The 66,696-nt window shown below is 38.0% G+C and overlaps 3 protein-coding genes and 2 long non-coding RNA genes across 14 annotated transcripts; 3 read left to right on the forward strand and 2 right to left on the reverse strand.

Annotated features, from left to right (window-relative positions):
• Positions 1–2,613: 2,613 nt before the first annotated feature.
• Positions 2,614–4,623, reverse strand: LOC149691537 (uncharacterized). 2 transcript variants are annotated; one of them, XR_016383591.1, is made up of 3 exons: positions 4,231–4,623; positions 2,934–3,163; positions 2,614–2,664 (listed from the first exon to the last, which is right to left on the reverse strand). It is a non-coding gene; the product is annotated as an uncharacterized LOC149691537 (long non-coding RNA). The 2 variants fall into 2 exon arrangements; XR_016383592.1 differs by lacking the exon at positions 4,231–4,623 and adding an exon at positions 3,270–3,337.
• Positions 4,624–29,414: 24,791 nt separating this feature from the next.
• On the forward strand, positions 29,415–47,176 carry LOC149691538 (uncharacterized). Of its 2 annotated transcripts, XR_016383593.1 has the most exons (4): positions 29,415–29,450; positions 31,731–32,013; positions 46,462–46,517; positions 47,057–47,176. It is a non-coding gene; the product is annotated as an uncharacterized LOC149691538 (long non-coding RNA). The 2 variants fall into 2 exon arrangements; XR_016383594.1 differs by lacking the exon at positions 29,415–29,450 and having other exon boundaries at positions 31,699–32,013.
• Positions 32,207–35,179, forward strand: LOC149691539 (uncharacterized). The gene is made up of 9 exons (XM_089869441.1): positions 32,207–32,642; positions 32,707–32,815; positions 33,020–33,213; positions 33,291–33,456; positions 33,520–33,570; positions 33,629–33,695; positions 33,763–33,831; positions 33,928–34,145; positions 35,017–35,179. The coding sequence occupies exons 1-9, from the start codon at positions 32,624–32,626 to the stop codon at positions 35,177–35,179; spliced, it is 1,056 nt and encodes a 351-aa protein (XP_089725567.1). The 5' UTR covers positions 32,207–32,623.
• LOC149691540 (uncharacterized) lies at positions 34,191–43,652 on the forward strand. Of its 8 annotated transcripts, XR_016383572.1 has the most exons (10): positions 37,859–38,983; positions 39,044–39,141; positions 39,213–39,320; positions 39,656–39,870; positions 39,936–40,004; positions 40,068–40,163; positions 40,230–40,353; positions 40,417–41,140; positions 41,267–41,311; positions 41,488–43,652. XR_016383572.1 is itself a non-coding variant. In XM_089869478.1 (9 exons), the coding sequence occupies exons 2-9, from the start codon at positions 38,680–38,682 to the stop codon at positions 40,540–40,542; spliced, it is 1,140 nt and encodes a 379-aa protein (XP_089725604.1). In that variant the 5' UTR covers positions 34,191–34,482; positions 38,631–38,679; the 3' UTR covers positions 40,543–43,652. The 8 variants fall into 8 exon arrangements, 4 of the variants coding, with proteins under 4 accessions (XP_089725604.1, XP_089725603.1, XP_089725606.1 ...); XM_089869478.1 differs by adding an exon at positions 34,191–34,482 and having other exon boundaries at positions 38,631–38,983; positions 40,417–43,652; XM_089869477.1 differs by adding an exon at positions 34,191–34,365 and having other exon boundaries at positions 38,631–38,983; positions 40,417–43,652.
• On the reverse strand, positions 36,056–37,921 carry LOC149691541 (uncharacterized). Its single transcript, XM_089869476.1, has 4 exons — positions 37,601–37,921; positions 37,359–37,526; positions 37,200–37,293; positions 36,056–36,867 (listed from the first exon to the last, which is right to left on the reverse strand). Exons 1-4 carry the CDS (start codon positions 37,919–37,921, stop codon positions 36,227–36,229), a joined length of 1,224 nt encoding a protein of 407 aa, XP_089725602.1. The 3' UTR covers positions 36,056–36,226.
• Positions 47,177–66,696: the final 19,520 nt, after the last annotated feature.

Genomic DNA, 66,696 nt, shown 5'->3' on the forward strand with positions numbered 1-66,696 from the left:
CTCGGAGCAATAGCTCCTGACCAACCGCCCGCTGGTACGTGTCAACCGCAAAAATCTTAATGAAATAAGCACCTACAGGGTTAACAACATCTTTAAATTGACTGTTATTGACCTCAAAGTTCAACAAAAGTAGGAAAAAAACCTCCTTACTTTGTTATCTATTGAAGTAGGGGTAGGCCTTGGTCCAGTTAAACTCACTCGCAGAGCTTCTATTAAATCAATAGCCAGGGGTTTCATTAATCTAAATAACATTCCGAAAGAATTTTCTGGAAGCTCAAAGGCTTGACTGTCATCCCCAAGAACTCTTTCTCTGTTTAAACTTCTTATTTCCTCAATTTCAGCCGCGCGTAACGAATGTACTACCATTACCAAGGAAGCCATTTTGAATTTTGGCGGGGAAAAAAGCGGGAAAACCGTTTAGAACGTTCGTGATAAAGTTATAACACTATCAAACGGATGGCGATACGATATACCCGACATTTGGCGTTATCATAACGCGTAATATCGTAACGCCGACATGTGAATCGCATTTTTATCTCACCGTGTGACGTAGTCCAGGAGAGGTTCTGTAACGGCCGTATCTGTGTGTCTGTCCGTTGTTACACCCACGGGAACGCGTTCGCAGTTTGCGTATTGGAACAAACGTGTTCCCAATTTCCGGACCGCAATGACAGTTCACAGAAATTTGGAAAATTGTATTTCTCTCCGTTGGCTACTCTATACTTGAGTTCTCACACCACCATGTTTGGTCTTCGTCCATCCCACAAGAACACCAGTCTGGTACTTTTCTGGCTTCCAACACCATCATCTTCTGTTCTTTGTCAATCCCACATTGACACCAGTCTGTACTTACACTGGCTTCTAACACCACCATCCACTGGTCTTCCGTCTATTCCACATAGAGACCAATCTGTATCATTGGCTTCTACTCCATTATCATCGTTTGGTTTTAGGATATACGCGGCGATCAGCTAGGGTTACGAGAAACGTCTAGCCTCCCTTAGGTGGGATCGGCCACCAAAGGTTTTCGCAATTGCGCTTTTTCCTTACTATTATAATGGAAACGATTTCCATTTATATACCATAATTTTAAAAGAATCGGGTAAGAGAGGTACGCTTCAATTTAAACGTCAATATTAGCAAAGTTTGAGAAGATAATAGGTATAACTTCATTTTAAACGATTTAACTATTATTGTTAGTTATTGAAGATTAATATAATTAAACATAATTATATTTTTTTAAATATTAAAGATAAACCTCTCGTGCAAAGAGAGAGATTAAATCATTGCCTCCTATATGTACCAAGACCCGTGCATGCGATATATTTCCTTCATTGCCTCCTATATCTATCAAGGCCCGTGCATTGCAATATATTTCATTCATTGCCTCCTATATCTATCAAGGCCCGTGCATTGCGATATTTTTTTCAAAACAACAACCAAAATGGGAAACTCCTCTCAGAAACGTAATAATTTCTTTTCTCTTTATATGAAATGAAAATATGGATAATATTGCGCTCCTTTTTAACGGTATGGATCCTTGCCTGTCTATTAATATTTTACGTAGGAGTAATACGTTCGTTTTGTTTTGATGTGTAAAGAAATCCTACGAAACTATAATATTCACTTTATCCATAATATAAAGTAAATATTTTGAAATATTTTTCGTAATTATGATGCATTTAGTAGTCTTGTAGCTTTAAAGCTCTGTTTCATTTAGATATTCCAAGGATAGTTTTTAATATTATTAATTGAAATAGCTGTTTATATATTACTTAAGCTATACTACATCAGTATATAGAATAATCCTTGATCTAGTGATTTCATGAAGAAGGCTAAGGTCTGGGACCCTATTCTCTAACTACATTTGTAATTGGAGTCTATTCATCCCCAAATGAAACTAATCGGTATTTTGTAACTCCAAATCCCTTTTCATTTGTTTCAAACCCTATCCAAACATTTGGCCAGCCAAATGGCCGGACAAATCGTCATTTGGATAGCTTTTTTTCACCATTTTCAACCCGTTTCTGGCCGCCATTTTTTTAAGGGGAAACAAAATTGAGAGTGGGTCCTTTTTCGTTGTCATTTTCATATTTTTTGAGGATTTGCTCATGGATTGATTTTAAATATAATTCTAGGAGAGCGATAGCTCTCTTAGATAAGACCTCATACCGACTTTAATGTATAAGGATGGTTTTTTGATTGGTTATAACTTTTTTTGTATCGTATTAACTGCTTTGAAAAAATTCCACAGAACTACAATTCGGGCCCTCAATATGTGGTTAAACTTTCAAGAAGATCCACCCATTAGTTTATTGTATAAAAAATAAAGATGCTAAGGGTGGTTTTCATTTGCATAAATTTGTCAGTGTTTTTGGTGAAAAAGTTAAATTTTCCCATAGAAATAACATGGAGTTTTTTTCAAATTTAGCCATTTTGTGGCCACCTTTTTGACATGAAATATTCGTTTGGGAACGGTTTTATATCAAAATCTTTTTTCTTAACACAATTGTTTTTCTCTTAATACAAAAATATATTTTTTTTAGCTTATTTTCTGATAAATCGCCCCCTTTTTATCCCCCTTCCTCCTCCTCTCCCACTTCCCCCTCCTCTCCCACTTCCCCCTTCGTGTGGTTCATCCACCTCTGTCATCATGTGGGCTCCCTGTGGACAAAAATATTTTAACATTATCTCTTGACGGGTGTCCCTTTCACGTTAGGTATTACACATTGACCGTATTTATATCTTACACCCCGTAATTAGACGCCTTTACTAATTTCATAGAAAACACCTTATGCCCGGTAAATTATGAATAAAAAGCGTCCTTAAATTATAAGACATTCCATACCCAATCAATTTCTTAAATCTTCTCCAATGAGCTTTACGGGGCACAAGGCCCACGAAATTACTTTGGTCAGACAACTAGTACTTACAAATTTCTTCGTCGCCTCTTCCAGGTAATTTAATGTTTCCTGAAATTGGGGTCCAAAAAGGTATTCTTGATCGGTCCAATTTTCAATCGACTTTAGCGCGATTATGGTTTTTTCCAAAAAATGTGGTCTTATTTTTTCTATCGCATTTTTTCTTCTTAAATTTTGCAATTGCGTTACAAGTTTTAGAATTTCTTGCTCTTCTTCTATTTTTTTTCGAAGCTTGCGAACGCCTACGTTAATAAAATAGAATTATAAGAGATGTTAGTCGGTAATTTACCATCCGTAAATTACCGGTAATTTACCAAAAACCCCGTAAATTACCGATTTATATCTTACCGTAATTTTAAAACGGTAATTTACCGTTAAACTACGCTAATTAACGCGGTATTAAGCTTGTGAAAGTATATAATATCATAAATTACGGTAATTTTTGTTATTCCGAAATTTTATTTGGTAATTTACCCGGTAAATTACCATTTTTAAAAATTACGGTAATTTCACATCTCTACTTGGGCTTCTTTCATAATACGATATTCGTTATGAACAGTTTTTCGAATAAATATCATTTCTTGGAGGTTAATTATACGATAATTAATTACATTTAGTCGCGGAAACTATTTTAATAAATATTTTCACGACCATAAAAACCTGACCAGTTCCTTCTTTGTAGCCACCAAATACCATAAACTATCTAAATAGAGTGCTGTCAGAAGCGCCGGTGTGACGTCACCCATGCTGTTTTCCCCATAAAGAAAAAACGGTAACTGTCATGGCCGCCCATTGCTAAAGGCAGACTCGTGACGTTTAACCTTGGATCTGACGTCACAACTGACAGCACTCTATATATAACATAACCAAACCAAACGTAACCAAACCAAACCAAACCAAACCAAACCAAACCTAACCAAACCTAACCTAACCAAACCTAACCAAACCAAACCTAACCAAACCAAACCTAACCAAACCAAACCTAACCAAACCAAACCCTTGATATGAAGGGTAAAATATAGAAAAACATGGAAAATATATATTTTTATTAATTTCCGCACCTTAATTTTAACAAATTAACCTTGAATAAATGATATTGATAGGGACTTTGCAATTCAGGCTTAACTCCGCCCCCAGCGCCATTTTGGTATGTTTTTTTAACAGAATGAAAGCTATATAAGCCCCTCCTCCTGGTATGTTTTTTAGCACTAGTGGAAAGTAGCCTGACGTTGCATGATGTAGTACTGCCAAGTCCCTATTGAAAAACGTTTGAATGCGCAAGCTAAAGTAAAGTTTAACCTTAACGTACCTCATTTTTTAATAATTGTAAGCTTCTAACTCCGATTTCTTCAGCTTTAAATAATGCGCGCTCCGTAATGAGCCCTTCCGGGCTAAGTAATAACGCGACGAGATTGTCAATTTTTAACGCGACGAGATTGTCAATTTTTAACGCGTTCATTTTTGATTTTCTTACTGTTGTTGTCGAACTTGTCGTCTCCAAAGCTAAACCGTTAGTGACGGCATCGCGCGAATCCCTCCAAATTTGTAGTAAACGACAAAAAACGTTACCACGCTCTAGGGCGCCCTCAAGCGGACCTAAAAGGAAGCTGATGCCGTTTTCCAAGGAGCACTATTTAAGGAGACGTAGCTGTATTTTAATTCACCAATAAGGAAACTTTCACTCTCTACCCAACAAAATTAGTCCATGGGAGACGGCATTAGTTTTTCTTCGTATTTTAACAACCAATTCCTATGCCGTGTCATTTAAAGAGATCTAGGTGCGATGAAGGCATTATTAATTAAAATTAAAATTATAGCTATTAAAGTTCAAAATAGCCTTTTTTTAAATTTTGACAATGGTTTAAAATACTTTTAAATATCGTTTAAAAATTAATTTGATCTAAATTAGCCAAAGGGGGGGCGAATGTTTTAGAAAGGCATTCAAGAGGTTCAAATTGGCTTTTTAATCATGATTAGTGGTTTGTAATACATTATTGGAATTAATTTGGTCGTTAATCCAGCTTATTCCCTTTCGCCGGAAGTTAGGGTTAGCTCGGGATTCATGGGGGTGAGTAACGGGAAGAAATTGGTCTGTCGTCCGCTACAGTACATATTTTTGGCTTTTGTAGCAGACGACAGACGAATTTCTTCCCGTTACTCACCCCCATGAATCCCGAGCTAAGCCTAACTTCCGGCGAAAGGGAATAAGGTGGATTAAAAAAATTAAAAGTGGCCAAAGCTGAACTTAGTACAGAATTGTTTATTTTATTATTATTAATATTATTTTCCGTTATATTGTCGGCGTCTGTAGAGCGTTTGTCGTAGCACAATTGTTAGGATAAACGTAATGATTGGTTTTGATTAAAATTAGTATAGTTTTTGAGACTTTCCTATATTAAATATTAAAGCCATAGAAAGAAGTTTAAGATTTTGACTTTAGTTGTTTTTAGGTTGTCGAAGGGTATAAAACCAAGTTTTTCTCATAAATTACAATTATTAAAATCACCCTCAGACACCCGCTGAGTGTGAGATATTTTATCAACCAATAATAAAATGGAATCCCTCCGGCGGGCGATTCCAAAAAATCTGTATTTTTTGGCCTTAATTTAATTTAATAAAATTTAAATAACTAATCAGGATTAAAACGAATTATTAAGTTTTCTAGAATAATTATGAAACGTTTCCAAACACTATAGTAATCCCGACTCTAATGGTCATTTAAGTATTTAATGAAATAGACTTTAATTTCTGTTCTCACCATTGAGTCACTTGTGTTTATTTGGGGGGGAATACTTGAAAGGGGTTTACAGAAATAAAAAGTGAAAGTGTTCTATCGGATGAAAACCTAGATGGCGCGAAGCGTCCACTCCCATTATAAATTTCCTCTGCTCTCCTCCCTGCTACCACTCGCCGAAGAGCGGAAAAATTATCCCGATCAGAATCTGTTTGGCGTTTGGGACCTCCGCACGTTGCTTTGGTAAAGGTTGTCTTACAGCTTTTGAAAAGCCTTTTTAGCGTGATTCAGCCAAACACGATTCTTAATAGGAGGTCCAAAACGCTTTAATTACAAGCGATAAAACCGTTAGCTGTTTTCAACAGTATTTTCGGTTAATTTTCTAATCGAATCATAAAGATTCGTAGAAAAATTTAGCCAAGTACAAATTTTGTACGTTTTTCTTGGCAAAATTAAATAAGGAGAGCCAAAGTGCCTCTAAACTGAGCCTTTCATTAAGAGCCAGTTTTCACGGATTGAAATAAAAACATCAAATTGATGTTCAAAAATCCTGCCGAGTACAAATTTAGTACTTTTTATCGGCGAAAATAAGAGCTAAATTTTAAAACTGAGCCTTATCAAAGAGCCAGTTAATTGCATTTCGTTATGAATGCTCTAAGCTATAAGGAGACTCCCGGAAACGAAACAGGAAGCCAAGCGTTTCAAACGGGAGTAGACGAAGGCACTGTAGATCGAGAATTTGCCTTAAATATTTTCAAGAGAGTGATTGACGGGTCTTTTGAAGGGAAGTTGCTTTCTAGCATTCCCAAGGAAGGTGTAAAGGGGGGTGACGTTTATGTCTTATCAAACGACACATTTAGTGAGAAACAATTGTTAATGGGAGATGACATGTCTTGGCGACTAAAGCAGACAATTGGCAAGAACGATAACAGTTCAGTCATCCAAAGATACTACTATCTGAAACTAGGCAAAGGTCGTGACAATTACACAACTGAATTTAAAAGACACGTCTTCACATTTAAAGACTCGATAGATCGCCCCGTAGTGTACCTCGTTCACTATTTGGGAAGGCAAAGCCTAGGTCAAAGATCAACTCCCGAAAACATCCCTCAAGAAACTGATAAAAGAAAAGGTCCTATCAAAAATGACCAACAACATCTTTCTGCAGCAAACGAAGACCTCTTGCTCAGAAACGAGGAAGAGTTATTTGTCAAAGATAACACGGAGGTACCTGTCGATAATGGATCAGAGACACATTTTCCTCAAGATTTAGAAAACAATGATAAAAGGGTAAATATTGAAGACATTCCAGATGAATGCAGTTTATCTAAACCCTGGACTAGTCAAGATTCTCTCTGTTCATTGATGTCCTTGAGATCTACCGTTTTTGGAACCACAATGAAACAAATTAAGATTGACCGCGAACTAGTGGTTATAATTGCAAACCCCCAAGGAATTGAGTTGGGGAAACGACTTTTAAAGGGGAAAAAATTTGTCAGTTTGCAATGCATTTATTGCAGTACATCTATGAACTTTGGGGGTTTCTATGTCACCACCTTTTCAATGCGAAATACAGAGTTAGAAAGCGATCCGTGTTTTGACTTATGCTACGTCCTTCACGAAAACATATATCCCGAGTACACGTTGAAAAACGTCTGGGAAGATTATTTGTGCAAAGAGTTGCAATTTTTTCAATATGGCGTTATCGAAGCTGAAATTCCTATTCTCATGGAGTACAGTAATAAGAAGTTTTTAGAGTCCATTAAAAACCATTTGACCCAAAATAATTTGTTGTTTTGTCCAACACAAATTAGGGATGACATCCGCAACTTTTTGACACAAAATGATGTGTATAACTCCTCGCTAATTGAAGAAAAAATATGCGAATTGATAGAATGCGAAACGGTGCAGCATTTTGACAAGCTGTACGAAACATTTTCTTTGGATTGGCCATTAGAATTTGAGGTATTTGCTGAGTCAATCTTGAAGAATGATCTAAAATATCATGGAATCGCCGCCCATTTCAAGAAATTTGGAGCTTTTCAAGATAAAATTCCAAACCTGGGAGAAGATTCCGAAGCCTTCTCGGCAACTTTGAAATTGTTGCTCGAAGACATTGGGAAACTCACGTACGACCAAACTGCGCTGATTTACATCATGAAACAGCTTTTGACTTTGGTGGAATTTAACAAAGTTTACCAAAACGAAGAGCCTCGCGTACATTCTTTAAAACCCAAAGTAAAACCGAAACCTTGCAGTGCGAGTCAAATTTGGATCTATTGAAGCCACCGTAGAATCAGTCATATCGGGTACATACGTCTACCCCGAAAATACAGAGAAGCATTCTGGAGCACCCTTAGTGTCAGATGCCACCTTAGCCAAACTGTGCCTCGAAAGTCACTTGGTACATAAGTGCAATGACGCATATATGGTTCAAGATCCAAATAAACCTTACAGAGTAAATGTTGCAAATTTCGAAGATCGTTAAATGCCTTGTAGTTGCGGTTCACGTAAAAAAATTGCTTTCACTTGTTAGCAGTTACAAACTTCGAAAAAGATAATCATCCTACGGTTAAAGAACCGTCTATTATTCCTCTTAGCGAATTGAGGAAGAGAAAGAAGAAAAACCCAAAAAGGGACTCTGTACTTTCTTCCCTGGGTGACGGTGTTGGTTTAATTATAATTAATAAAAATTAATTACCGGACTACTTGCGTATAAAATACTAGGTATTTACAAATAATTCAACTTTATTTACGCAATAAAATTTTAAAACTCGGAAAAACAATAAATTTTACCGAGCTCCGACGACTAGTTTCGCATCTTACAGATGCATCATCAGGTCTAAATTAAGGGGCGAGATTTTCTATCACAAATTAACAATCATCACGTGGTTCCATAAAGGTCGGGGATTTTTCTATTCCAAAGTTCAATAATATAGCTACCCGGACCGTCGTCTCGGTTTAGAGCTTGTAGTTTTTTACGTTTTTTATAAATTTCAAATGATTCGCGTACATTAAGTTTAATGTAGTTGTCAAACATCGCAATGTTTTTTATATTAATAAAATCAATTGTATGGTCAGGGTGTTTGGTGATGTGTTCTGCCAATGCTGAAGAGTAATCCTTATTATTTTTGACGTCATTTTTGTGTTCGTTAACTCTAAATTTTAAATTGCGTTTGGTTTGACCTATATATGCATGGTCACAGGAACATGTTATTTGGTAGATGCCAAATTTGTTCGAGATTGGGATCGGGTCTTTCAAAGAACCTATCAAATTTTGAATTTTTCCTACTGGTTTGAATATAGGTTTTATACCGCTTTGGCTGAACACATTACCAATCAATTCAGAAGTATGTTTATAATATGGGAGTACAATCATTTGTTTAGGCTTAATTTCTCTAGGAAGTCTTGTTTTACTGTAAATCTTGTTACGGATGGATATCCGGTCGATGCTTCTAATTAAGGTGTCTTCGTTGAAACCTCGATCTTTTGCAATGGCTTTTATCATGCGGATTTCTTTATTGAGACATTCTTGGTCAGAGCAAATCAATGTCGCTCTATTGATGTAGGAATGAAACGCTGTAAGTTTTTGGGACAGAGGATGGTTGGAATCCTTGTGGGGGGGCATTGCAACGGAGAATGGTTTTCTGAAGACAGAGGTGCTAATTACGTTGTCAGATTTATTAATTAGTATGTCAAGGAAATTAGAAAAAACAAATTAGAAAAAATTGCGTTACTCAATTCCCCATTTAAAATCAACTTCTGGAAACGCTATGTCGATGACATCCTAGCAATTTGGCAACATCAAACGTCAGACATCGAAAAATTCCTAAATTATCTGAACAACATTGATCAGTGTATCCAATTCACGGTGGAAAAGGAACATAACAACGAATTACCCTTCCTTGACATACTAATTAATAAATCTGACAACGTAATTAGCACCTCTGTCTTCAGAAAACCATTCTCCGTTGCAATGCCCCCCCACAAGGATTCCAACCATCCTCTGTCCCAAAAACTTACAGCGTTTCATTCCTACATCAATAGAGCGACATTGATTTGCTCTGACCAAGAATGTCTCAATAAAGAAATCCGCATGATAAAAGCCATTGCAAAAGATCGAGGTTTCAACGAAGACACCTTAATTAGAAGCATCGACCGGATATCCATCCGTAACAAGATTTACAGTAAAACAAGACTTCCTAGAGAAATTAAGCCTAAACAAATGATTGTACTCCCATATTATAAACATACTTCTGAATTGATTGGTAATGTGTTCAGCCAAAGCGGTATAAAACCTATATTCAAACCAGTAGGAAAAATTCAAAATTTGATAGGTTCTTTGAAAGACCCGATCCCAATCTCGAACAAATTTGGCATCTACCAAATAACATGTTCCTGTGACCATGCATATATAGGTCAAACCAAACGCAATTTAAAATTTAGAGTTAACGAACACAAAAATGACGTCAAAAATAATAAGGATTACTCTTCAGCATTGGCAGAACACATCACCAAACACCCTGACCATACAATTGATTTTATTAATATAAAAAACATTGCGATGTTTGACAACTACATTAAACTTAATGTACGCGAATCATTTGAAATTTATAAAAAACGTAAAAAACTACAAGCTCTAAACCGAGACGACGGTCCGGGTAGCTATATTATTGAACTTTGGAATAGAAAAATCCCCGACCTTTATGGAACCACGTGATGATTGTTAATTTGTGATAGAAAATCTCGCCCCTTAATTTAGACCTGATGATGCATCTGTAAGATGCGAAACTAGTCGTCGGAGCTCGGTAAAATTTATTGTTTTTCCGAGTTTTAAAATTTTATTGCGTAAATAAAGTTGAATTATTTGTAAATACCTAGTTGGTTTAATTGTTGAAACTGTTGATAAATCGAAGAATCAGTTATTTTCCACTCCGCGTAGTGAAATGGGCGATGATAAGTATCCGTTCATACCTAGTAGCTCATCTGTTGATGACGTTCTGAACAATAATAAATCTAAGAAGGTCAGTTTTCATGACATTGAATTGAAAAGTGATTTTTGTGATTCGAAGAGTGATAAGGAAATCAGCGTTCAACCGAACAATGAAAAAGAACAAACTTGTGTCATTCATAGCTTTTATAGCGACAGAAATCTGGATGAAATAACTAGGGACCCAAAGTATGAGACCCTAGAAGTCGGAAAACATATATCGGCTTTTATACTAAACAACACAATGACAACATTAATCAATGAAATGAACGCGAACGAAACCGTATTAGCTGTCAGCAGTGACCAATATGTTAAAGCGTTCAATAGCTTCACTAAAAACAAAACAGAATTGAACGATTTATTTGAACACTTCTTCGTCAATGAAGCCTGGAGAAAAGAATTGATAGTCGTCCTAATTCCTAGTACACCCGGCATTACAGGACATTGGATGTTAGGGCTCATTTGCCTTAACGCAGAAGAGATACATATATTGGATTCCTCAACAACGCCGGAAGAAAATTTTAAAGATCACTTTGAAGCATTGGCTGTTTTGCACTTGTTAGCCATGATAGCTATAGCTTCGGGCAATCAGAGCAGCTCGGAAATGAGTGATTGGAGCTATATTGTTCCCTCGGACACTTTAAAGCAAAGGAGACCTTTTGACAGCGGTTTATTCACTCAGTTAGCTTTATGTTACCTTCTAACGGGTGAAGAACCCCAGCCAATATCTAGTGAAATGGGAAGAAAATGGTTATATGAAACGTCTAAAAACCGATCGGCCTATTTGGACCCCGAAAATGATTCGCAAAAGCCGGAAGTTATTCCTTCTTTAGCTTTCGGGTCTCTAATTGAGAAAGTGCAAACAAAAAAAGTCTCGATACATTTACACCCACGAAGTATTTTATGCGTTGTTGGTTTCAAAATTTACCAGATAGTCCAAGTTATGCAGATTTTTCTTTCAAAGATCATACATACGCGGACACAAAATATATCTTTGCGCAAATTGATACCGAAATTAATTCAAATTACGAGTATGAAATTTAGAGTAGTATAAAATACGATAAAGAAAATACTGGCAAAGTGTCTACTCGAGTTGACTCAAAGAGGAAATTTTCTGGCGACGAATATTCTCAAAAGCCTATTGCTTTAAATACCAGTCTAGGTAAAGATAAAAAATATCGCCCAAGCTTTGGTGATAATTTACTGGAAAATAATATCCCGAACCCTTCGAAATATAACGAACAAAATGAGCCAATTATTGGGCTCTTAAAAGCTTGGGATTATAATTTAGAAACTGTGCCTTTTAACCAGATTCAGGAAGGTCATTATGATGAGAACGACGAGTTGAAAACCCTAAATTTTAGGAATTGGATCAGTACTTCACTTTTGAATCTTGCGGCAAACGTCATTATTAAGAGCACAGGTAATGATGAAATTGGTACTTATAAGTACGTGCTGCATTTACCTTCGCACTTGTAAGAAAAAACCTACGAAGGTGTCACTAAAGATAATCTCGAGTACCTTAAAGAGGTTTGGAAATTTTTGTACCTTCATGAAGGTTTGAACAGAGACATAATTGTGGTATCCATGGTAGATAAAATACTTGTCCAAAAAGTCCATTGTTATTTGGGAGTTATAAACTTCAGGGAAAAATCAATTTATATAATGGATCCATACAGAAGCGTTCCTGACGAAATTCATTTCCGGGTTCTGCTATTTACCGCTTACTTAGCGTACGACGTGGCTGACCACGATTTTGACCCCGAGGAGTGGAAATTCTTTGCAAGTAACGATTGTTGTGAACAGCAAAATTCTTGGGATTGTGGTTTGTTTACGAGGCTCTACATATATGCCATAGTAACGGGTAAAAAATCTCAAGAAATAAAAATTAGTGGTTTGGATGGACGAAAATGGCTGTATAGCCTTTACAAAGCGTATAACCCAAAAGTGCACTGGCAGAGAGATGGATATCGTGTTTCTGCCCGTAAAATAAAGAACATTGAGAAATTTCCATTAACTGACCATATTCAAGGAATGAAAATCAAACCGACGATGATAAACACAGAGGATGTATCTAGCCGATGGTTGAGTCAAGAAAATACTTTCTTCAACTATACAATTTGCGCGACGGGAAAGGACCTCTGCCAAAAAAAGGGAAGAAACGCAAATTCTGTGTGTTTCGTGTCGTAAATGGCGCCATTTAAGTTGTGACAATCGTGGAATGAAGAGTTACAGAACTTATTACGTGTGCACAACTTGCAGAAAATTTAATAGCCAGATTACACCTGAGCGATTGCATACTAAATTAAGTCGCCGATACGTTAAACCGAAGTTCTCAACGCCCACTGTAATATCGAAATGTTTTTGCGGTGGTTTAGGGGGACCACCATTTTTCTGTTGCGATCATTGCAATCAAAATTACCACGTAGCATGTTCAAATGGAAAACACGAGTGTGTTCGCGGTGAAAAACAACAATTGGTATGTCTGCCGTGCCAAGGAATTTTGCGAAGTGGAATAGTAAATGTTGGAGGAAAGAGCTGCTGGTTATCTTCCACCATTCAAGCGCTCGTGGAAGTAGAGTTGTTTCATCCAACAGATAGCTTTAGCCAAGCTTTAAAATGCTTTTTGGAAAACGTTACTAACAATAACGTAATGAATAAAAAAGAAATTTCAATATTTTTAAATTGGATTCAAGAACAAAACTCAAGCCTGAAAAGTGATTTACAGAACGATCCGGAAGAGTTCATTAATTCCATAATTGAAAATGAGATGCCAAAGGAACGTCTTTCGGAAATAATTGTCTCTCAAATATGTAAATCATGCGGATCTGAAGAAATACAAGAACAGCCTTATTTCAGCACCGGTTTCGTTGTAAACTTAGACGTTAGCGGAAAAGGTCTATTCGAAAGATTTGAAAGTCATATTAAAGGCATTTCCATATCCAAAAAATGCCAAAATTGCAACAAGAATCTACTGGAGAAAACGAAAGTAGTTCTCTCCAAATTAATAAAAGTGTATTGTCCAAGGATAACTGGTACACCAATAGTTCAAACTCAATCGTGTCCATTAGAAGATGATTTGTATATACACGAAAGAAAATACAAATTAAGAAGCGTTATAGTTCGATTAGGATCAAACGCTAGTTTTGGACACTATAAGACTTATTGTCGAAAATCAAATTATTGGGTAATTTATGATGACGATTCGGTAACCATGGAAGAAAATGTCGATCTGAGTCGTAATTGGACTCAAGCTTTCTATGAAATCAAAAATGATTGAACAATTAATTAATTTCTTCGATACAGAGGTTCAAGAAACGCATGGGGCGTGTTTAGGAATTAGGTTACGTTATGCATATCTGTAACGCAAATAAACAATAGTACAATTTTGACAAATATACAATGAAACTCAATATCAATTTTAACAAGCCAAAAATGTCCTTATACGTAGTGAACCTTTCATAATTTGGGGATCCAAACCACACGTGACCCCACTTGTTCAAACTTATTGGTTCAACAGTGAAGTTAACCACGCATATATAGAACTAAGTTTAATACTCTCTTTAAAATTGAAAGAGAAATGCAGGAGAAAACTTGCAAATAAAGTTTTGATTATTTAAATTATTCCTGCCATAGTTGTTTTAAAAACATTAACGAACAAATATTTATTTGGCTCTGAAGACCCATTCTGTTACCTCCACGTCGGTCAGAGCTGGAAACTATTAAATTTATGATAGGCTAAAACAGAGGGCTTATTTGTTAAACTGTTATTACTTAACAATTTTTAAAATAATCATCTCATTGATAATCTTGAAAAATCATTTAACCCTTAGCGAGAGAATATCAGGGATCTAGTTGAAAAATTTGACAAGGCAATTGAAAAACAATTCGTTATTTCCACATAAAGTGGAAAAAGCCGTGGCAAAAAGGTTTTAGCCACGCGGTTTTTACCTGGAAAAAACCACGTGGAAAAAAACGCGGCAAAAACTAGTTTTTCCACCACTGGAAACGTGCCAACCCTGCTATTAACGGGCTTTAACGCTTTTCGAATGTCACGCCAAAAGAAAAAAAAGTCGTAAGGCTAAGATGGCCTGTGGAATATTTCAAATATTTCTTTGTATTTTTTATTTAATTTTTTTTTCTTATTTATCGAACTCAACAAATTCAAATGTTTAAAGCTTAAATTTCAACAAAAAACACCTGTAAATAAAAAACTACTAGGCCTAGAATACCTTTTTTCTGTTAATACTGTATCTAATTTTAGTTTTTTGTAAAGCGAGAGAGTTGGGGGTCCGGGGATAAACCAGTGACACACGTGTTCAGGTGTAAGATAAACATCTTTGACGTCACGGAAAAAAAGGTGGTGACTTGGTAAACCCCTGGGCCACGCTCTCTAGCTATAAAAACAAACCCTTTTGTACGGTCCCAGGACCATGGACAAAGCAATTGCTTTGCCCATGCCATGACCAAGATTATAACTTGTTTGAAAAATAAGAATGCTTTCACGAGTCAGCGAAAAAGGATAGTCGGCTCTCGAGCCTTTCTCAACCCTCTCCCAAATGGAGAAAATGACTCAAAATTTTTTGAAATAATTAACCAAAAGTTAAACCCAAACGTATTTTTCAGTCGGTACGTTTAAAAAATTAAGTCTCTCCCCACAGCGTAAAAAAATATCCCAGAAATCCCAAGCAAAACTTAAAGCAATTTTCTATACGGCCAAAGTACATCTTGGCAGGCCGGCATTGGTGTTTTTTTCCAATTTTCAGCTAATTAATATAAATAATGAATTTCAAACATCTAATCATGATTAAAAACAACTAATAAACCTATAGAATAATTATTCAAGGATAATTTACTATAAATAATTTACATTTAGCCTAAAAATTTGGCTAGTACGCGAAATAAGGTCAAACAATTCGCAGTTTGACCATCCATGGTTTAACAAACCAAGTCTGAAACCATGGATAAATAATGTGCTCGAGGAAATTTGTTTTCACTCTACAGGACAGGAAATTTGTTTTCACTCTACAGGACAGGCCACTCCCTATCTCGGACGACAGCCTATTCTGTATATACTCTGCATCGGTTGTCAGCACGCGCAAAGCTAGTTCTCTTTCTAACCTTGCTTTGTACGTGCTGTCAAGAGACGAATAACTTCGGGATCTTCAGGATTTAAAATATCCGCTAGTTTTTTAGCTCGAGTGCACGGACCTCTAGGCCTCAGTTTCAAATAAGTGTGAAATTGCCTACATCCTACTACACGTATTTGAAACTAGGGCCTAGATGTCTGTGCACTCGAGCTAAACAACTCGCGGATATTTTAAATCCCGATTTTCATCGTCTGACGTCAACACGCGCAAAGCTACGTTAGTGAAACATTCAGGAAATACTTCCGAATAATTTTAAAATTCAAATTTGGTTCAGATTTCATGGATAATTTTAAACAAGGACGTCCGACCAATCGCGTAATGTCCTGCCGTTTTGTTAACAAAATTCTCGTGGGACGTTCCGTGTGGAATGAAATTTATCACGCTAAAAGAGTGTTTTTAGACATAATGAAGCGCGCTTGGATTTATCGACGACTGGTAATTTAGCTAGATTATCGACGACTGGTAATTTAGCTAGATTACCGTCGGCTGGTAATTAAGCTTTTTCTCTCCTGTGTTTTCAAAACAATTTTAATTAATATGAAGGCTGAAGTAACAGATATTAATAAAAACTGTCTTTGTAGACAAAGACCAGAAAGTAAGATAAGTTTAGAAAATTAACTGCCTGAAGAAACAGATATTCAAATTTTCACTTTTGAAGACATGATTATAAAACATCAATTATTTAAAAAAAATTCTTATCTTTCTTTTTTTCACCAAAATTTCATTTTCCCAAAATATTTTTCAACAATATTTACCCATGTATTTTTTTCTCAATAGTAGTTCAAGAAAAAAATGGCATCTAGAAGAATTTAAAGGATACTAGCTTGATACTAGGTTTTATTTTCGACTAACATTTGCAATTAGGATATTCAAATACTTGGATATCTGAAAAGATTTCTCTTGAAGTGTTTGAATTTTTATTTTTTAAAATATGAAATATTGCGAAGCGGAAAATAACATTGGCTTTTTCATTGTGATTTAGTTATTTGTGTCGAAAGGATCTGTAGATTGATCGTGATCTTTGAGAGCTATACAGCACGTTAATATTTGATACTTCAAAACATTACAATTGAAGAATACGTTTTGTTAAGTTTTAATACGGTTTTATTATAGCAGCTCTCAACAATTTTCTGTCCATTTTATTCTCTTTATAGGGCCGAATTCTCTACCTAATTTCAAATTTTTGATAGAAAATAAAATGTAACGCGTACTATTTTTAAAATGTTGCGCATGTTTCTTGTTAAAATATTGTTCTGAAGTAATTTTGGTGAACAAAAGTAAGATAAGAATTTTTTGAAATAATTGATAATCATGTCTTCAAAAGTGAAAATTTGAATATCTGTTTCTTCAGGCCGTTAATTTTCTAAACTTATCTTACTTTCTGGTCTTTGTCTACAAAGAGAGTTTTTATTAATTGATTCATGGAGTTTAGACTCATTAAATGTTAATAAAATTGTATATAGCGTGGTTTCGGCAAATAGGTAAAGATAATCAAAAAAAACATCTGAATCATATCACAAAATAGTAAATTATAAACAATAACAATTGATACCTATAATCACTACAGTGGAAGCCACCCGACAAAATTATTTTTAACCTTATTAACCTTAATGAACCAACTTATCCCGGACGGACACCCAATTTGTAACGAGTTTTGTTCCAAAACCTTTGTTTGAATGAAAATTTTTGAACTTAATCCTTAAACCCTTCAAACGTTTGAACGGAACTACGGCTACAAATGAACTATCCTTAAGAAACACTGCGGGTTCCTCGCTAAACTTTCAGGGTTTGCGAGTTGTCTAGAGGTGAAGTGGCTTCTGCATGTAGTGACGCTAGGTATAAGCTTAAATTACATAAATAAACATTGCGAGGGGATACTTCGTACGAGTTGCCATTTAATAATCATAAAACATGAAAATAAATTGTCTCGATTGAGACTTTAAAAAGATACTCCTTAAGGGGGAAGTCTACCGTTTTGAAGAAATAAAGGCAAATTTTCTTGACCTAAATACAAGATAACTAAATAAGATAGAACATCGCGGTTTGTTTTAAAAATAAATTTAATGCCCATTGTAGCGATTGAAATAGTTTTGAGAATTTTTCAAGTATAATTAGTAGTCGTTAATTTTTGTTTAAAATAGAGAACTCCCTGAACTGGAATCTCCAGTTCTAAACACTCGAATTGCAAAATTCCAATTGTCAGCGGTCCGTACCGAGACTTTGTAGCGAATGATTGGCTTTGGTGACTCTAGCTTAAATAGATTTAAATTAAATGCAAAATTTGTAATCCGAAGCCAGCTTTTCAGGTTTTCTAAAGATGGCGCCACTATGTATGAGTTGGCTTTTGCTATAAACGTCATCTCATCCCTGGGCGAGTTCTAAGCCTTCCTGTCAATCATTCGTCCACGCCCTTGTATAACCCCATGCTCCCCAAATTTTACCGTCATATTGTCTTTCTCTACACAGTCCTTCTATTGAATGGTGGGAGGGGGTATGAGGGAACATTTTTTTTGAATAGGCTATTCTTGTGCATATAGAGCTTTACCTTGTGTATCCTTTCTCGAAGGTGGGCAAATTTTGTAGCCATTCATATATGGTTTGGGGCCACTTGGGCTTTGCGAATGATAGGATACCTCATGTGTTACAGATAATTTTCATTAGGCTCTCACTATAGTGTTCTAAGTATTGCAACGCCAATAAGTTTCTTTTTAGTTGTAATAATGACCATGTAATTTTTGGACAATAGTTACTTATTGTAATATTAAAAATTTTGAAAACGGGAATTTGAAAAATTAGCAAATATGGGTAGGAAAAAAGTATTCGTCCTCTATGCAGGAAGCCTCTATCACGAAAGAACCGTTTTAAACAAATTAGTAAAAAACGATTATCGGAAAGGTAATAATGTTTAGATACCAAACTTTTACCATAATTTTATTGGTATGAATAGTGTTAATTATTCTTACCGTAGTATTTTAGCGTATCGAATCGATAGGATTATTTCGTTTCATTTAAAATTTTCAACATTAGGCAACTATCCCTTAATTTAATAATAAGTAATTTACGTTAGTAATGCGTGTCTAATACATTGACTGGAGCATGGATAAAGAATGCGCGTGAGGAAATTTGTTTTCACGCTATAGGATCGGCAACTCCCTATCTCAAACGACAGCTTATTCTGTATATACTCTGTTGTCAAAACGTGCAAACCTAGGTCTCTATGTAACTTAGGCTTGTGCGTGCTGACAAGAGACAAAAAGTTGAGGATTTTCTGGACTTAAAATCGTTTAAAATATTCTGGTTTTTTGTCTCTTGTCAGCACGCGCAAGGCTAGGTTACATGGAGACCTAGCTTTGCGCGTCTTGACAACCGATGTTGTAACAGAGTATATACAGAATAAGCTGTCGCTCGAGATAGGGAGTTGCCTATCCTGTAGAGTGAAAACAAATTTCCTCACGCGCATTCTTTATCCATGGACTGTAGTATAGAGCTATCTCAGAAGCCTTAGTGTGACGTCACCTATGCTATTTTCTCATAAAACCAAAGCTAAGCCCACTCCCAAAGCTAAGCCCGTGACGTTTTACCTAGACACTGACGTCACCACTGAGATAGCTCTATACATAATTTTCAGGAAACGATTGCCAGACATTTGTGAGCCCAATTCAATCGCAACTTACAACAGAGTGAAAGCCAGCAGTTTGGTTGGGTTAAGTTCCGAAGCTGAGATGGGCTCACAAGGTCCTGGCAATGCGCAGCGCAAGCTGTGGGCTGTGCTAAGGTCCTAACTTGACCGACTGTTATACGTGCTGATTGTTGAAGACGAAAGTCTAATGACCTTGTTTTTCTATGGCTCGGCCTCTTTTCAGCACGGACTTGTCTGGTTTGTCAATCCTACACAAAAATCAGAAAGTTACACTTTTTTACATCCCAATATTATGTACATGTGTCACATGTGCATGATAATCGGTTACAATATGTCGTTATGTCGATGATCATCAAGAGTAACCCAATATATCATTACTTTGTATGTTTCACATTTATCAGTATCTTTATAATCTAGGCTATAGGTTCTACGCTGTTATTTATCGACCTTTGGGACACGTCTGAGCAGGGAAGTTCACCACGGGAGTCAAAGGGGTTTCGTTAAATGTAACGTGCTTTTGGAATGGATTAGGACATACGTTTTCGAGTGTTAAGCTCACAACAAAAGAGGTTGTAAAGTTTTATTCCACTAAAAGTGTACCTGGAACCATTAATGGTCTTCTGCAGTAGGGTTTTTAAGGCCATCTTCAATCAACAGACAATTAGCTTTTCTAATCAATCCTATGTTACATCTGTTGGAGTACCTCAAGGCTCCGCATTAGGACCCCTTCTTTTTACAATATACGTAAATGACTTATCGAAGTATGTTAAATCCTCTGACATATCTCAGTTTGCTGATGATTCAAAATAATACAGTGTAATTAAGACGCACAAGGATTGCTTAGCTCTCCAAGGAGACATTGATGGCGTTGAAAGGGGGAGTTTACTTAATAAAATACCATTAAATAACCAAAAAACAACTATTGTCACTTACACACGTAAAACCAATAAGTTAACTTTCAACTATACGTTAGATAGAATTACATTACATAGAGCGAGTTACCATAAAGATCAGGGAATAATATTGGATAGTAAGCTTATTTTCAAGGAACAAATATCTGACGTTACATCTCGTTTTTAAGATACTGTATATATCTCTTGTAAGAAGTATTTTGGAGAAGAATATTTTAATTTATGGAGGATGTGCTGAGTCAAGTCTGCAAAAAATAGAACGAATCCAAAGAAAATTTATGGAGCATTATTATTTCAATTTTAAATGCGAAACTATCTACAAATACTGTCTCGTAATAGAATATCTTGGACTATAATCATTAAGAATTAGACGAAATATGCTTGAAATATGTTTCCTTAAAAAATTACTAATGTGCCAGTTGGATTGTCCCTATTTACTGTCTAGAGTCTATCTTAATGTTCCAAAGCAGAGAACGCGCCAGAAATCTAATTTTTACTGTAAAAACCCTCAAGAACTTAATCCAATATCAAGGCTACAAATAACGGCTTACTCTTACAAGGATGTCGATTTTTTCTTTTATGGAATATCATACATTAAAAATTATTTTAAAAAAGGGGTAACTTAGTTAATTTAATATTTCGTTTTTAAATGGTTTTTAAATAGTTAAACTAGCAATTTACAGTACTTAATCTGGCAGAGGCATAATTGATAAAAAAATCATAAAAATAAATTTTAAAAATCATAATGACAACAATTTTAAGAAAAAAAAAATAACTTCGAGTTATTGTATTTTATTTTATTTAGTTACACAATGAAAGTGAATTTTTTATTTAAGACCTCGTGACCCATTGTTAAAAGCCCTCGGGTGTTATGGACACGCAATAAAAATTGAATTGAATTGAATATTTGTTTATATCTCGCCCTATCAAAGTAAATTTGATCCATTTTTAATAAAATCTCTCCCTATCAAACTAAATATGATCCATTTTTGATAAAACCTTTCCCTATCAAATTAAATTTGATCCCTATTTGATAATATCTCTCCCTACCAAGTTAAACTTCATCCGTATTTGATAATATCTCTCTCAATGAAATTAGATTTTATACGTATTTGATAATATGACAATAACTCAAACAAAATTTGACTAAATACTAATTTATTCCTCAGAGGTTCGGAATTTTAAAAGATTGACAATTTTATATGATGAATTACAACGTGATAATTTGTTGATGATTAATTACAACGTGGTAATTTTATCCGGTACGCGACAATTTGGTCACGCCGTTTTGTCTCGCCGACTCGGTCTACGAACAAATTGTTCTCTGGAAAATTGGGTCTCGAGACAACTTGGTCTTCGGGCAAATGGGTCAAGGGACACTTTGGTCTCGAGACAAATTGGTCCCGGTACAATTGGTTCTCGGGACAAATTGGTCCCGGTACAATTGGGTCTCGGGAAAATTGGGTCTCGGGACAAATTGGTCTCTGGACACGAAAGTCTCGTTTTAAAAAAAGATCACTACTACTGAATTTTTAAAACACCCAAATTTAACCGAACCAAACCTTACCTAACCGAACCCAACCCAAACTTGTTTGGAGGCAAGAAGATTATTTATATAAATATTAAAAGTAGTGATGCCACGAATATTCGGTTACTATTCGGTATTCGGCCTATTCGGCCATTTTTTTCGTATTCGGTATTCGGCCGAATATTTCGTAATATTCGGCCGAATACCGGATATCCAATCATGAAGGAAAAAAACGGAAAAATTACTCAAAAAATTATTTATTTCAATAACAATTTTTACTTTAATATTTACAAAAGGAGATGATCTAAAAGGACATAGCTTTCCAGCCTAGGAATGAAGGTATTGTGTGTCAGGTTTTCTCTAACGAACGTCTCATCACGAGTGTTCCTAAAACTTGATATCCCAAGGCTAGGCCGAATGTATTTACTGTAGAGTAAATGGTAGTTGAACACCCAAAGTTTTTCTCTACTAACACTTTTTCTCGGCGCCAACTAACATCAGCCGAGGAAAGCTGGGTCTCACTAAAAAAATTCCACCCCCCTTAAAAAAGGTACGAAACTTGTGATGAGCTTTTCGGCCAATAGAGACGTAGATCCGCTCGCGTAGATCTAAGGCGATCGGAGTTTACGTTATGGCGGAGCAAGTTAGGTTTAAATGTATTAATTTAGAAATGGATAAAGGGCTCTCAAAACAAACTCAGAGTATTTCCGTGCCAAAAACATTATGTCGAATTAATCACCCTCTTTAAAAACGTTTGCACTCCACACGATACACCGTTGCCATAAAAAACGCAAACACCGTGCAATTGGATGAACCCTCCATGCTTGAACTTACTCGGATAAAAAATGAACCCCGCCTGTTTTACTTCACTCTCCACCGCTGTGGAGCGCTGCTTCAAAAGCTCGTTCTCGGTCGTGGCCGATATTTTAGAAATTTTATCTCTCCATTCACGCGAGCTCCGTTGGAAACTTTAAAAAGCTTAACGTCAGAACTTTCAGACACAGAGGCTTCGGCAAAAAATCTTACATAGGAACTTGGTCTAAGATTATTCTACTTGTGATATTTATAATCTATCAGTGGTAAGTTGTGATGAATAAAAAAAGCATATAGGGAGAGGGCGTTTGTCAGGGAGGGAAAGAACATCCGACGTCGTTTTATACCTCTACTTAGGGGAGCGTTTGTAGGCGCGATACTGAAATTCCCCCGTTAGGGGGATGGAATCAAGGTAAGAGATATAAGCCTATGACGTGGCAAGAATGGGTTTGCCCTCTCCCTATAGTGACACGATCTACTCGCAAATGAACCAAAAACCTGAAGACGTTATAGACGGGTGCTATAGTGTTAAAGAGAGCGCGTTGAAAAATCACCCTTTTCATTCCCTCCTTCCCGAGTTTATCACCAACGTTGAAAGCTTCCGCGCAGGCGCGCTGTAGCAGAGGCGGTAGAGAGCGGATCTAAACAGTGTATCCCTCTCTCTGCTTGCGCGCCAATATTGCGCAGAGCAGTAATCGCGTTACAGCTAGTGCCGAGAGGAGAGGAGAGTTTTCCCACGTGACCCTACATTTCGCCAAGGAATATGGAGATAGGGAAGTTTCGTGTAACGCTATAACTCCGGTCGCCCAAAAATCCCGTTTTCGGCGTGGATGTGCATGTGCGCACGCGCCGCACTTTTCTCGCGCATCGTGTTGAGGATAGACGGCACTACCGGTTTCCTGCGCAGTTCAAACTAACGCCGAATATAAGTCACGTGACCTTCTACATTTCGTGAAGAGAGATTCCTATACTGACCAAACTTCCCTATCTACATCTTCCTTGATTTCGCGTAGCCGTCTACCTATTCACCTCACCATGAGACCTGTCCCATAGAGTGCTGTCAGAAGCGCCGGTGTGACGTCACCCATGCTGTTTTCCCATAAAGAAAAAACGGTAACTGTCATGGCCGCCCATTGCTAAAGGCAGACTCATGACGTTTAACCTTGGATCTGACGTCACAACTGACAGCACTCTATTGGGGTCCGTGCGGGGGATGTACGTATTTCGCGGAACGGGTTACAGCTCATAACCGATTTCGCGCGAGTTGCACATATCTCACGGCCGAATATTCGGTGGCCGAATATTCGGTGCTTCGGCCGAGAGCATGGCCGAATATTCGGTATTCGGTATTCGGCAAAATCAATATTCGCGGCATCACTAACTAAAAGCGCGCCTCTTACCACGAACAATTTATTAGCAATAATAGAAATTTGTTTGTACTACACAGTTCTATGGAATATATTTGCAAAATGGGTGTGGAATCTTTTTGAGCCTTGGGGCATGGAATGTTTTTGTGCGCAGTTCAATGGAATCTATTTGTCTGACTCATGTTTGTGCACAAGTCTATATAATCTTTTTGTGCACAAATCTATGAGATATGATTGTGCATAAGTCTTTGACATCTATTTGAGTGCAAGGCCATGACATCTGTTGGCGTAGGTCAAAAGAATTTTCTGTGCAAACAGGTATGGAACCTTTTTGAACATAGGGATATGGAATGTTTCTCTGCTTATGTCCGTGGAATGCTTTGTGCCCATTACTAATGTTTGTACCTAAGTCTATGACATCAGTTTGATCACAGGGCTAAAGGATCTGTTTGTGCTCAAGTTTGTGTTATCTGTGCATAAGTCTATGACATCAGTTTGATCACAGGGCTAAAGGATCTGACTGTGCACAGGTTTGTGGAAACATTTTGTGCACAGGTCTATGACATATGTTTGTGCACAGGTCTAAGGAATCTTTTTGTGGTATAACTATCGCTTTCTTGTGATTTGCATATAAATACAATAGGAATGCAATTTGAGTTGGACTGGGCGTTGATTATCAAGTCTAGCATATGGTTAATTAGTTCATGTTACAATAGACGAATGAACCAACTTGATAGTTTAATACGGTTTAATAAGTCTTATATGAAAATACATTGAGGTGAATAGTAAGGTTCCTTCTATGTTGTCCGCTTGCAATACATATTTCTATTTATTGATCTGATACCTTACTAGGCGCCATCTATTTAGAACATTTTGAACTTCAGAATTTGTGATTTAATATTTAATAGTGCAACAGTTTAAACGCGTTAACTAAAGGACGAGCAACGCCCTAAGACTCAAAATGAGTGTCTGCTTTTCTCTCCTTAATTTTAAAACTTTAGCTTCTAAGCAATTTTAATTAATATATATTATGACAGATATAACAAAACTAAACTTGATGAAAGTAAAACATACGTGTAGAAAATTAATTGACTGAATTAATAGATATTCAAATTTTAACTTTTGAAGACAATATGTTAAAAATTTCTTATCTTGGTTGTTTTCAAACAAAATTTCATATGACGAAAATATTTTTCAACATTATTTACACAAATATTTGGCTCTCAATCTAATATAAGAATATTTTAAGGGATACTAGCTTGATACTGCCAGGAGTTCATAATAGGAGGTCGATGGAAGTGCATGCGCAGAGAATAACAGCATTGTTTTAAAACAAAGTGCAAAATTGGGGAAACTATTGCTAATTTGCTTCAATAGTGTTCGCCGGTTCTACGATAAACATATTTTCACCTTGTTCAAATTGTATATAAAAGCATGACACTAAACGACAGTGTTTAATGTTTACAGCTATCACTCTTAATATGTCTTCAATTTTTTTAATATGGTTCACAGTGTATTTCTCAACTGGACCTGTTTTGAAAGGGGTGGATATTTTAAATTTTTGAAGAATTATGTAGAACGTAATTTCGCAAACGCAACTGTTTGCCTCACAAGCACAAACAGGGATATGCTTTACAAAAGATTTAATTTTTCCGTAAAACGCGTCTCCATTTGGTAATAGGCATTTAACAAACATGGTATTATGCTTTAAATTCTAGTGTAAAATTCGCTATGGTAAATGATATTATTCATTTTTAAACGGTTAAACAAATAACATTCATTTACGATGTCAAGCTCGGACGTCATTGATTGTTGAATATAAAAGGGTAATATACTTGGTTTTTTAACCAAACCCACAACTGAGCATACTTGAGTAATTCTTTCTGTTAGCCTGTAGCGCTGACCTTTAATTGATAAATCTTTACAAAATTTTCTAGCATCAGAGTTATCTTTCAACTTGTTTTTCAGTACTGGAATGGTTATTAATTGCGCGGCTGATGTAGCTAATTGACTATAAATGTACTGAGTGCCATGACACATTCTAACTATTAGGCCATTAATATTTTCAAACTGAAAACAAGATGTCTCATACAAGGGGCCTAGTTCAAAATATGTGTCCGCCAGGTGTAACAATTGATGGATATTAGATATCATGTGCCTTTGCCCATATAGCTCTTCAAATTTCATAACGTATCGCGATAGTAGGGTTTTAGCTTGGTTTACTTCATTTCTGTTACTTTCTTTAGACAAAATAAAAATGGCTTGCACCAATAAAGCATGGTGCTCAAAATATACCACGGGCATAATGTCGAAAAAAATAACAATTGAATAATAGAGCAGGAAATATTTGTACTCAGCGGCTTTCCAGAATGCTATATCGGTGGTCGAGCGAGGGAGTCTTTGCACAAATGAAGGAGGTCGTATAGATAAGATTCTATTATCAATAAGAGATTTTACTTTAAACAGTGAATAGGGTTCCTTGGAAAAAGCGGTATCTAACCAAAGTGACATAATCTTTCTCGTAACACCCAGATAAACAGTGTGCATTATGTCTATTGAAGTACATTTTATAACGTCAGGGACTAGGTTACTTAGAATTGTCGGACCTTTAATGCCAAGTATAGCCCTTCCAGAATTCATCGCTTCTTGCCCTAAGGCAATGGTTTCTTCATGGGTTCTACAGCGATAATTTTCGTATTTATAGATATGAACAGATGATGTGTCTGATATTTTAAAGGATTCTCCTTTTTGTAAGCACTTAGGGCAACCAAATGACCCATTAAACTGAGTAGAATTAAGGACCATGCATTTTGCCGGAAGGTCGCAGGTTCCAAATAAAAGCATTCCCTTAATTATAATTTCCTCATTAACATCTGGGCTTTTAATTTTTACGCCATTAGCTAGTTTTTTCAACGCTGGATAAAAAGGTTTAAAGAAAAGGTTCATTATTGGCTTTGTCATGCCAACCCAAATTCCAGCAACAATAGTGTTTTCTTGACGAATTCTTTCATGAAATGGAAGTTCATTAATTGAAAAGTATAGTGGCCATAGAGATTTTCTTGAGGAGTTAAACAATTTCACTCCATCCGTATTCCACATTAATGATATATTATTCGGCTCAGAGAGAAATCCATCGTTTGAGAAGTAGTTTTTGTAAATAGAGCCACTATAGATATTAGAGATAATGTCATTGTCTGAAATTTGAAAGCGGCCTTGTAATAACTTATAAAAGCCTTTCCTTTGGAAAATAGTTTCAATTTGTTTGATTATTGATAACTCCATAAAATGGCATACATTATTGTCGGACTTCAAATTTGTATCACATTTATGACAGTTATTTTGAGTCAAGTTTGAAAATTCTGTTTGACAGTTTGCGCAGAATGTGTGATGTTTTGCCTGGTGATTCATTCTTGAGAAATATTTCTTGTAATGGTACAGGGACTTTATGCAGATATTTGGCGATAAACAGTGTAATTCAACCAGAGTAAGAAGGTCTGATATAGCTTCACCTGTCAAACAATGTCTCGCGCAAAAATGGAAAATTGCAAGCATGCTTTCGAGCAGACTTAATGGAGCTCCTTGATAAATGGGTTCATCATCATCATAAATTGAGAATTCCATGTCGTTATCTATGATATTTTCAAATGTATTTTCAATGTCTTCAATCGTTTCATCTTCATTAACTCCTGCAAGCATCACGTCTTCATAATCCTTAGGCGTTTGACCCGCCTCATTATCTTCAAGCATCTTGTCTTCGTTATCCTCACGGCTATCATCTTCATTTGCTTTTCGCGTTTCACCTTCGTTTGCTTCTCGCGGTTCACCTTCATTGGGTTCACGAAACGCCTCTTCATTCTGATCATGAAACTCAACTGGCTGAACTGAAACTGGAAAATAGTTTTCCGTCCAGTTCATATTAATGCATGGACATCTTTTATGAAAATAGCAAGTGAATTACATGCTTTACTAAAGCAATACAAACCTCGAGTAATAACTCTTTCGGCGCAATCATGTGCGCTGGTGTTTGATTGTTTATGCATATTACCTTTAATTCGAGAAAGTATTCTATATCTTGTACTTTTTGGTGGAATTTTGTTGTATCTTAAATATTCGTTGTGCAATGAAAATCTAGGTACTTTTTTCTTCCGCTCCATGTTTGGGTCACTATAACTCACTCTAAAATTTTCATAAGTCAGTGAAAAATCACCGGAAGTTGAGGGGAGTAGGAGTAAGGCCAGGGGAAGAAATCCGTCTGTCGTCTGCTACAAAGGCCAAAACATTTAGTGTAGCAGACGACAGACGAATTTCTTCCCATTACTAGGCGTCCACGCGAATCTCGAGATAAGCCTAACTTTTTATTGGTTGGGTTTCAATGCGAATTGGGTCAAAGGACCTCAGCAAGGATGCGATATTAATCAGATTTCCGTATGTGGGTAAGCAGGGAAGGAAATAAGCCTAACTTTCGGCGATAGTGAATAAGGTGGATTGTTATAATTTGCTTAGCACTTCGTAAGGAAAGAAGTCTAAATGCGCATGAAATTTGGTACTTTTACTGTGAGCATTTATCTTACAAATTTTCAGTACATTGTTAAAATTTTTGAATTAGCGAGGCAGTATAAAAACGTTTTTATGGAAGCTTATATTTTACATAATTTTTTGCCATAGTTCGTTTAGATATTAAATGAACTTGAAATTTTCTTAACTTCTTCTTCAAGAATATTTCCTTCATAGAAAAATTGAGCTTTTTTAAATGTTTGTCTAACTTTAAATAATTAAACTTACGTCTTCCAACTTTGATAACCTCGGCAACTATAGGAAGGCTCAGATCATTATGCTTCCGTACCTCCACAATGTCACCAACCTTTATATTTGGCTGCATTATCTCACCCATTCTCACAATGTCAATTTTTTTAATATTGACATTGTACACTAAAACTTCAGTTTCCAGCATTTCTCAACTTAAATTTCAAAAAAAAAAAAATCAATTAAGCGTGGGAAGTATAGATTTGGTTCTTAAATCGGTAAATATTTTTACTTAATTGTCTCTGGTACTGGAGAAAATTAAAGCGGCCAAACTAGGAAAAAAAGGCGCGCAAAATTTCCCAAGACTGGTTTTCTTAATTCCCGGATGCTGTGTGAGACCATATCCCACTCGATCCGCGCTAACGGACGCTGCGCTGCTCGCATCGTGATGCGCATGATCAAGTGGGCTATGGTAAGAGTAAGACAGTCTGGTGACGTTACAGACGGGCATTCTCCAAAAATGACGTCACCAGATTTTAGCGACATTTGGTTGGCTTGCCGATTACAGTAGTTCTCAAAGTCGACGCTGATCAGGAATAAGGCTATAAGTTTCTACAACTGCTTTTTGGGTGTGGTTGTGTCGACATATTTGAGTTGAAATTTAATTTGTAGGACTATAAGATTTTTACCTCTCCGTGTGACGTAGTCCAGGAGAGGTTCTGTAACGGCCGTGTCTGTGTGTGTGTGTGTGTGTGTGTGTGTGTGTCTGTCTGTCTGTGTGTCTGTCTGTCTGTCCGTTGTTACACCCACGTGACCGCGTTCGCAGTTTGCGTATCGGAGCAAACGTGTTCGCCATTTCCGAACTGCTTTCGCAGTCACGGAAATGGCTCCTCTACTTGACTTCTCACACCACCATCTTCTGGTCTTTGTCCATCCCACACAGACACCAGTCTGTTCTTACTGGCTTCTAATCACCACCATATTTTGTTCTTCATCCATCCCCATGGACACCAGTCTGTACATAATGGCTTCTAATCACCACCATCTTCTGGTCTTCGTCCATTCCACTTGGACACCAGTCTGTACATACTGGCTTCTAATCACCACCATCTTCTGTTTTTTGTCAATCCCACATTGACACCAGTCTGAACTTACACTGGCTTCTAACACCACCATCCACTGGTCTTCCGTCTATTCCACATAGACACCAATCTGTATCATTGGCTTCTACTCCATTATCATCGTTTGGTTTTAGGATATACGCGGCGATCAGCTAGGGTTACGAGAAACGTCTAGCCTCCCTAAGGTGGGATCGCCACCAAAGGTTTTCGCAATTGCGCTTTTTCCTTACTATTATAATGGAAACGAATCGTATATATACCCCAAAATTTGAAGAAAGTGGGCAAGAGGGGTACCCTTCACTTTAAACGTCAATATTAGCAAAGTGTGAGATGATAATAGGTATAACTTTATTTTAAACGATTTAACTATTATTAATGTTAATTATTGAAGATTAAAATAATTAAAAATAATTATATTTATTTAAATATTAAAGATAAACCTCTCGTGCAAAGAGAGAGATTATCATCGCCTCCTATATCTGCCAAGGCCCGTGCATGCGATATATTTCATTCATTGCCTCCTATATCTATCAAGGCCCGTGCATTGCGATGTATTTTTTAAAACAACAACCAAAATGGGAAGCTCCTCTCAGAAACATAATAATTTCTTTTCTCTGTATATGAAATGAAAATATGGATAATATTGCGCTCCTTCTTTAATGCCTGTCTATTAATATTTTACGTAGTAGTAATACTTTTTTAGCGAAGTTTAGAGAGGATAAACATAAGCGAGATTGTTTCGGAAAAAAAATACTGCTTCCACTAATGGGTTTATACTCCTTGTGTCTGTGTGTGTCCGTCCATTGTTACACTAGTGCGTCGCGTTAGCAGTTAGCCTTGTGTTGATATGTTAAGAAATCATACAGAACCTTAATATTCCCTTTTTCAATAATATAAAGTGAATATGTGGAAGTATTTTTCGTAATTATGATGCATTAAGTACTTTTGTAGCTTTAAAGCTCTGTTTCATTTTGATATTCCAAAGATTTTTTTAATATTGTTATTTGAAATGGCTGTTTACATATTGCTTAAGCTATACTACATCTGTATATAGAATAATCCTTGGTTTAGTGATTTCATGAAGAAAACTAAGACCTAGACTTCGGCGGGTATAACAAGTGTTATCCGCAATAGGCTTAGTGAAATAAAGAGTGAATAATTGAGGCCTGAGGTGAAGTAAACTTGTGGCTTTGATTTTCGTGTCTGTAATGAAGAGACATCAACGGTTCAGAGTGAGCCGAAAGTTAAATACACTCTTAAATAATCATGTAAAGATTTTATAATGGAAGAAAAGATCATGGTGGCAATTTAATTAGTAAAAGGGCTAATGGTGAACGGGTAGTAGCTACAGACTTTTTATTCTCTTTATGGTGCGCATTGACTATTAGTGCGTCTAGCTACAATTTAGCTTTGGTGTTATTTAACGTTAACATTCATGTTGGCAAACTAAGAATATTGTTGAGGTGAGACGAGACGATAGTGTTTACACTGCAAACCAGTTGTGAATGTAGCTATCAGAATATAGGCTAAACAGCTGAAGCGCAGACTTCATTTCCTGTTCTTTTCCCCATTGACTGATTTCCATGTGTCCAAGATTTATCCTTATTGGATGTAAAATGTCGTCTGCTTTACTGTACATTCGCTATGTTTGGAATACTGCTTCAATATTTCGTAAATTTTTACTTCAAAAAAAGAAATAATTCCATATCTAGGTAAATAAGTTTGTAGTAGTAGACCTCTTGACACGGAGAGGTAATATTTTGGTTTTCCCAACTTGTTATTAATTGATTTTAAGTTTCTTCATAGGTATAGATATCAAATGAACGTAGCATAGTTTATTTCTAAACGTATGAACGGGTTAAAATGAATTCTACAAAAGACGCTGTCGCGAAGTTGCTAAGCCTCGCTCCTCCTGAAGTGAAGAAGCCACAGACCGGGGAAAAAGAATTCGCGCTCGTGTTTTGGACGGAAGAAACAAAAACTAGTATTGTTCCGATTGCAAATATAAAAAAAAATGAAAGGCAGGAAGGGATAACGACTAATGTGAAATTCAACAGCAAGTGGTATCCCGCTCACATTATAAAAATTGGAACAGGTATGTTTAACAGTTTTGAAAATGAACACAAGGCGGAACAACGCTTACGGGAATGTTTGAAGCACGTAGAACCCGCCGATCATGGCGGCAAGTTCCTAATCCTATAAGTGTCACGTGATTCAAATTTGGCCCGCCACAGGTCCGACGCCTTTTCTAATCAAACTTTTTACGTTCATTGCTTAAAGGGAAATGCGGCCGGGCAATATTTCACCAATTACAGGTGATAGTCACTAGATGGCGATACTTGCGAGGTATTTTTTTGGGTTGTGGCCCGCCGAACTGAAAGCTGGTCAGTTCACTGTAATTGGTGGGTTTTTTTTGATTGACAGCAATATGCCGGGAGTTTTGGCGGGAAAATCAGCTCGGTTTACTGGTTGAGAGTTACTGGCTTCAGCAGTCAGCACTCAGTGTACAAGCGTCCGCGTGCCCCTCACTATCCATAGTCTGTTAGATACCAATATTTTTCGTTTGTTGTTAATTTTATTATAAAAAAGTTGTTATAAAATATTGGTGCTGTCTAATATGTGAATGTAAACGTATAAATAAAGTGGAACTTATACAACATTTTGGTATTTTTTCAACTATTTTTTTGTTTTTGCCCGCCACCATCATGGTCCCAATGAAAAAAGGTATTTAAATTTTTGATTATGTTTGAAAATTTTGTAACTTGTTTCTTTTTATAATTTATTATAGTATATAATCAACGAGTTCATATTGGTGAGAGTTTGGAGAAATGGGTACAGTTACGGAAAGAGCTAAAAGTTTCAAATGATGTCTTGGCAAAGATTTTATTAGATAATTAGTTAGTATTGTCCCTTTACAAGTTACATATCAATTTTTATTATTTTATGTGTAAGATCTACATGGTACTTTTCACTTCAATCACAATTTAGATGTGAAGCAAAAATACCATAGTTTTTCTTATATGCAAATGAAATGACTCATAATTTTTATATAGAACTATTTTATCAATTATCCTGATTATAAATATGTACATTTCACATAGTTTTGGAAAAGATACAACATCATCATATTCACAAACAGAGTTTTTACAAACAAGTAACTTCAATGTTCAAACGGATAGAACTCTTTTATCGAGTGATTTTTGTTGTCAAACTGATGTCATTGGGATAAATGCATCAACAAGCCCTCAAATTGTATTTCGAAGTCCTCGTACTTATCTGAGATATCAATACACAAGTATGTTACTTTATTTTAATAGTACTATTCTGTATTGAACTTATATATTATAAAAACCATTTTTACATTTTTCTTAGAAAAACCTTCCCCTAAAACACCCAGGAGCAAATATGGATTAGCTGTGGAATCCCCGTGTTTATCAAGTCCCCCAACACCAAGGGGAAAAAGGAAGAACTCAACACCTGCTTGTGGTTGTAGCGCTCCCTTGAAAAGACGGCTTCGCTTTAGTGATATCTCACCAGTGTATGTATACAATTAGAAAACTGAACTATTTCTGAAATTAAATTTTAATATTTTTTTATTTAGAAAAGAACAAAGTCAAAACCTTGGAGATCCCTCGGATCTTGAAAATCTGGAGTAAGCAATGTTTTTTTTTATAAATATTTTTAAAAATCTAATATTTATATAATTTTAGTGATGAAGGTGATAATTGCACTTTAAATTTTGAAAATAATTTTACTGAAGCTACAGAATTTGCTGATGTAAGTAGTAATTTAAAATGTTGCTTAAAATTGTTAGTTTTACTAATTTTGAAGTAATTTTTTCAAGGAACTACAGCAGACCTTTGGAATTAATGAAGAATCCTTAGACAGCCTCATCCTAGAAAACCATCACCAGGTAATGCCAGACTGTTTTGTTTCTGCATTTTTGATTGTTGTTTCCTCAAATAACCCTTTATTTTATTTATTTGTTCTTTACTTATTTTTGTAACAGGCTTCGCCATTGAAAAAAATTGTTACACAAGAACAAATCGTCACTCAATCCCTAGTGTTAGTAAATCTAGATTCTTTGACTAAATTAGTCAAAGACTGTTACCCAAAAAGGTGTTCAGAGTGTGGCGAAAGTCTTGAATACAGATGCAGAGATAACTTGGGATCTGCCATAGTTTTCTCCTGGGTTTGCCCAAAAAACAGTGGTTCAAAACATAAAAGGTATGCAGTACCAATTCATAAAAAATGGTACTTGAGTATTTTGAAACATTAAATTTTGAAATTAGGGACAATGGGCTAGCCAACCATTGTTTCACAAGTGTTACTCTGGCAATCTTCTGTTGGCTAGTTGCATACCACTATCAGGAAATTTATATTCAAAAATAGCTAAATTTTTCAACTTGGCTAAAGTGAAATTCTTTGGAAAAGATACTTATCTAAGGTTGGTTTATTTTTCTTAAATATTTATTTCCAAAATATTTTAAAAATGAATATGGGTGATTTCTTCTTTACGGCACCATTTTTTGAAATTTGCAATAGAACTATTTGAAATTCGCGGGTAAAAAACTTATCTGGTCCGATAATGCTACACATTTTCAGTGATAGGGCTAGAGAAACTTCCTTCCCCTCCCTCAGCTTTACCTTTTGTGATGCCTTCCACTGTCAGACAAGAGAAACAGAAAAAATATAAACTGGGAAACTTTCCCAACTGGGGTGGTCTAGGCTTTTTATTACCACCCTAGTTTATATTGAAGAGCTCTTGCACTGACCCCACTGATTATAAAAGAATTAGAAACCACTGAAAAAACTACTTGTGGTGTCCACCATCCATTTCCCTCCTAAAAGAGTAAGGTAGTCTCCTAAATACTAGGGGGAGATGCACTACCTCTATTTCGGGTAAGAAGCTGTTATAGACCTCTATGGTTGGTCGTAACTAAGAGGGAAAGACACGGGGGTAAAACCTTGCCTTCCATTTCGCTTTTTGGCGCCTTCGATGTTATCTTTTTGTATCTTTAGAGTATGCAGAGACAGCAACCCCCTTGTATGTCCCTATACTGATTGTTGCCTACCCCCTATTTTTTCCATCGAAAAGGAGGTTTTATAGATGGTGCCAACAATACTATTTTATCTTGCCTCAGGCTGGGATAAATCAAAAAGAGTACATAGAAGGGAAGTGGAAAGTGGAGCGTAATTGTTGCCCTTTCTTTTTTATCGCGCAGTGCAGAGGAGTTTCAGTTTATGACGTCAATATTTAGGGCAACAATTATTTTATCATACTTGTGGAGTGTAGGAGCTTCCACTCCTCCCCTTTATTCTCTTTGGTTAAATCATGGATAAAGAAGGCGCGTGAGGAAATTTGTTTTCACGCTATAGGGAGAGGGCAAACCCATTCTTGCCACGTCATAGGCTTATATCTCTTACCTCGATTCCATCCCCCTAACGGGGGAATTTCAGTATCGCGCCCACAAACGCTCCCCTAAGAAGAGGTATAAAATGACGTCGGATGTTCTTTCCCTCCCTGACAAACGCCCTCTCCCTATAGGAGCAACTCCCTATCTCAAAGGATGGCTTATTCTGTATATGGTCTGTTACAACATCGGTTGTCATCACGCGCAAAGCTAGGTCTCTATGCAACCTAGATTTGTGCGTGCTGACAAGAGACAAAAACAAGACGGCCCAAGGGCTCGTAATAGTAGCCATATCGTGCGAGTGAATAGCCCCTCTATACCCTACCCTAACGAGTGGATAACCCCTCTACACCCTACCCTAATGAGTGAATAGCGCTATCTTTTTCAATGCTTAAATGATTTACCGTGCATAAAATCAGAGTTAATAGCCCTCGATTCCCTACTCTAAACGGTGATATAATTATAACCGTATAAATATACTTATGCTGTAATTCTAATATTCCGGCGAATCGAAGAACAGATAGTTTTTAGTGATAATCCCCTCGATGAGTTTACAACATAGACTTATGCCGATGCACACTTATCGCATATTATAAATTTCTAACAAGGACTTATGTCCAGAAACTTTTGAAAGAGAAAGTTTAGTTATAGTGATTACGCATTTTAGTGATTATCCCCTCGAATTACCTTTAGCAATGCTAAAATGATCGACCCCAAGTAAAAGTATACGACCCCACAGATTAAGAGGTACCCCACCCCACATCACCCCGACATTTTAGAGATAAAAATAAATAAGAAACAAGACGGCCCAAGGGCTCGTAATAATGATTTCATTAAATCTAGAAGACAAATTTTATTTTTAAAATAATGGGCGCAAATTAAAAATAATTTTTCTTAAAACCCCCAACGGAAAGGTCCACGTCTTATTCTACGACCCCCATTATTCCCTATTTCTGCTTCTTGGAATCCAACGTAAATTCCATCCGGAGCGGGGTACTCTCTTCTTATGCCTAGAACGCAGCAGGCTGGTAAAGGGGTTCTGTTCCCAACACCTAACCTGCCATAGAGCCAAAGGCAAAGGTTTTGGTATCCCTGATACCTCATATTTATATTGGCGATGTTGAGTTCTTCTATGTCATTATAAATTTCATGACGAATTCTCATGACCAATACCAGCACTGCTGGTTCTAGGCAGAGTAGCCTATAAATTGGGCGGCGCACAATACATTGGTCTCTGTATCCACAACAGACATTTTCGGTGGCTGTGGGCATTTCCGCACAATGCCCACAGACACACCAGTTTACGGGTGGTGGATTCGGGGGACTCGAACTAGGGGGGACCTCTTGCGGAATCTCCCTTTCTGAACACGCGGCCATGGAATGGGTGGCCAGGGAGGTGTCAACTGGTTTGTCGATGTCGGTTTTTTTTTTATTTGAAGGTTTGAAGGGGGTAGTTATGTGGTTTATTGATGACGGAAATTTAAATTTTTCCGGTTCGTCAGAAACTTCGGAAACGTCGTCCACCCTTTCAATCACTGTAAAATTATTTAAATTATTTTTCATCATTAATCGAACAATGGTAGCAATGTTGGAGAAGGTTTGACCGAGGGGCTAATCACTGTCATAGTACGTGTACACCGATTACGTGTATTTATTTTAGCACTGTCAAGCGTAGGAATCGCGGGTTGCTTACTATGAGTGATTGATCCCTCGGGTATATCGTTGTTATGGTCTCCCACATCCTTGTTAAAATAAAAATTCACTGTTTCATCTAACTCATTTCACTACCAAGACAGAACTCAAAATATCCTCAAATGAAAGGTATCTGGCCCCTTGAACCCATCATTATAATTTCTTTTCACTCTACCTTCTTCTAAGAGGCCGTCCTGCTCAATCACACGCTGTGCGAGCGCAAACGCAAACGTTTTTAATTTATCCATGGGCATTGTGTTTATTTTATCCTTCAAGTTAAAATAATGATTAAATTTAAGACCAGAAACTAAACCAGGCTTTGTACTTTATTTACCCATAATTGTTCCCTTTTGGAACGCATTAGCCTCTCTGTTTCATCCTCAGAATGATTCAGCTCCTGAATCGCCATATTCATTCTGGGATCTCGCATAGCCATTTCTTTTACTTTTTTGAATTTTTTTGGGGGCGGCGGGGCAGATGATACATTCTTTTTCTTAATTATCTAGAATTGAACCATATTTTTAATCTAAATCGCAATTTATTCGTATATTGGGGGTGGGGTGGGGTTGTACTTACAGGCGTCAAGCTCTTTTTTTCGGTAACCACCGATTCTTCTTCTACACCTAATTCTGTTGACGATTCTTCAGAATCGGTTTCCTCGGGCACACATTCAATTGGGGACAAATTAATTTTCGAAGTTTTTTTTTTAATGGTACCGCCTGTATTTTGGCATTCCAAAATTTTCCCCCCAACAACTCCGCAGGAGCATAAATTGGAGCAAAATGCTGCAGCTTTCTTGCAGGGGCACCTGTTCGAATGACATACAGACCTGCAAGAACAGCATTCGGCCCATGGTTTTTTATCCCTAATTTCTGCCGTGAAATCGAAACCGGACATTTTTAAACTTGAACTTTCTCAGTGAAAAATCAAACGAGGAATAGAATGTTTGGAGACTCGGAGCTATAGTTCAATGCCTATTTTCCAACCCTTTGCAATTGGGAAGACCCGCTTTTTGTATTTGTGGGAAGGGGTGTGGCCAGTGTCAATCTTAGCTGCACCATCGCTAATCCTTCACACTACTTCTCTCATCGTAGATAGATAAACATGGGATGTCAAATTTTGCCCCTCAATTTTGTTACTGCCGGCTACTTCACTCGCCGTATTGACGCTAAAAGCCGCGCGTCGCCATACTCTACAACCCTCTATGCCTTTAGGGTGTCCTATTGTCATCTTAGCTGGGGTGGTCCTCGCGACCCTGACCTCCCAGACTAGGATGCCATTAGGCACTAATTGGAGTTTCCAAGAATCTACCTAAATTTATGGCTTCATGACCTGGCGGAGAGATGAGAAGAAACTCTCCGAATGGTTTTATGACAGGGTTGACTTGGGGGATTCTGTTGTTCCAAATAATAAAAACGAAGAGTCACTTTTTTTACATCTCCTACATTCGCTACTTAAAATCGCGCTCGTAGAGAGACTTGTAACGTTACATATCCGGGGCAACGTTACAATTTGACTAATGGCTTCTAATATAACACGCTTTATAATAACACGAATATAAATATGTTGGCTTCACAAACAATATATAAATTTTATTTTTATGGAGGTATCAAGAACATTTTATATGCCCAGCTGTCGCGGAATATTGGGAAAATATGCAAAAAAACATGTTTCAAGAAATGGCAGGGAAGCAAGATCTCATAATTGCAGGAGATGGACGAAATGACTCTCCCGGCCATAGTGCCATGTACTGCACATACTCCCTAGCCAATTATGAAACTCAGAAAGTGCTAGCTTTTAACAATAGAGATGTCCGCCATGCTGATGGCAAAAGTCCAAACATGGAAATTATTGCTTTCAAACTTGCTGCGCAAGAAATTCTTAATTACGGGGATGATTTTAAAATAAAAATTAAAGAACTAGTCACAGATGGGCATTCTTCAATTAAAAAGGAATTAAGTAAGTTGATAAGTCAATGGAATTTTTAGAATCCATTCTCAAACACCGGTGAAATTGTAGAGAATTGTTGCCAGCCAGGAGCATTTTTTAAATATAAATTGAAGCATTCCCATGACATATGGCACGGGGGAAAAAATATTTTAACAAAAATCATGGAAGTAAGTTAGTTAAAAATAAAATCAGGTTATTATGTAATTATCTAAGCAGCGAAGTTCACCCATACTTTTAGGCCTCTCGACAAAAAGGATGTGAACATCTAGCGCATTGGGCACCACATTTGAGAAACCATTTTTGGTATTCTGCTTTATCCTGTGAAGGCAACTCGCAATTTATGAAAGTATGAAATTATCAGATTCAAAGACTATATTGCTCTTAAAAACGAGGGGCTACTCACTGAGCGTAATCCGTGCACATGTTGTACGCTTGACTGTACGTGCAAGCATTAAAAGCGCTTCCCTTAATGGAGATTTTCTAAACGCATTTCGAGAGTGATTAGCCTCTCGCCCAAAAAAAAAAAGAAAACTCGAGAAAACCATTAAAATATAAAGAGCGGGGGGGGGAATCCCTAGGGGACCAAAAGAACTTCGAAGTATTCGATGGCTTTTGAACATAAATCTATCACGATAAGTCTTCATCCACAGAAAGTTTTTCAATCTGCCAAAATTATCCTAGGAAATATGGGGAACTGCCTTATTCCATGTGACAAATGTTCACTTCTGGAACATTCCCAAAGCAGATCGATTTGGTTGTGACCATGATGATCTAACTGAGGATCAGTTATCCAGTCATCCATGGTTAAAACAAAAAAGCAATGCTCTTCGTTCTCTTAGAGGATTAGTTTTCAATGAAGAATTTACAAAGAAAATGACTTATTTTTGTAATTTCAGGTTTGTACAGTGCGTTTTATTTAATATTTTAATATTTATTTTTAACCAAATATTTGATGCTGTAGGCATACTGGGTTTATAGAAAATTTGCACAGTCTAATGCTAATGTATGCACCAAAAAGAATATCCTTTGGGTAAGAAAGAGTGCCTACGAAGAATTAATATCGTTCGGTTGTTCTTGAAAGTATTTGTTCTAGATTTCAGGGTTACTCTATGAGAATAACACTTGCTGTAATAGACCACAATTTTCATGTTGGTAGGAAACAAGCAGTTTCGAAAGATGGAACCCTTTGGTTAGACTTCTTGAAGTGACTAATGAAACCTTCTTACTTAAAATTATTGATTTATAATTTTGATAGCGACACTCGACGCTTTAGCAAGCGATCCAAAGTGTGGCATACAGTAAAGGTACTGGAACCAAAAACCTATGGATATATGCCAGAACTTTTAGAGCGAATTTTCCAAAAAAGGGCTATTTTTAAAGTAAGAGTAGTATTATTACTATTTTTCAGATTGGGGTCGTTCAATATACTTTTCTGTTAAAAGGATAATTTGAAGAAAAAGACTCCTCTTGGATCGGATGATCCGAAAAAAATTCATCCTCATCGAGGAATGGTAGATGCACCAAGCAAGGAGGAATTAAGAGAAAAACAAACAAGTCGATTTCAATAAAACAAACAAAATAATACTACCATAGGAAGCTAAACTTTGATAGTAGCAGTGCTTTATTGAATTTCCCTACATTCCCCTTCACCTGTGAGTGACTAGGGAGTTTGAGAGGAAGGGGCCCCATTGGCGCCATGAAAATTGAAAGAAACGTCTTATCTTATCATGATCTACAGTCTTGTCCTTTGAAATATTTGAGGGAAACTAACTCCCACTCTTTGGCTTAGCCTTTATTCCATAGCTCTTGGCATTTCGAACACCCAAAACCAAAACCCCTATTTTTAGCGACATAGACTGGGTCCAGCAAAAGCCTTTGACAACACTTCCCAGAAAGGAAAAAAACTCGTTTCTTTTGTAAAGCTTTGTGAAAGGCTGAGGGGAATGAGTTAGGAACGTTGGAAATGGGAAATTACCTACCCAATTTTTGGGGTGAGGGGGGGGGGTAGGTAGAATTTATTTTTCTCTCAAAGAGAGATGTTTGGTCAAGATTCCCGACCGAACATGTAAACGACTGACTGATTAGAGAGAACACTGAAAAGGTTTGTCTCATATTTGAATTTTCCGGATTTTTAGGACACAAGATTTGCAGAAGACTTCAGTAACAGTAGGTCTAATTATTTTTAATTCTTTCTTTGGTTGTTTGAGTGTATGAGCCGCCTTTGAGCTAGGGGCTGTTGTTTTGCTAAAAAATTTAAACAGGGTTTCAGTTACTTCTTATTGGGCTTTTTAGGAATGGTATAAAGTCAGCGACAAACAGAAGGGGAGCTGTGTAGAGGTATGGTTACTTGTCTAATTTCTTTTTTTTGTGCCCTCGCCCCTCTAGTATCTTTTCTTCTTAGTTATTGGAGTTTTTAGGAAGATGTTATGTTAGGGACCAACCGCATTGGCGCTCTGTATAGGTACAGCCTCTTGTGTAATGTTTGTTTTTGGCCTCGGGTATTATCTTTTTAGTTGCAACTACTCATTAGCGACCAACCGCTCTCTCTCTCTCCTCTTTGATGGAACAACCAATAAAACTGACAAATTGGACGGCCTACAAGAAACTGCTGCTACTCGAGGGGCAGTTCACTTCTTCCATTAATTCTACAACATCGCCTTATTAAATCTGATTACCAATATTACTTTTCTTCCACTGTGTTGATTAAATCATGATCAAATGATTTGATTCTTAAATTCAGATTAATGATGCACTCGGGACCCAAGTGAATTGCCCCTCGGTGCTACTGTAAAGCGATCGTTATCTCGGACAAGTCAAGAGGGCATTCAGATGGATTTCTAAAGGGATTTAGATAGGTATTATTTCTATGGGCGCTGCCATAACCGGTTGGCGGCCTTTAGTTAGGGCCTGGGATTTCCTAGCCTTGACAGACCAACCCTCTGAAAAGAGAGCGAGGGCGGTAATGCCCAAGGTCGTTTAACTTAAATAATGTCCTTTAGTGTACCCAAATTCTCATCCCCCATTCCCTTCCCCTAATGTAATGCTAGAGAGCAGGCTGGGAAATAGCACACGTCCTCTGGTCCAAAACCAGTTTATTAATTGCTTGGACTAGTTTTTTAATTCAAGAAGTGGGGGTTACTGGTCCTCGGGACCAGTTTATTAATTGCAAATCTATTGGAGAGCAAAGGCTGGGACCAGTCCGGAGACCAGTTAATTATTTCAGACACTAGGGGGTCACTGGTCCAAAGGACTAGTTTAAAAAATATCCTTATTTCCCAGCCTGCTAGAGAGGACTGGTTTGTACAGTGGAAGGCCCACGTTTTCCCAATCCCTTCAAAAATCCAGCGTTCATGTGAAAGACTCAAACAGGTTGGGGGAGGGAGCTTCAACCACCTCTTCATTGGTGACATGCCCCCCTTTTTTCTCGAGTGTTTGAAATTTTGAATCCAAACGGTCGCAAAGCCAACGCTCCTAGTCGCAGCTCGCGGGGTCCAGAATGCCTTTGTCTCATGAGGACAAATAGATGGGTGTATGGTAAGTATCGAATTCCAAATTTCTAATTTTTATATTTTTGAATTATATTTCTAACTCTGTATATACATTGATTTCTACAATATCCAAGTGCACAATTCATAAACAGTTGCCTTTTCTTCTTTGTTCTCCCGAGATTTGTGAAAATAGTGGCCCGTTCCTCATAATAATAATTATTTTTTTTGGAGACTGTATTCTAGGAAAACAATACATCTCATTTGTGATGTGTGCTGCTAATTATAATATCTTTAGGGGAAACATCTTTGGGAGTGACCTTCTATGATTGCTGTGTGAGATAGTGAGTGCTAGAGAGAGTGAATATATAAGCTAGATAGTAAGAGACCGACATTTCGCCATGATATGGTATGTTTTCCAACGGTTTTCCATTTTAATATTTTTTGAAACATGCATTAGGGTAAACATCTCTCATGTGTGGGAGGCTGGGAGCATATGATTATTGTTCTAGTTTACCGAGAAGCATCTCTACCTCATCAGCTTGGCACAGCAGTGGCGCCGTGTAACGGTACGTAAATTATATAATATTTTTGAATTATTGTTCTAGTTTACCGAGAAGCATCTCTACCTCATCAGCTTGGCACAGCAGTGGCGCCGTGTAACGGTACGTAAATTATATAATATTTTTGAATTATTGTTCTAGTTTACGAGAAGCATCTCTACTCCTCGCCTTGGTACAGCAGTGGCGCCGTGTAACGGTACGTAAATTATATAATATTTTTGATTTATTGTTCTAGTTTACGAGAAGCATCTGTACTCCTCGCCTTGGTACAGCAGTGGCGCCGTGTAACGGTACGTAAATTATATAATATTTTAGGATTATTGTTCTAGTTTACCGAGAAGCATCTCTACCATGTCTCTACCTCATCAGCTTGGCACAGCAGTGGCGCCGTGTAACGGTACGTAAATTATATAATATTTTTGAATTATTGTTCTAGTTTACCGAGAAGCATCTTTGAAGCGCTGCCTAGGAATTCCTTATGTTAGTAAGGAGACCACGCACTAAAATCAATAAATTGTGTATGGCCCCCATTGTTGTCTGTTGTGCAGTTATATTCTTTGTGATCCAATCATTTTTAAAATTATGTTAAATGTTTTTGTGAATAAAATACAACTTTCTGGGAAAAACAAATGTTTCCTTCATACTTTGGAACTGTTTCCTTTTGCCTTATTAATAAAGGCAGAAGTACTTCTGAGAAAGGGTATCATATTGTATTCTAAAGAATAATCCAAATAAAGTCGCCTAGTAGGAATTTAAATTTTCACCAAGTCAGAAATGCAACTAGGCCTATATGTCATTCTCAACCTATCCTAAAATATCCCTAATTTCCACAGACTTTATTGGATTGCTTTTAGTCACTGAGGCTGATGTATCAAAAGCTAAAGGTTTTACATTGTTAATGGGGCTCCACAAATATACATAATGAGAACAAAGCAAATACTGATAACATCTAGTTTGTACTCTTAATCTATTTGGTCATCACGCAACGTCAATTTATTATCTATACAGATGGCGCCACAGTGCAAAAATAACTTAGTATGAAGACTAATAACTACCATGGACTAACCAGTAATTCCAAAATCTAGCGCTTAGTCTTTGGAAATTGGAATGCCACTAGATAGCAGCACAATTTGGACCAATTTTTATGGGTGAAGGGTAGGGGTAGGGTTTTAGGGGCGCATTCCCCTTTAAGATTAGCTCAGGTTTTTTTTTAATCATTGGGTTAACTCTATCACGGTTTATGATAGCGGTTGATGCATGCGTGGTCGAAGCGAAGGCTTAGGATTAGTTGAGGGAGTAATAGAGAGCTTTCAGACGGGAGTAGTGCGTCACACCCTCCTAAGTGTTACGTATACTGCTGTTCTGGTAGCCATATTGGGTGGCCTCAGCTCTATTCCTAATTTGAACCACCAATATGGCAGCGTAAATTATGTCACGAGCCTCAGCTCCTCCTCCAACTGAAGGCTCTCTGTTCCGTGATTAGACCTACTGGATTATGGAGCTCATGGAAGGATATTATATCATATGCTAAATTTTAATGAGCGATTAAAAACTTACATTAATTTTATATCCAATAGATAAATCATTTCTTAAGAATATGCAGCTAAACTACAATACGGAAATCTCGAATAACACGGGATCCCCATTATATATGGTTGAAAGAAAAGTTCTCAAGAAGAAAACTGAAACCGAGAAGAAAAAACTGTCTAAAAACGGGAAACCGTTTGGGAAAAATATTGTAGCAGCTAAAAATGACACGATTTCGAGGGCTGAGGCGGAAATCAGTATGAACAATATGTGGATGACCAGTTCTTCAATCAAGAACACTAAATCACAACAAGAGCTCTCTCAAGGTGAAAAACGTCAAGGTGATGAAATTCAGTTACCACCAAAAAAAAGAAAATCTGACAATATGAATAACAGAAATGCTCCAGATCACATTACCAGTACTGTAAGAGATTCTAATGTTGAAAGTCCGCGAAAAATTTGAGGGTGCTACATTTAATAACAATGAGAGCATGGAACCTAAATCAGCCCAAAATTTTACTGAAATAACAACGACTAATTGTACAGAAGTTTTACCCTCGATCAGCACTACAGTTACAACAGCTGAGATATGTAACGCAAGCCCTCCTGCAACTAATGTGGTTCGACCTGAATTGAATGGTGAATCAAACAGCGTAATGGAAACTACAGATCTGTCACAGAAGTTTCCTTGTGAAAATCAAAATGTACCAAATTACGGGCGAGATGCATCGTGTTCTTATCCTATGCAGGTCACTAATAGCGCAAATGAGTCAACAACGCGACAAAACCAGCGTTTGTTTTCTGGAGAAGACACATCGCAAATATTGCATTCTATAAATCGAAATGCACATGATTGCGAGCCACATGAATCATGTTCCTATTCTAGCACAAACGAGTCAGCAACGCGACCAAAGCAGTTATTTCCTGGACAGTCTTGTTGTTCAATGTCCGATTTCACTAACAGTTCCTCTGGTACTGGTGAAAAAACCTTCTCTTTTCTTCGAGAGTCCCATGAAATATTGAATGAAGAAAATGAACAGCAATACTATGATGTAAGGTTTTTTAATGACTTTTTTATTGTCGTTTGTCAAGCAAGATAGTTTTAATTGAGTTTGAATTAACATAGCTCAATGATACTATGGAATACGCCGTGGGATCCAATAGGTATATAGGTGTATTTAATGAACTACACCTGAAATTATATTGTTCTGAATTTAGACACGAAGCTCATAATCATCGCTTTGATGGAGCTGAAGCCCAAATACCAGCTTTCATCGAAAGGTGATTAGTACTATTGAGTTATAGGAAATAGGGTGGAAATAAGGATTGAAATTTTGTATTCTAGTATTATTTTTAAGACCTTATTTATTAACTTAACAGTGCAGAGAATGTGGCGTCGGAACAATCTCAAAAGTTACCTGAAAAGTATCCCTAGTTAACATTATTTGTTTTTACACGCGTTCGCTTATGTGTTTGTACTATTTTAGAGAAACAACCAGCGGGACACCACAAAAAACAATTGCCGATGGTGAAATTATCTTGAAGCTAGCTGAGATAGGTATAAATGAAACTTATGAAAGCCCCTTATTACTTGTAATTATTGTAAATATATATTTCTATTATATTTCAGTAACACCAACTAAAATTCAGTTTTTGGAAAATTTCACTAACATTATGAAATCAGTTTGGAATCAGGGAAAGGTGAGACTATTTTAATAAATATGTACCCAAATTTAAATGTTTTTCAATATTTGATTTAAGAGTGCGTGTCAAGCACTATTCAAGGGATCTCCATGCGAGAGTGGTAACAGTAACTCGGGATTTTTCATTGAACCCCAAAGATCTACACTGGTAAGATTGAGTGATTATATTTCGCTCGTGCTAAGTTTAAAATCTGCGTATGCAATTCTAGGTTGATCTGGTACCTGGCATGGGTGTCAAAGTGACAGATGGACAGAAAACATCAATAGATTTAATCGGAACTGATAACCCAAAAAAGATGATTAGGGCAATACTGGTAACCCTATTTAGTCACGAGGAACTTCAGTCTTTCACAGCTCAAGGGAAAAGGGGAACAAAGGGAATACCCAAAGCTGTCTTGGATGTCATTTAAGGTATTTTCTCTCAACTATAATTAAAAGCAATCACTGGTTCATTGCATGGCGCCTCTTAAAGACAGTTTAAGCTGTAACCATGGGAGAATACCACTTATAATAATACCCTTATTAAGTTGGCTAAGTTTGGCAAAGGCTAGTTTTTGATAAACATTTAAGGTTCGTGCCTTTGGGATTTTAAAATTGGACGTGTGTAGAAGATAGCATAGTGGGGGCGCCATTGGAACCGCTTGTTGCATTAAAAATCTCGCATTACCTGGAGTTTATAGGATAAAATGTTTTACAGTGTATGTTTCAAGAAAATTCCCAAAAGATAAAATAACCAATGAAATGGTAACACGAGTGATTAACTACAAATGCAATACGGTAAAGCGTGGATTGAAAAATAAAACCAAAAATATTGAAGCAAGTAATATGGAGAAAAACACTCAGTGAAGTTTGATGGAAAAATAAAGTTCATTAACAGTAAAATTATGTGGTTTTATATTAGTTGCGTAAGATTGTAATAAGCATACATAATAAGTTGACTTTAAGTTACTATTCAACGGTATTTAAAAGTGAGATTCGTGGTTTTAAGTTGGCTTTAAGTGATTTCATTTTTGTGGTTTTAAGTTGGCTTTAAGACATTTTTTTTTTGTGATTTAAGTAGCTTATAATGGGTTATAAGTTAGCTTTTGGTAGTCTTACAAGATGGTTTTAAGTTGGTTTTTAAGCAACACTACAATAAGATTTCAGAATCTCAAATTGGAAACTTGGTATTTACTTAGCTTTCAAGAAGGTTTTGGATTGACTTTTAAGATGCATTTGTCCCAAATACAAACTCTTAACCACCTTAATGTTAGTTAACATAATGTTGGTTTTTGGTTGGTAACCAACATCTTGATTTTTGGTAAGGGAAGACTGCTTTAATATTGCCGCCGTGACAATATTACCCCGTTTGTGGCCGCCATTTTTTTAAGGGGAAAAAATTTGAGAGAGGGTCCTTTTTCGTTGTCATTTTCATATTTTTTGAGGATTTGCTGATGGATGGATTTTAAATATAATATAAAGTACGTTTCAAGCTTTAATATAAGCCTAATTTTCTAATTTTCCACCTTTTTATTGTCCCACAATCTATTCCTAAACTTGCCACTTTTTTTTAAGGCGGTGAAACCCGTGAAATTGCGCTAAGCCTTGGTCGCATCAGCCCCGAAAACAGCTGTAGTGAGAAATGGTGTTTACTAAAAATGTATGCGGTCAGTGTGTTGTTTTTACCTTTTAATGCTTCTAATCGTGGTGCGCGTCGAGGTTTACGAATCCAATGTGTGTTGCGAAATGAAAATCAAGGGTGGATACTATATGATCTATGCTTTAAAAGGAATTTGACGGCGCCAGTTAAGCAAAATGGTATTAGGCCTTGCCAAAAGTTGAGAGATTATCACATGTCAATGATATAAGAAATTGACCCTCGTATATCCTGTGACTAGGAGATGCTTACAAAGTTACTAACCCTCGATTTTGGAAGTAGATACTGTCTAGTGACACTTATAGTAACGATTTAATATTATAAACAGACTACCATCATAAGCCCATATCGTAAATTAAACGATGTTGATATCTAAGCTTAATTGAAATACCAATACCAATTTTTTTATCCACTGAAAGATATATCTACTTATATTCCAATCAAATTTCTCGCAACATTTCAAATTAACGAATAGAAATGTGCAAATGACCTTTAAACCGATTAATTGGGAAAATTGCTATATTGGTCACCGTTACCGATCACAGATAGATTTGCGTCCTTCAGTTGTGTTTATTATGCTTGTAAAATGGTAAGCGAAATCTGTGATTAAAGTTTAAAATAAACATGAGCAAAAAGGGCTTTTTCATATCAACTCGATTACCGAATATCTAAATTTGACCAAAATTAATAAAATATTCTCTTCATGATTAAAAATCTTGTTTGAAGCAGCAAGCCATCCAATCCTTATTTACCTTCTTTTGAAAAAAGTAGGTTGATACCTCTTTCAGTAGATGATTGATTGATATTTCAGTTTCATTGAGTTTAAAAAAAAAAATGGTTCCACCATTTGTTAATATACAATATTGACCAATCGACAATCACAAAATTTACTGATTAAATTAAAAAAAACCGGTTCAAAACTTTATTAGTTTTGAAACGAGTTAAATTCTAATATTATTATTAATAATAATAATGTGTACATTGAAACAGTATACAGATACCAGCTAGTCAATGCACATGGTGTTAAATTAAGTACAAGTTTAAGTTAGGAGTTATTTAAAATCTACATTTAAGGAAGAATGGGGGTCAAGATAGTGTGCTTAAGATAAATGTAGTTGTTTTAGTTTTAATGGTTTATACAAATCTGTCATTGTTCGCGCTATAAACGTTGTAATTCTTGACCATTCTAGTAATAGGGGAAAAGTTCTCTTGTTTTTCATAAAAGAGGTTTCTTTTACGTGTCGGTCGAGCACACGTATTGAAGTTTAACGCTCCTAGAAGCAGGCTAGAGTGAATTTTGTTGGTATAAATTTTTTGCACAAAGATGATGTCAAGTTTTCGTAGTAAAATCGTTATAGTATCTATATTGAGATGTTTCAATATTGATTCGTAGTCGTATGATGCGTCCTTGATGAAGTAAGTATGGTAATATTCTATGAACTTTCTTTGTACTCCCTCAATTAGGTTGATGTTTGATTTGATGTTGTCGCTATATGTTACTGCTCCATATATCAGACATGGTTTTACGAGGGTTGTATAAAGCTTGATGAAGACTTTTGGGGAGTTAAGTGGTTTTGCGACTTTAAGAGTGCATTCTAGGATGCGGCGACATTTCCCGACTATATAGTCTCGGTGGTCTTTAAAATTAAGTTTTGAGTCAAAAAAGATCCCAAGGTCCTTTGTTAGGTTTTCGCGCTTTAGAATTTTTGAGTTTAAAGTGTAATTGTAGGTGATTCGTTTCAGTTTTCTCGTGTAAGTGATTATAACGGTTTTTTCTATATTTATAGGAAGGTTGTTGTTTAGGCACCAACCCAAGTAGATAGATCATTTAAGTCTTTTTGTAAATTTCCGCAGTCAGTTATGTTATTTATTTTACTGACTAACTTATGATCGTCAGCAAATTGGTATAGTGATGAATGCTGTATCGCGGTTGGTAGATCTGCTATGTAAATATTAAAGGGCCAAGTGATGAACCCTGTGGGATTCCACAATTAACTTGATACGAGATGTTTGTCGTGACGTCATTGCATTTTATGATATTATGTCTTCCCGATTGATAGCTATTGATCCAGTCCAAGAGAGACCCTTTGATTCCATATGTTCGTAGTTTGGCCAGTAAAATGGGATGTGAGACGCGATCGAATGCTTTTGAGAGGTCTATGTAGATTGCATCCACTTGTCCTCTTTGCGTGACTATTGGTTTAACTTCCACCATAAAAGATAGATGATTGGTCTCGACAGATCTGCCTTGTACGAAACCGTTTTGTGTGTCTGGTAAGTTGTTGGAGAACCATGAGTAGAGATATTTGTACATGATTGTCTCAAATACCATGCTGAGGGAACTTAAGAGTGAAATTGGCCGATAGTTTTTGGCGTCTCCGCTAAATCCCTTTTTAAATACTGGTGAAACGATAGCTGTTTTCCATTGTTCCGGAAATGTGCCTTGTTCAAGGGAGAGGTTGAAGGTATGTGTTAAAAGAGGTTCCAAGATGTCATGGCAACCCTTTAATATTAAGTTGGGTATCCTGTCATTCCCAGTTGAGAAACGAATTTTAAGTTTTTTTATGGCAAGTGTAGTATCGGCACTGGTGATAGTTAATCTAGAGAATGTATCTACAATTGGTACATTTGGTTCTGGGATCTGCATTGTCATCCGCGATGTTGGCAAAGGTTTTAGCGAATTCGTTTGCTATATCGGTGCTGTCGGTGAGTAAGGTATCGGTTTTCGTGAGTACGATATTCTTTTTCTTTTCTTTAGTTCTCTTGTTAATATAAGACCAAAATAGCTCCGGGTCCTTGTTTTCCGCCTCTCCTATACGGTTCGAGTAGTTTAACTTATCTCTATTTATTAATTTCTTTGCTTGTGTACGCTGTTGTTTATAGTTTTCCTTGTCCTTGGGATTGGAGTATTTTTTGTACTTTTTATAATAATATTTCTTTCTCTTGAGGGTTTTGATGAGTTCTTCAGAGGACCAATGTGGATAGTAGGATAAGTTCCTGCGAGCAGGGTTTATTTTTGTTTTTGGAATATAAAGATTGAGTGCTTTGTTTATCTCAGTAGTCAAGGAGTCGACGCCATAGTTCACGTCTTTAGAGGTCCAGATAGCGCTCCAGTCACTGTCTCTGAGGTGACAATAAATTTCTAGAAAGTCCGTTTTGCGAAAATCGTACTTTGCATCCCTAATTCTTGATGTGACTGGTTGTTTATGGTATGCAAGTACTATTTGATATGTGCTTATTCTTAGTCTATTAACATAATGAGACGTATAAACTAGAATAACTATTTAATATAATATTTGAATGTTAGGGTTACAGAGGAGACATTTGAGTTCGTTATACTTAGTTGTCCTGTCACTACAAGTCTGACTCAGCTAGTTTCTTAGTACAAAAGTATTGATATATATAAAAAGACAAGAATGATACTCTATGGTTTAGTTCAGTTCAGTTCAGATATTAGATATTAGATATTCTAACATCCCGTTGTTTTTTAGAGTTTAGAGCAAGTTAATATGTACACTAGTAAAATTAGAGATTAAGTTTGGACGGACGTTTCACAACGCGACCGGATCGAGTACGCTGAGGAGTAGTTTGTGGTGAAGTAGATTGTTGGGAGTTATTTGCTTGTGAGGTAGGTTGTTGTGATTCACGGGCTGTGACATTAGGGGATGCACCTGATGAAGCGGCTAGTGTCGGGCTACTGGTGAGAAGAGTAGGACGTGACTGAATTGGCGACTCTTGTGGGAGAGTGTGGTCAATTCGTTCTAACGATGTTTCGGTGGTCGGAGAGGAGAGAGCCCTGTGGCTTTGATCCGAGACTGGCATGGGGCCACGGAAGACTCTATTTGCTGGACGTAGTGCTATTCTATTTCGGCGGTATAGAGTTCCTTGTACATTAACAATATACGAACGTGACGAGATCTTTGTATCTACTACGCCCATGCGCCAAGTGGAATGTTTTTCTTGTGGTTGTACTTTCACCCACACCGGCTCAGTGGCGGATAGTTCGCATAACGCTTTAGCGTGTAGGTCGTACGTTTCTTTGGTTTTGACGCGTTTGTCAGTTAGTTTTGATTTGACCTGTTTGACCACGTTAGGCCGAAGTTGTTTAGGCGGTAATGGCAATAAGGAACGCGTACGGCGTGCCATAAGACGTTGTGAAGGACTGGTGTTGACGGAGTATGTCGGGGTATTGCGCCAGTCCAGGAGAGCAAGGTATAAGTCTTCTTTGGTGGATTGTAATTTGGTAAGCATTGTTTTCGCGATCTTGACGGCAGATTCCGCTTTGCCATTACTTTGAGAATGGTACGGCGAAGACGTTCTATGCGTGAAACCCCAGAGGTCCGAAAATTCACGGAATTCCAAACTGTTAAAGGGGGGACCATTTTCGGTGATAACAATCTCTGGGATCCCGTAACGAGCGAAATGTTTTTTGCAGGCAAGAATAACCGCGGCGGCTGTCGTAGTGTGTAGTTCTTCGATTTCCCAGAAATCAGAATAGAAGTCGACTAACACGAGATACTTGTGTTTGTTCGCATCAATGGTAAAAAGATCCATTGAGATCTTCTGCCACGGTAAGTCTGGTAAAGGGACGGTCATGAGTGGTTCCCGCTGTTGAGAGCTAGTGTACTTGTTGCAAATAAGACACGTGGCGACTGTGTCCGTGACGTCTTTAGTAAGCCCTGGCCAGTAAACGGAGTCGCGGGCCTTGCGCAAGCAGGCTTGAATACCCACATGACTTGAATGTAGAGTCGTCAATACTTCACTTCGCAAAGCGGTAGGGATTATGACACGGTTGCCTTTGTACAGGAAACCCTTATCGTACGTTAATTCGTCGCGGTAAGTCCAAAACGGGCGAATGGCTACAGGCGCGCGCGTTTTCTTGTCGGGCCAACCCGATAGTATGAAGGTCCGAAGGGCGACGCAAACGTTATCCGTTCGGGTGGACTCGCGAATGCGGTTAAGTAGAGGCAGTTTAATCCGAAGATAATCGCCATGGTCGATACTCTGGAGCAATGTAGTTGTGTAGATGGTATGGTCGTGATATGGGTCGAGGTCTGGTAGAGGGACGTCGCTTGAGATGCGGGAGAGACAATCTGCTATGTACATCTGTGAGCCCTTTTTATACTGCACGTCGAGAGTGTAATACTGTAGTTTTAACATCATGCATTGAAGGCGTTTTGGGGCTGTCATGAGAGGTTTCTTCCAGATGGTTTCCAATGGTTTGTGATCGGTTTCGACAGTAATATTGTCTCGACCGCCCAGATACTGGTGGAAACGGGTACAGCCAAACACGATCGCCAGGCACTCCTTCTCAATTTGAGCATAACGGCGCTCGGTCATGGTTAAGGCGCGAGACGCGAAAGCAACTGGTTGGCCCTCTTGGAGAAGGGTAGCGCCAAGACCGACGTCACTCGCATCACACTGTAGGACGACCGGAAGCCTAACATCATAGTAGCGCAAAACCGGAACGCACGTGACCAGTTTGCGGATGTTATCGAAGGCTTGCTGCTGGTCGGTGGTCCAAGTCCAAGGGACATCGTGATGGACGAGTCGTCGTAAAGGTTCGAGATAGTGAGACAAAAGAGGGAGAAATTTCGCCAGATAGGTAGTAAACCCAATAAAACTTTGTAACTGTTGGACAGTCTGCGGAGCAGTCATATGAAGTACAGCGTGTATTTTCTTGGGGTCCGGGGAGACACCCGAAGATGAAAGAATGTGACCAATGTATGGTACTGCTGTGAGACGAAGACGCATTTTATTGATGTTGATTTTCATATTCATTGCTCTGGCACGTTCCAACACGGCTACCAGTTTTTGATCATGGTCAGTTATAGCAGCCTCTATAGTTTCGCCACAACCAAAAATAATAGTATCGTCCGCTATTATTGCCACACCGTCTAGCCCTTCGAGAGCTTCGGCTTGGCGGCGTTGATATTCCTCCGGAGCGGATGAAATACCAAAAGGCATTCTTAGCCATCGATAGCGGCCAAATGGGGTCCAGAACGTCGTCAACAGGCTACTTTCCTGATCTAGTTTCACCTGCCAGAACCCATCTTTGGCATCAAGTACAGTAAAGACTTTAGCATTCTTTACTTGCGGAAGTATATCCTCTATAGTGGGAAGCGGATATTTGGCTATTTGTAAAGCCCGATTGAGATCTTTGGGATCTAAACAAATCCGTAATTCTTGCGGAGTAATGGGTCGTGGACAGTTAGTAGGTGGCTTGTCAGCCTTGAGAGGTTTACGGACAAGAACCATGCTGGATATCCATTTTGTAGGTTCGTTCACCTTGGTCAGAACGCCCATCGTTTCAAGTTCATCGAGTTTCAGTTTCAAAGGTTCTCTTAATGCTACTGGCACATTCCGAGGGCGATGTTGTACAGGCTCAACATCCTTATCTACCACCAAGTGGTATTCGCCTGGTAAACAACCCAATCCTTCGAAGACATCTTTATAGTCTGTCAACAGCTTTTGTTTAGTGAGTGGACTTGGAAGAGGTGTTGGAGCTGGAGTGACCGAGTGTATATCGGTATGGTCATCAGACCAAGTTCAACGCATGTGGTACCAGAGAGAAGTGATGGTTTAGTGCCAGGTACAACAAGGAAATCTATGTCATATCCCTTGTTGTTGTAAAGACAGTGTAAAGTAGCGACACCGGGCGACGTTATCGTAGACCCATCATAACAACTTAGGACAGTTGTAACTTGCCGGAAACTTTTGCTATTTGAGGGTAGCGCGTCGTACGCGGTTTCTCTAATGCAGTTACAAGTGGAACCATTGTCCAATTGGCAACGCAAGTCTGTAACAGCATTGTCACCCAGTATTTGTAGAGTTACAAACCATTGTTTGCCACGCGTAGAAGGTGTTGTTTTATGGTTTGTAGTTTCGAGAGCATATATTTCTTCGTCTTCTTCCCAATCCGTACAGTCGAATCGGTCTCTAGCTGTAGCAACAGAAGCGGGTTCAACCTGATGAGATGGCTGAGGCTTCTTGTGTTTAGTATTGTTACGGGGAAAGTTGCTTGCTTTAGCAGCTCTACTCTGGCGACAGACGCTGGAAAAGTGGTTGGCGGTGCCACAATTATTACAAGTTTTGCCATGTGCTGGGCACTTTAATCGATCACGCAAGTGCATTGTACCGCAGAAGTTGCAAGGGCGAGAGAGCATTGTCGAATTGTGTTGAGTTGTAGAAGGCCCTTTAGTTGAAGGAGGGAATTTCTTCTGTTTATCTACTCGATGTATCGGTACATTTGAAGCGTCAGTTGCACGAAATTGACGGTCAGCCAGTTCATTTGCGCGACAAATATCAATGGCGGAGGCGAGTGTGAGATTACGCTCCTTACTTAGTTGTGCGCGAGTGCGAGGGTTTTTGTTACCAACGACTATGCGATCCCGTATGAGTTCATCTTGAAAGGTTGTGTAAGCACACGAGTCGGAGAGACGGCGTAATTTGTTAACGTACTGATCTATAGATTCAGTCTGTTCTTGGTTAGTTGAGTTAAATATCATACGATCATATATGACATGCGTTAAAGGTTCGAAGTAAAGTTCGATAGCATCCAAGATATCAGTAACATTGGCTTGTTGGGCAGCAGTTAGAGGTAAGGTTTGATAGATTTTAAAGCAATCCTCCCCCATAATAGAAAGAAGCGTAGCAACACGGATGGGAGCACCTTTAGTATCAAGGCCAGTGGCAATTTCATAGTTCACCATTGAGCACGAAAGAATTTCCATTTCGCCGAATCATCGCCATCAGAAAGCGAGACGGGAGTTGGCGGCGGAATCGAGGAAGCCATGGAAACACGAAGACAGCGCGAGCAAAGGCTTAAGCGAGGAGAACAACTAAACTACTTCTGACACCATGTTTTGATATGTCCTTATTCTTAGTCTATTAACATAATGAGACGTATAAACTAGAATAACTATTTAATATAATATTTGAATGTTAGGGTTACAGAGGAGACATTTGAGTTCGTTATACTTAGTTGTCCTGTCACTACAAGTCTGACTCAGCTAGTTTCTTAGTACACAAGTATTGATATATATAAAAAGACAAGAATGATACTCTATGGTTTAGTTCAGTTCAGTTCAGATATTAGATATTAGATATTCTAACACTATTGGTGGGTGAAATCGGTCTCTCGGTATGAGATCTAGTTCTGCAGTTTTAACCTGACAAGTATGAGTATTTGTGAAGCAGAGATCAAGTTGTTTGTTCTGGTGGTTCATTATATCACTCATTTGAATCAGATGAGATTGTTGACAGATCAAAAATATGTTCACCTTTCAATTTTACGTAGTGATTACAGGTGCTCAGTTTCCATGTTTTCCAGTTTACACCGGGTAGATTAAAGTCTCCTAAGACGATTATGTCACCCTTATGGTTTGGAAGGGTGTTGATAAGTTGAGATTTTAAGATTTCATAGGAGGCTACTGAGGTGTCTGGGGGTAGGTATATTGTGCCAATAAGAAGTGTATCTGTGGTGCTCATTTTTAGCTCTAGCAAAACAGATTCAAAGGGTTTTTCGAGTGCTGGTCTACGTATTGCCTGTAGATTGTCGTGTATGGCAATAAGAGCCCCACCAGCCCGACGCCCATCATTTCTATCACAACGGTACACTTTGTAATTGGGTGTATCTGATTAATTTGATTACTTTTGGGTGTTGCACTGGTATACATGTTCTGATTTAATTTTAAGAGGGTTACTTCTTGGCGGAGACTAGTTATTTCGTTTTGTAAAACGTTAATGAAGGTAAGAATTTCCGATAAGGAGGACATTGTATGGTCTATGGCACTGTCTTTGTCCCTGGTTAAGCTCCCTAGTCTGAAGAACTCATTTAGGTTGTCAATAAATTCGTCCATATTGAACGGAGTATTGCCTTTTCTTGATGTATTGTTATCAATCTTGTCTATCTTCTCGGATTCGGGCTCAGAATCTTCGTCATTAGATGAGTAGTCCGATTGGAGTTGTAGTCTTGTTTTCTTACACTCTTTACATTCGTACTGGCTGGTTTTGCCATTGTAGAGTAGTTTCGCGTCATTGATCGAGATTTTAAGGCATTTATTGTGTGCCTTTGATTTACACGTTTTACATGGGATTGCATTTTGTTTCCCGACTATCGATTTTGCACAGATCATACAGTTATTAGTGGATATAGACGCCTGCGTTCGGGCCTTGCCCATAGTTGGGCCCCCCGGTGTAGCGGGGTAGTAGGGTTAAAAACGATTTAAAAAACGAACCGGACTAAAATTTTACGGAGCGCGGAAAAAACACGTCTGCACTCAACGAAAGCCGACTAATAATCTAATTAAACATATGTACTAGTTAATTCCTCGTAGGTAATTAATTTATTGCCTTAGTGAAATTAATTATGAATTTTCCATACACATAATAAATGTTTACTTCCAAAATTTGAATGTAAAATGTGTGCATTATTCCCCAGTTAATAAAAGATATCCACCTATTTTTCATTCAAATTAATTTCCCACTTAATATTAATTAGGCCTAATAAGCTTAAACTTTCAAATTAAGAGGTTTCTTAATTGCACTAAATTATTACAATCTAACATGCAAAAATCCAAGACTTGAAAACATTTTACTTTTACATTAAACGCTGCAAAAGAATTGACCAATAAACACTAAGTCAAATTACGTAATGAAAGAGGAAGTGACGTACATTTGGTTTGGATAAAGGTTTGGCGGGAGATCCAAATGACGATTTCCATTTGGGTTAGAGAATACGGTTTTAAGCGCCCTGTCCAAATGGAACCGATCCAGACGTTTAGATTTGGATCCTCATCCAAATGATTTACATTTTTAGAGAATAGGGTACCAGGACTTTTAGGGTTTGACCTAGAACATTTGAACGTAAAGATGTAAATTGGTACACGTGTAGTTTTTGACCAAGAAAGATATATACTAAAAGTCCTCTGCTTTAGAGCGCGAGCTTTCGCCGCCATCTTGGAAAATGGCAGCCGGTAATGCCAGCTACAATGTATTCCACAGTCTTCTTCCAAAATTATGAAAATTGGTACATATTATTAATATATATAAGTTCAGCTAGCTAATTGGACCAAGTCATCTTGCGACTTATTGCCACTTATCTAACGCCTTTACAATGCATAGAGGGGTGGTGGCTAGCCCCTATGCCACAGCTAACCGACAGCGCCCTATACTAACTATTACCGTTAACCTCTGCAAGTTTTGATGGAACCACATGAACATGATAGTAAAATATTAAAGCTCTGCGCTTGATATTTTGGCCGCCATATTGAAAAATGGCCGTCGGGAATGCCAGGTATAGTACATTCCACCATGTTGTTGGAAAAATATAAAAATTTATACATGTTATAACTAGAACTGTGTGAACATCATACTAAAATATTGAGGTCATGAACTCAGTAGTTCGGACGCCATTTTGTAATGTCAGGAATATCATTTAGCTACAGTATATTATTCAAAAATTATGAAAAATTTTACATAATAGGAATAAGACCTTCTGAACCTCATACTAAAATATTGAAGGCGTTCTACTCTTAGTTTGGGCGCCTTCTTCAAAAATGACTGCTGGAAATGCCAAATATATTTCAACTACAAATCTTTTTGAAATTTTGAGTAGATATTTTTCATGAACGTGAAAAACACCCAAAAATAGCTTTTTCTATTTCTATATTATCGACGCCATCTTTTTAAATGGGAACCTAATGAATGAGAGACAAAAGTAACGCTTATAAGGGAATATAGTTTAATGTGGAGCTTTTACATTGTAATGGTTGGGTTTAAGACCAATCTTTAAACATTTCGTTCATGTTAATCATCATCTAGAAGATATTTTTCACAATTTTCGCAGCTAATACCGCTACAATGTCTGCACATTGCTGAGCAAAGTAGTCCAGATCGTTTACACTCACAGTTCTTTACGCAAGATGTTCTGCAGTTGCATGTAATGGGTGTTAATAGGTGATCTGGTGCAGGAGGGAGAGTGCAGTAAATGGGTCTTAGACTTTCGCGATCGCGAACCCATCCCTATTCTTCCGGGTTTAAATCATTTCCTAGCCATTGTTGGACTTGCAGATACGAATTTAGATTTGCAGCATCGGTTGTTGGGGGTAGTTTGGCGAGGTCAAACGAGGATTTGACAGAAAGTCTGGCAACGGTTCTAATATACATGTAATATCTACACAGGTCCAAATTGTCGTGTGATTTACCACCGTAAAAAGAGAAAAGGAATATCTCTTTCTCAGCAGCTATAACTAACTTCCTTCGATTCATTAGGGCCTTTAAAAACTCTGACCGTTTTTCTTAGGTGCTGATTGTCTTTTAGTAGTTTCAACCCTGCCATTTTTCCTTTTCCATATAAAGCTGATGTGGTATCACCGGTACGCGACAATTTGGTCTTGCTGATTTGGTCTTGGGACAAATTGGTCTCGGGAAAACTGGGTCTCGAGACGAAACGGTCTTGGGGCAAATGGGTCTCGGGACACTTTGGTCTTGCGTAAAGAACTGTGAGTGTAAACGATCTGGACTACTTTGCTCAGCAATGTGCAGACATTGTAGCGGTAGTAGCTGCGATAATTGTGAAAAATATCTTCTAGATGATGATTAACATGATCGAAATGTTTAAAGATTGGTCTTAAACCCAACCATTACAATGTAAAAGCTCCACATTAAACTATATTCCCTTATAAGCGTTACTTTTGTCTCTCATTCATTAGGTTATTCATTTTCCGCTTCCCATTTAAAAAGATGGCGTCGATAATATAGAAATAGAAAAAGCTATTTTTGGGTGTTTTTCACGTTCAAGAAAAATATCTACTCAAAATTTCGAAAAGATTTGTAGTTGAAATATATTTGGCATTTCCAGCAGTCATTTTTGAAGAAGGCGCCCAAACTAAGAGTAGAACGCCTTCAATATTTTAGTATGAGGTTCAGAAGGTCTTATTCCTATTATGTAAAATTTTTCATAATTTTTGAATAATATACTGTAGCTAAATGATATTCCTGACATTACAAAATGGCGTCCGAACTACTGAGTTCATGACCTCAATATTTTAGTATGATGTTCACACAGTTCTAGTTATAACATGTATAAATTTTTATATTTTTCCAACAACATGGTGGAATGTACTATACCTGGCATTCCCGACGGCCATTTTTCAATATGGCGGCCAAAATATCAAGCGCAGAGCTTTTATATTTTACTATCATGTTCATGTGGTTCCATCAAAACTTGCAGAGGTTAACGGTAATAGTTAGTATAGGGCGCTGTCAGTTAGCTGTGGCATAGGGGCTAGCCACCACCCCTCTATGCATTGTAAAGGCGTTAGATAAGTGGCAATAAGTCGCAAGATGACTTGGTCCAATTAGCTAGCTGAACTTATATATATTAATAATATGTACCAATTTTCATAATTTTGGAAGAAGACTGTGGAATACATTGTAGCTGGCATTACCGGCTGCCATTTTCCAAGATGGCGGCGAAAGCTCGCGCTCTAAAGCAGAGGACTTTTAGTATATATCTTTCTTGGTCAAAAACTACACGTGTACCAATTTACATCTTTACGTTCAAATGTTCTAGGTCAAACCCTAAAAGTCCTGGGACCCTATTCTCTAAAAATGTAAATCATTTGGATGAGGATCCAAATCTAAACGTCTGGATCGGTTCCATTAGGACAGGGCGCTTAAAACCGTATTCTCTAACCCAAATGGAAATCGTCATTTGGATCTCCCGCCAAACCTTTATCCAAACCAAATGTACGTCACTTCCTCTTTCATTACGTAATTTGACTTAGTGTTTATTGGTCAATTCTTTTGCAGCGTTTAATGTAAAAGTAAAATGTTTTCAAGTCTTGGATTTTTGCATGTTAGATTGTAATAATTTAGTGCAATTAAGAAACCTCTTAATTTGAAAGTTTAAGCTTATTAGGCCTAATTAATATTAAGTGGGAAATTAATTTGAATGAAAAATAGGTGGATATCTTTTATTAACTGGGGAATAATGCACACATTTTACATTCAAATTTTGGAAGTAAACATTTATTATGTGTATGGAAAATTCATAATTAATTTCACTAAGGCAATAAATTAATTACCTACGAGGAATTAACTAGTACATATGTTTAATTAGATTATTAGTCGGCTTTCGTTGAGTGCAGACGTGTTTTTTCCGCGCTCCGTAAAATTTTAGTCCGGTTCGTTTTTTAAATCGTTTTTAACCCTACTACCCCGCTACACCGGGGGGCCCAACCATGGGCAAGGCCCGAACGCAGGCGTCTATATCCACTAATAACTGTATGATCTGTGCAAAATCGATAGTCGGGAAACAAAATGCAATCCCATGTAAAACGTGTAAATCAAAGGCACACAATAAATGCCTTAAAATCTCGATCAATGACGCGAAACTACTCTACAATGGCAAAACCAGCCAGTACGAATGTAAAGAGTGTAAGAAAACAAGACTACAACTCCAATCGGACTACTCATCTAATGACGAAGATTCTGAGCCCGAATCCGAGAAGATAGACAAGATTGATAACAATACATCAAGAAAAGGCAATACTCCGTTCAATATGGACGAATTTATTGACAACCTAAATGAGTTCTTCAGACTAGGGAGCTTAACCAGGGACAAAGACAGTGCCATAGACCATACAATGTCCTCCTTATCGGAAATTCTTACCTTCATTAACGTTTTACAAAACGAAATAACTAGTCTCCGCCAAGAAGTAACCCTCTTAAAATTAAATCAGAACATGTATACCAGTGCAACACCCAAAAGTAATCAAATTAATCAGATACACCCAATTACAAAGTGTACCGTTGTGATAGAAATGATGGGCGTCGGGCTGGTGGGGCTCTTATTGCCATACACGACAATCTACAGGCAATACGTAGACCAGCACTCGAAAAACCCTTTGAATCTGTTTTGCTAGAGCTAAAAATGAGCACCACAGATACACTTCTTATTGGCACAATATACCTACCCCCAGACACCTCAGTAGCCTCCTATGAAATCTTAAAATCTCAACTTATCAACACCCTTCCAAACCATAAGGGTGACATAATCGTCTTAGGAGACTTTAATCTACCCGGTGTAAACTGGAAAACATGGAAACTGAGCACCTGTAATCACTACGTAAAATTGAAAGGTGAACATATTTTTGATCTGTCAACAATCTCATCTGATTCAAATGAGTGATATAATGAACCACCAGAACAAACAACTTGATCTCTGCTTCACAAATACTCATACTTGTCAGGTTAAAACTGCAGAACTAGATCTCATACCGAGAGACCGATTTCACCCACCAATAGTGTTAGAATATCTAATATCTAATATCTGAACTGAACTGAACTAAACCATAGAGTATCATTCTTGTCTTTTTATATATATCAATACTTTTGTACTAAGAAACTAGCTGAGTCAGACTTGTAGTGACAGGACAACTAAGTATAACGAACTCAAATGTCTCCTCTGTAACCCTAACATTCAAATATTATATTAAATAGTTATTCTAGTTTATACGTCTCATTATGTTAATAGACTAAGAATAAGGACATATCAAAACATGGTGTCAGAAGTAGTTTAGTTGTTCTCCTCGCTTAAGCCTTTGCTCGCGCTGTCTTCGTGTTTCCATGGCTTCCTCGATTCCGCCGCCAACTCCCGTCTCGCTTTCTGATGGCGATGATTCGGCGAAATGGAAATTCTTTCGTGCTCAATGGTGAACTATGAAATTGCCACTGGCCTTGATACTAAAGGTGCTCCCATCCGTGTTGCTACGCTTCTTTCTATTATGGGGGAGGATTGCTTTAAAATCTATCAAACCTTACCTCTAACTGCTGCCCAACAAGCCAATGTTACTGATATCTTGGATGCTATCGAACTTTACTTCGAACCTTTAACGCATGTCATATATGATCGTATGATATTTAACTCAACTAACCAAGAACAGACTGAATCTATAGATCAGTACGTTAACAAATTACGCCGTCTCTCCGACTCGTGTGCTTACACAACCTTTCAAGATGAACTCATACGGGATCGCATAGTCGTTGGTAACAAAAACCCTCGCACTCGCGCACAACTAAGTAAGGAGCGTAATCTCACACTCGCCTCCGCCATTGATATTTGTCGCGCAAATGAACTGGCTGACCGTCAATTTCGTGCAACTGACGCTTCAAATGTACCGATACATCGAGTAGATAAACAGAAGAAATTCCCTCCTTCAACTAAAGGGCCTTCTACAACTCAACACAATTCGACAATGCTCTCTCGCCCTTGCAACTTCTGTGGTACAATGCACTTGCGTGATCGATTAAAGTGCCCAGCACATGGCAAAACTTGTAATAATTGTGGCACCGCCAACCACTTTTCCAGCGTCTGTCGCCAGAGTAGAGCTGCTAAAGCAAGCAACTTTCCCCGTAACAATACTAAACACAAGAAGCCTCAGCCATCTCATCAGGTTGAACCCGCTTCTGTTGCTTCAGCTAGAGACCGATTCGACTGTACGGATTGGGAAGAAGACGAAGAAATATATGCTCTCGAAACTACAAACCATAAAACAACACCTTCTACGCGTGGCAAACAATGGTTTGTAACTCTACAAATACTGGGTGACAATGCTGTTACAGACTTGCGTTGCCAATTGGACAATGGTTCCACTTGTAACTGCATTAGAGAAACCGCGTACGACGCGCTACCCTCAAATAGCAAAAGTTTCCGGCAAGTTACAACTGTCCTAAGTTGTTATGATGGGTCTACGATAACGTCGCCCGGTGTCGCTACTTTACACTGTCTTTACAACAACAAGGGATATGACATAGATTTCCTTGTTGTACCTGGCACTAAACCATCACTTCTCTCTGGTACCACATGCGTTGAACTTGGTCTGATGACCATACCGATATACACTCGGTCACTCCAGCTCCAACACCTCTTCCAAGTCCACTCACTAAACAAAAGCTGTTGACAGACTATAAAGATGTCTTCGAAGGATTGGGTTGTTTACCAGGCGAATACCACTTGGTGGTAGATAAGGATGTTGAGCCTGTACAACATCGCCCTCGGAATGTGCCAGTAGCATTAAGAGAACCTTTGAAACTGAAACTCGATGAACTTGAAACGATGGGCGTTCTGACCAAGGTGAACGAACCTACAAAATGGATATCCAGCATGGTTCTTGTCCGTAAACCTCTCAAGGCTGACAAGCCACCTACTAACTGTCCACGACCCATTACTCCGCAAGAATTACGGATTTGTTTAGATCCCAAAGATCTCAATCGGGCTTTACAAATAGCCAAATATCCGCTTCCCACTATAGAGGATATACTTCCGCAAGTAAAGAATGCTAAAGTCTTTACTGTACTTGATGCCAAAGATGGGTTCTGGCAGGTGAAACTAGATCAGGAAAGTAGCCTGTTGACGACGTTCTGGACCCCATTTGGCCGCTATCGATGGCTAAGAATGCCTTTTGGTATTTCATCCGCTCCGGAGGAATATCAACGCCGCCAAGCCGAAGCTCTCGAAGGGCTAGACGGTGTGGCAATAATAGCGGACGATACTATTATTTTTGGTTGTGGCGAAACTATAGAGGCTGCTATAACTGACCATGATCAAAAACTGGTAGCCGTGTTGGAACGTGCCAGAGCAATGAATATGAAAATCAACATCAATAAAATGCGTCTTCGTCTCACAGCAGTACCATACATTGGTCACATTCTTTCATCTTCGGGTGTCTCCCCGGACCCCAAGAAAATACACGCTGTACTTCATATGACTGCTCCGCAGACTGTCCAACAGTTACAAAGTTTTATTGGGTTTACTACCTATCTGGCGAAATTTCTCCCTCTTTTGTCTCACTATCTCGAACCTTTACGACGACTCGTCCATCACGATGTCCCTTGGACTTGGACCACCGACCAGCAGCAAGCCTTCGATAACATCCGCAAACTGGTCACGTGCGTTCCGGTTTTGCGCTACTATGATGTTAGGCTTCCGGTCGTCCTACAGTGTGATGCGAGTGACGTCGGTCTTGGCGCTACCCTTCTCCAAGAGGGCCAACCAGTTGCTTTCGCGTCTCGCGCCTTAACCATGACCGAGCGCCGTTATGCTCAAATTGAGAAGGAGTGCCTGGCGATCGTGTTTGGCTGTACCCGTTTCCACCAGTATCTGGGCGGTCGAGACAATATTACTGTCGAAACCGATCACAAACCATTGGAAACCATCTGGAAGAAACCTCTCATGACAGCCCCAAAACGCCTTCAATGCATGATGTTAAAACTACAGTATTACACTCTCGACGTGCAGTATAAAAAGGGCTCACAGATGTACATAGCAGATTGTCTCTCCCGCATCTCAAGCGACGTCCCTCTACCAGACCTCGACCCATATCACGACCATACCATCTACACAACTACATTGCTCCAGAGTATTGACCATGGCGATTATCTTCGGATTAAACTGCCTCTACTTAACCGCATTCGCGAGTCCACCCGAACGGATAACGTTTGCGTCGCCCTTCGGACCTTCATACTATCGGGTTGGCCCGACAAGAAAACGCGCGCGCCTGTAGCCATTCGCCCGTTTTGGACTTACCGCGACGAGTTAACGTACGATAAGGGTTTCCTGTACAAAGGCAACCGTGTCATAATCCCTACCGCTTTGCGAAGTGAAGTATTGACGACTCTACATTCAAGTCATGTGGGTATTCAAGCCTGCTTGCGCAAGGCCCGCGACTCCGTTTACTGGCCAGGGCTTACTAAAGACGTCACGGACACAGTCGCCACGTGTCTTATTTGCAACAAGTACACTAGCTCTCAACAGCGGGAACCACTCATGACCGTCCCTTTACCAGACTTACCGTGGCAGAAGATCTCAATGGATCTTTTTACCATTGATGCGAACAAACACAAGTATCTCGTGTTAGTCGACTTCTATTCTGATTTCTGGGAAATCGAAGAACTACACACTACGACAGCCGCCGCGGTTATTCTTGCCTGCAAAAAACATTTCGCTCGTTACGGGATCCCAGAGATTGTTATCACCGACAATGGTCCCCCCTTTAACAGTTTGGAATTCCGTGAATTTTCGGACCTCTGGGGTTTCACGCATAGAACGTCTTCGCCGTACCATTCTCAAAGTAATGGCAAAGCGGAATCTGCCGTCAAGATCGCGAAAACAATGCTTACCAAATTACAATCCACCAAAGAAGACTTATACCTTGCTCTCCTGGACTGGCGCAATACCCCGACATACTCCGTCAACACCAGTCCTTCACAACGTCTTATGGCACGCCGTACGCGTTCCTTATTGCCATTACCGCCTAAACAACTTCGGCCTAACGTGGTCAAACAGGTCAAATCAAAACTAACTGACAAACGCGTCAAAACCAAAGAAACGTACGACCTACACGCTAAAGCGTTATGCGAACTATCCGCCACTGAGCCGGTGTGGGTGAAAGTACAACCACAAGAAAAACATTCCACTTGGCGCATGGGCGTAGTAGATACAAAGATCTCGTCACGTTCGTATATTGTTAATGTACAAGGAACTCTATACCGCCGAAATAGAATAGCACTACGTCCAGCAAATAGAGTCTTCCGTGGCCCCATGCCAGTCTCGGATCAAAGCCACAGGGCTCTCTCCTCTCCGACCACCGAAACATCGTTAGAACGAATTGACCACACTCTCCCACAAGAGTCGCCAATTCAGTCACGTCCTACTCTTCTCACCAGTAGCCCGACACTAGCCGCTTCATCAGGTGCATCCCCTAATGTCACAGCCCGTGAATCACAACAACCTACCTCACAA

This window comes from Phalangium opilio, unplaced genomic scaffold, assembly GCF_054372755.1.
Source record: "Phalangium opilio isolate 3A_F unplaced genomic scaffold, DU_Popi_V2 ptg000026l_1, whole genome shotgun sequence".
Classification (NCBI taxonomy): domain Eukaryota; kingdom Metazoa; phylum Arthropoda; class Arachnida; order Opiliones; family Phalangiidae; genus Phalangium; species Phalangium opilio.

Coding starts and splice junctions, on each gene's coding strand:
- LOC149691539 (XM_089869441.1), top strand. Junction 33,214..33,290: donor TCTGAGATATCAATACACAA/GTATGTTACTTT, acceptor CATTTTTCTTAG/AAAAACCTTCCCCTAAAACA. Junction 33,571..33,628: donor TCGGATCTTGAAAATCTGGA/GTAAGCAATGTT, acceptor ATATAATTTTAG/TGATGAAGGTGATAATTGCA.
- LOC149691541 (XM_089869476.1), bottom strand. CDS start 37,921: ATGTCCGGTTTCGATTTCACGGCAGAAATTAGGGATAAAAAACCATGG. Junction 37,527..37,600: donor AAAAAAAGAGCTTGACGCCT/GTAAGTACAACC, acceptor GTTCAATTCTAG/ATAATTAAGAAAAAGAATGT. Junction 37,294..37,358: donor CCAAAAGGGAACAATTATGG/GTAAATAAAGTA, acceptor TTTAACTTGAAG/GATAAAATAAACACAATGCC.
- LOC149691540 (XM_089869478.1), top strand. CDS start 38,680: ATGCAAAAAAACATGTTTCAAGAAATGGCAGGGAAGCAAGATCTCATA. Junction 40,005..40,067: donor CCAAAAAGAATATCCTTTGG/GTAAGAAAGAGT, acceptor TATTTGTTCTAG/ATTTCAGGGTTACTCTATGA. Junction 40,164..40,229: donor TCGAAAGATGGAACCCTTTG/GTTAGACTTCTT, acceptor TAATTTTGATAG/CGACACTCGACGCTTTAGCA.